The 72,089-nt window shown below is 38.5% G+C and overlaps 2 protein-coding genes, 1 long non-coding RNA gene and 1 other non-coding gene across 5 annotated transcripts; 3 read left to right on the forward strand and 1 right to left on the reverse strand.

Moving 5' to 3' along the window:
- The first annotated feature begins 21,810 nt into the window (after window positions 1-21,810).
- Window positions 21,811-21,894, forward strand: TRNAL-CAA. The gene has a single exon. It is a non-coding gene; the product is annotated as a tRNA-Leu (tRNA).
- Window positions 21,824-24,570, forward strand: LOC110929058 (pentatricopeptide repeat-containing protein At5g09450, mitochondrial). Its single transcript, XM_022172158.2, has 3 exons — window positions 21,824-22,102; window positions 22,181-22,466; window positions 23,478-24,570. The coding sequence occupies exons 1-3, from the start codon at window positions 22,065-22,067 to the stop codon at window positions 24,366-24,368; spliced, it is 1,215 nt and encodes a 404-aa protein (XP_022027850.1). The 5' UTR covers window positions 21,824-22,064; the 3' UTR covers window positions 24,369-24,570.
- Window positions 24,571-28,995: 4,425 nt separating this feature from the next.
- Window positions 28,996-30,871, reverse strand: LOC110927716. 2 transcript variants are annotated; one of them, XR_004888423.1, is made up of 5 exons: window positions 30,431-30,871; window positions 30,239-30,319; window positions 30,070-30,139; window positions 29,804-29,988; window positions 28,996-29,332 (listed from the first exon to the last, which is right to left on the reverse strand). It is a non-coding gene; the product is annotated as an uncharacterized LOC110927716 (long non-coding RNA). The 2 variants fall into 2 exon arrangements; XR_004888422.1 differs by having other exon boundaries at window positions 29,804-30,139.
- A 9,164-nt stretch (window positions 30,872-40,035) lies between these two features.
- On the forward strand, window positions 40,036-44,020 carry LOC110929059 (serine/threonine-protein kinase PEPKR2). Its single transcript, XM_022172159.2, has 5 exons — window positions 40,036-40,185; window positions 40,275-40,373; window positions 40,497-41,408; window positions 42,175-42,471; window positions 43,523-44,020. The coding sequence occupies exons 3-5, from the start codon at window positions 40,685-40,687 to the stop codon at window positions 43,858-43,860; spliced, it is 1,359 nt and encodes a 452-aa protein (XP_022027851.1). The 5' UTR covers window positions 40,036-40,185; window positions 40,275-40,373; window positions 40,497-40,684; the 3' UTR covers window positions 43,861-44,020.
- Window positions 44,021-72,089: the final 28,069 nt, after the last annotated feature.

Here is a 72,089-nt window from a genome sequence, read left to right on the forward strand (position 1 = left end):
CAAAGTATGAGTATGAAGGCTCATACCTTGGTTCATCAAAATATGAGTATCAGGGAGGAGGTTCATACCTTGGGTCTACATAGGATGTGTATGAAGTCGATGGCTCGTACCTGGGCTCCTCATAATAGTTGTATGAAGTGGATGGTTGAAATAAGTTACAATATTGTACCGAGTGCGGGTTACCACAATTAGTGCAATAGTCTCTCCTATAATCGTCCTCCTCATAGGTGTAGTTATAGCCTCCTGAGTATTGATCCATAAGAATCACTCAACAGACCACCACTGAGTCTCGGGACCAGAAAACAAAAATAAAGATGGAAACAGAAGCTGGACACGGCCCCGTGTTCAGTGGACACGGCCCCGTGTACAGGGTCTGTATCTGGGCGTTTTAATTAAAGTTACTGGTCTCGTTGAGCACGAGGGCGTGTTCAGTGGACACGGCCCCGTGTTCAGACTCTGTATCCGGGTATTTAACTAAAAATATGCAGCACGGGGGCGTGTTCAGTGGACACGGCCTCGTGTTCAAGCTACTTTAAATGCAAACTAATCTAAAATGCAAAAAAAAAAAAAATGTGCGCGCGTTTTAAAAAGGTTTTGAAAAACTGATTAGGCCGTCGATTTTAAGCTTTCTTAAAATCCTTGTGTCCCCGGCAACGGCGCCAAAAACTTGATGTGCGTGAAGTGTGTTATAATTTGGATGTATATTTTAAGCCCTTTTTACACTTTTTAGCCAAGTTTTAAATTTATAAAACATGATATTTACTAACACTAAACACACATATGGGCAAGTGCACCCATCGTGGATGTAGTATAGTGTTGGTAAGATACCGAGGTCGTCCAAGGACACAAGAGCTTTTAGTACCGATTTATCCTCAACGTCTAATCAAATCAAAATGTTAGAAAAGATTTTTAAACTAAGAAAATAAAACTAAATGCTGAAAAATAAAATAAAAATAAAAACAGATAGACAAGATGAATCACTTGGATCCGACTCGTGTATTAGTATAACCTTTGATTATTTTCGCACTTTTGCACTTGTTTAAGAGATTATCTTAGTTATTGTAGTAGGCCCCTCTTTTGAAGGCGACGTTACCCTCAACCCAGTAGTTTGAGTCAGCAACGATACAATCCTAAAGGGTCGGATTATTGAAAGATAATGAAATAAGTTATTAATGCAAATTATGGTAGGCCCCTCTTTTGGAGGTGACGTTACCCTCGACTAAGTAGTCTGAGTCAGCAGGGATACAGTCCTAAATAGCCGGGTTATAGTATTAATAGTAGTTTACTTATGAGGGGGTCAAAGAGTTTGGATCCCCGCCATCCAATACCTTTGGGTATTGAAGGAGATCCTACTAAATTTGACCCAGGTCCCTTGCAGTACCTCTAAACGCTGAATAAGGGCAAGACCCTTACCAAACTGTTCCCTTAACCCCCGACCAGCTAGCCAACACACCTCCATATAGACCGTGGAGATATGAATGGTGAAAATCTTTTATTTTATATAAACAGTAAAATAATGCCAAGACACCACGGACAAACGATAAGGAGAAGTCACCTTCAACATCAGAAACTAGTTATTAAAGTCATTAATACAAAACCAAATAAAAAGTGCAAAAGATTAAAAATAAAAAGTATTATACTAAACACTTGTCTTCACCAAGTGATGTAAGAGACTTAGGCAAACATGGCCTTGATTGTCCAGAACTCTTACGATCAATCTTGGATCCCGAGACGACTCACACACTTTATGATGGACAACGGATGATGGTGGTGGATGATGGTGTTGTGATGGTGGTGGGTGGTGGATGAAGTGTGAGAGAGGTGGTGTGTCAAGGGATGAGTTGCAATGAAGCCAAGCACTCCTATTTATAGGCTAAACAGAGGCCTGGGCACGACCCCGTGTCCGTTGGGCACGGCCCCGTGCCTGTCTGACACTATCTCTCCTCATTAATTGTAATTCGCAATTACAATTAATGCGCCTGCAGTACTTTGGGCACGCCCCCGTGTTCACTGGGCACGGCCCCGTGGTGAGCAATAGAAGCTTCTACAGGTTTGTCTTTTCTGCTGCTTCTTGGGCACGGCCCCGTGCTCGCTGAGCACGGGGCGTGTTCAGTCTTCTGCCTTCTCTGTTTTGCTTGGGAGGATGCTGTTGAGGGGTCGGGCAATCCACTTTTATTCCTTTTCTTGTATTTATGTTAGATTTAGCTGTCTTTTTGCTTCTTTTGTTAATTTGAGCTCATTTAATCCTGAAAATACAAAAGGAAGACAAAAACACACTTTTTCCAACATTAGTACTTAAAAAGGGTTAGTTTTATGCCTTATTTGATGTAATTTATATGTTGCATTTTACACACATCACTCTCGCACAAGTCAAACATTTGCCGACGTAAGTTGCTATGTGGGCTTTCATGCTAGGCCACCAATACGTAGTTCTGAGATCGTGGTACATTTTATCCGAACCTGGATGTACCGAGTAGCGAGACTTATGTGCTTCATCCATTACAAGCTCGCGTAAGTTGCCATAAAGTGGGACCCAGATGTGTCCTGTTACGTAATAAGCGCCATCTTCCTTTTGTTCTAATCATTGCCTTGAGCCGCGTAGGGCTTCAGCCCTGACGTTTTCTGGTTTTAATGCTTCTACCTGAGCATCTCGTATCTGTGCCGGAAGACTAGACTGAATGGTAAGTTGTAATGCTCGTACGCGTCTAGGTGTAGTATCTTTTCGACTTAGGACATCAGCCACAACATTAGCCTTACCTGGGTGATACTTGATGGCACATTCATAATCGTTCAAAAGTTCGACCCATCGTCGTTGACGCATGTTCAATTCCTTCTGCTTGAAGATATGCTCGAGACTCCTGTGATCGGTGTAGATGGTGCACTTGGTACCGTACAGGTAATGTCGCCATATCTTAAGCGCGAAAACAACAGCTCCCATGTCTAAATCGTGTGTAGTGTAATTCCGTTCGTGGATCTTAAGTTGGCGGGAAGCGTAGGCAATAACTTTTTCCCGTTGCATCAATACACAGCCAAGACCCTGAATCGATGCGTCGCAGTAGACCACAAAATCGTCTGTGCCCTCTGGCAATGAAAGAATAGGTGCGCTGCAGAGTCTATCCTTTAAGTGCTGAAAAGTTGTTTCCTGTGTACTACCCCAACGGTAGGTGACACCCTTCTGTGTCAGTAGTGTAAGCGCCTGCGTAATCTTCGAGAAGTCTTTGATAAACCTTCTGTAGTACCCTGCCAAACCCAAGAATTGGCGAATTTCCGTTGGCGTACGCGGTGCAGGCAAGTTCTTAATCGAGTCCACCGTGGATGGATCCACATGAATCCCGTCCTTGTTTACCACGTGGCCTAGAAAGTGGACTTCACGAAGCCAGAAGTCGCATTTCAAAAACTTGGCATATAACTGTTCTGTTCGAAGGAGTTTCAAAATGAGTCGTAAATGCTGCTCGTGTTCCTCCTGACTCTTAGAGTAGATCAGGATATCGTCGATGAAAACAATCACAAACTTGTCCAAGTATAGCTTGCACACTCTGTTCATAAGATCCATGAAGACCGCAGGTGCGTTTGTTAACCCAAAAGGCATAACTAGAAACTCGTAGTGGCCGTAGCGAGTTCTGAATGCTGTTTTGGAGACGTCCTCATCCCGGACTCTTGTAGGATCGTTTGCCGACCTGATGAGTCGTTCAGAAGAGCGCTTAGACTAATCCAGAGGCGGAATTCATTGAATTAGTCTTCGTAAAGCTTGATTTCACTATTTAATGTCTCGTTTATTGATAATCTGTCAAATTACAAGTACTTGGAGACAAACGGGCAGAGCTTCGCCTTTTCACACACACCTACGGACTAACTGACTAACTGGAACCGCTCATCTGGCCTATTTATAGACATCATGGGCCGCTCATATGGATTTGTCCATATGAGCGATCCTATTAAGTGACAAATGAGCGATCCTACCTAACTGACACATAAGCGATCCACTCATCTACTCTATAAGCGGTCCTATACAATTTTAGATTTCTCATTTACCGTTCACTATACAATCAGCTCTGCCCTAAGACTCGAACGAAGATGTAGTCGACAGACAACTGCACCAACAGACTCCCCCTTGAATGTTGACGGAATCTTCAGTGAGTCTTCAATCATTTCCAGCTCTTCACTCTTGTTCGGTCTTCTTCAGGAACTCAGCCTGGAATCAAATCTTTTATCAGGAACTTCCTCCTGGAATCATATGCCTGGAACTTTCTCTGGCTCTAACTTTCATCAAATTCCCCCTATCATCATGCTGGGATCTCTGTCTGGAAATCGTTATCACCATTGAAATCAACTCCTGGCTTTCTCTGTAGCAACAGGATCAGAAGCCTGCAAAACTCAAACACTCTATCACAAACCAAAATAATTGTGATTCAACTTAATGAATCAACTAATCATTTGATAGCTTTTTCAAATTAAACACTGATTCACAATTTTGAAATATTTCAATTTCTGATTCAACCTAATGAATCATTTTAAACATTTCAAATGATTTAACCAACCCGTCTGTTCATCAAGTTTAGCCTTTGAGATTTTGAAAATCAGCTCTTCACCATCAGTTGTCGAAAATCTTTTTGGATTTTTCAAAATATAAAATGTAAATGCAAAAGACAGAAATTTAAGTGCAAAACAAACATATTTTTGTGAGTTTGTGCAAGAGGATCATATCAGTATTTGAAACACATCACAAGCACCGTTAAGCTTCTAATCGTTTTAAGTTCTAATCGATTCACGTAGATTGACGATATAATTGTCCTCTTAAATTTTCATACAATTTTCAATCTATTCAGGATACTTTTAGATGTTTTATGAACTTAGCTCAATTCATGTGTCCCACCTCTTGAATATACTCCCGTATCCAGAATCCCAATATTCAGTCTTACAGGTATGAACACTACAATGATGTCTGTATATAATTTAGGGGAAAGATGCGAGAACTGAGGGATCTCAGGTCAGAACTTCCGTTCAGCAGAGAGATATCAGCTTCGACTTAGCAGTGTGTCCCCTTTAGAGGATCTTTTAGCTACAACAGATGATTATCAATTTTATTGTCTAATCATTCTGAGGGCTATAATGCTATGTTTCAAGCATTATGCGGAAAGTATTAGCCAAGGACTAGGTCAGAACTACCGTTCAGCAGAAGTCCCGGAATAATACCCCAGACATCATAGAGTATAAACACCTAGTATATCAGAATACGAGACCTTTCAAACGAGATTTCAGGGGTTACCTATATATCCAAGTAGTGTTCCCCACAAATTTCACAAATTTGAAATTTTAGGTACAAAAACCTATCGTCACATCATCAGTGAGACCGTTTATCACATTTTGCATTACATTTCTTTAGCGTGCTGTGATAGTCTAACTGATTTACTATCATTTCCTCTTGTTTCGCAACAAAACTCATTTTTACAATTTTTCAATGTTTTTGACATTTTCAAATTTTCTAATTTTTTTAAAATTTTACTTCCCCTAAAATCAAAATATGTCTCAATTTTGATTTTCTGGGAAAATTTGAAACAAACTGTACAAAAAAAATGACAATATAATGAGAATCACTTCAATTCTCCATCCATATGGCATAAACAATCAGAACTCCCCCTCACAACAAACTATTTTCCCATAATGATTTCAAAACACTTAAGTTTGTTTTAATCAAAATGGTTTTTCCGGAAAAACTAGTTTGTGAACCAACCATTTGTAGGTTCGGGGTTATCTCTTCATCTTGTTTTCTTCAAACATTTTAAAGATATATCATTTCCAGTTTTATCATAAATCATCAGTAGAAAATCAAGTACAAATTAATGTCCCTGATTTACCACATGTAAATCGAAAAATCACCAAAGTAAAATTTCTCAAGAAATGTGCCGATTCATGATCCACGATACCATCTTGGGATCTCCGGCAAGTCAGGTTTTTCATTTAAACAGATTCACCCAAGCCTGACGGTCCTTGGGTGATTTCGAATTCTTGTTCAACAATGGTGGAAAATTTGCATCATCCATTGCTAAACCTGAATTCTCCTTTTTTACCTCAACCAAAGGCTCCTCTGGTTTTATCGTACCAGAATCATTGCCTACAGGTGGCTTGTCTGACTTTGACTTGTCAGATTCATCGCCGACCATTTTCTTCTTTTTCTCTCTTTTTTCTGTCCTCAGATTTGTATCTGATGAATCTGTCTTGCTTGACTTTGCAATCGAGGGAGTTGATTCATCAGAACTTTTATTCTTTCTGTCCGGTGAACCTGAGGACAAAATCTTCTCGAGATATTCTCTCGCTTTCTTCCTCTTCTTCCTCAGTCGGTCTTTCTGCCCCTGTGAAAGTTTAACTTTCTTTTCCTGAATTGACTGTACTGGAACTTTAGGTTTCAGAACCTTTTGTTCCTGGGGCTTGACTTTAACTGGAATCTTTGCCATTTTCTGGGAATTAACCCTCAATCTTTCGCTAGATTTCCTTGGGCAATCTCTGGCAATGTGACCTTTGATATTGCAATTGTAGCACCTTCTGGTCTCATAACTCCAACTCCGGCAGTTAACAGCAATGTGTCCATGATAGCCGCAGCTGTAACACACTCTGTTATCGTACCTATCACCATTTTGAGTCCAAACGCTCAGATCAAAGCATTGTTTGGCTTGGTGATATTCTTTTCTCAAACTTGCTGGATTTGGCTTTGAAGCACTGTGGTCCGACCTGCACCACTTATTACCAACAATTTTTGAATTTTCATTTTTTACTTTTTGTAATTTTTTCTTTTGATTGGATGATCGATCTGATGAACTTTTATTATCTTTTTGTTTCTGTTCCACTTTCTTCTTCAAAGGTTTCTGTTTAGAACATTCACCTTTTTCAGTTGATTGTAGAACAGTTTTCTGAAATTTTTCTTTTAAATTTAAAAACAATTTTTGTTTTTCAATTTTAACATGTTCATCATCAGATTTTACATCACAATCTTCAACTTTGACAGAGTCAAAGTTTGTGACATCGTCACTTATTGGAACAGAATTGATTGGTTTTGGACAGGGAAAATTCAAACTGTCTGATTTGGTCACAAAACCTATCAATTTCTTCTCAAGTTCATCAATTTTGTTCCTCGAATTCTCAGCTTCACTTTCAAGCTGAGATATTCTCCCAAAATGAGACTTGATTGTTTTCTCATTATCATTCTTCAAATTTTCAAGAACAGATTTTTTATTCATCAGAACTTTTATCTGTTCCTGAAATTTTAATTCACTGGCTTTCAGGTTTTTGTTTTCAAGCTTGATCCAGAAATCCTCATCTTCTGACGATTTCTGTTTGTTTTCAAAAACCTTTATATTTTCTTTCAACTTCTTGTTTTCAAATGTCAAACTGTTCAAGTTACTTAACAGTTTTTCATTTTCAACTTTCAACTTTTCAAAATTTTCCTGAACCGTAAGAATCTGTTTATCATCAGCTTGCTTCATATCTCTCAACTTCTTGATCTCTAATGCCAAACTTTCCGCATCTTTGACAAGTTTGTCATTATCGGTCTTCAAGTTGTCACATTTTGAGCATGCTGATGCAGAACTTGAATACTCATACTTTACAGATTCTTCATTCTTTGGAGTATCCTTTGTTTCCATCTTGTCGATTCCTGCACGAAAGAGTTTAACAAAATCAAAAGGATTCAAATTATCATCAATATAACATTTCCTTTTGATATCATATTTCAGAGTACTCTTTGTTGCAAGAAAGCCACAAACTCTTCTATCAACTTCAATGAGTACATCCAGCTCCAGTTTATGTAAATTCTTTTCCATCTCAGCCAAAAATTCTCTCTTTTTCTTTTCTTCCTTATACCACTCTGTTCTAACTTCATTAAAGAACTGATATGGAAAAAGTTCTGGAAAGAAATCTTTCTGTTTTAGTTCAACCATAAACTCATCCCATTTAGCAGGTAAAGCAGTTGTCAATTTTGATAGATATTCATCATTTGACATCCTAATACCCCTGTACCTCATATTGTCCGTTAAGATTTTAAACCTATTTTCTATCTCTTTCAACGTTTCCTCCTTTTGGCATATGAATAGTTCAAAACTTTCCGTCCAAATATCCAAGCTCACATTTTTATAATCGGTATCCATAGTTCTCATATACCAATTATTAAAATCCTCAAGCTTATTGTTTTCTTGTTCATCGGATAACATCGTCATTTTTCACAAAATAAACCCAACACGTGTTTGTTGACTAACAACGGATCAGAACAGCAATCGGATGCAAAAGTGGACCAGATACAATCTTTGAAGCGAACCGGACAACAACCAAATAAGCGGTTCAAAGAAGTTGTCAAATAAGCGAGCTGACTAAAGAGCGAATCAAGTACTTGACCGGATGAGCGACCCAAACACTATCCGTTCGAGCGATCCGTGTAGACTGATCACAAGAGCGATCCAAGAAATGTCGCTTCGAGCGGTTCAAGAGTAACTCTTGGAGCGGTCTAAGATCAATCCAACCAAATAAGCGGTCCAAGATTCGTCCGTATGAGCGGTTCACACAGTGAATTTTGGAGCGTCCAAAGTCAATTGATCGAATAAGCGATCCAACAATGTATGGATGAGCGGTTCAAAACTGTCCGAATTAGCGGTCCACAATCAATTCCAATTTTGACCCACTTAAACTTCGAGTTTTGATCTGAAACTTTCCAGGGTTTGTCACGGTACTATTGCGCACAATCCCTGAGATTTTGAACAAATTTCAACCGTGAAATCTTATCGAACCAGAAAAAGAAGGTGTAGAAGTGAGAATTTCGAGCGAAAATCGAGCTAAACAGCAAGAACTCTTCCTCCTGAGCTCTGATACCACATGTAGGATCGTTTGCCGACCTGACGAGTCGTTCAGAAGAGCGCTTAGACTAATCCAGAGGCGGAATTCATTGAATTAGTCTTCGTAAAGCTTGATTTCACTATTTAATGTCTCGTTTATTGATAATCTGTCAAATTACAAGTACTTGGAGACAAACGGGCAGAGCTTCGCCTTTTCACACACACCTACGGACTAACTGACTAACTGGAACCGCTCATCTGGCCTATTTATAGACATCATGGGCCGCTCATATGGATTTGTCCATATGAGCGATCCTATTAAGTGACAAATGAGCGATCCTACCTAACTGACACATAAGCGATCCACTCATCTACTCTATAAGCGGTCCTATACAATTTTAGATTTCTCGTTTACCGTTCACTATACAATCAGCTCTGCCCTAAGACTCGAACGAAGATGTAGTCGACAGACAACTGCACCAACAACTCTCAACTGATGGTAGCCTGACCTCAGATCTATCTTCGAATAATAGCCCGACCCTTGTAATTGGTCGAACAAGTCGTCGATGCGTGGAAGAGGATAGCGATTCTTTACGGTCACCTTGTTGAGTTCACGGTAGTCGATGCACATCCTAAAGGTACCGTCTTTCTTTTTCACAAATAGTACTGGAGCTCCCCAAGGCGAAGAGCTAGGACGAATAAAGCCCTTATCCAAGAGCTCTTGTAGTTGTTTAGACAGTTCTTCTAATTCCGATGGAGCTAAGCGATATGGTGCACGAGCTATTGGTGCTGCTCCTAGAGCTAGCTCGATCTGGAACTCGACCTGGCGATGAGGCGGTAGCCCATGTAATTCCTCTGGAAACACTTGAGGAAAATCACGCACTACAGGAATATCCTCTAATCTCTTCTCTTTCGATGATGTGTCAGTAACTAGTGCCAAAATGGCAGTGTGACCCTTTCTTAAACATTTCTGAGCCTTCAGAAAGGAGATGATGCCAACCACGGCACCACTCTTGTCGCCTTGAACTTCGAGAGGTTCTTTACCAGAACGGGGAATACGAACAATCTTCTCCTTACATAAGATCTCTGCTTGTTGTTGGGATAACCAATCCATCCCAATGACGATGTCGAAACTACCCAAAACTATGGGAATGAGATCGATAGAGAAAGTCTGACCAGCGAGGATAAGATTACAACCCTGAACTATCTGTGTGGCCTCTAGACTTTTACCATTAGCTAACTCTACGACATGCTTGGTGTTTAAGGGTGTTGGTGTACGCTTTAACAATTGACGAACTTTCAGAGACATATAACTGGTATCCGCACCCGAATCAAACAAAACAGTAACATAAAAGTTGTCGAGAAGGAACTTACCCATCACCACCTTAGGATCATTCCTTGCATCACCCTGACCCAGCACAAATGCTCGACCCCTAGCACCATTGTTATCATTGTTTCCCCCGTTGTTGTTCCCATTGCTCTGATTATTGTTGTTATTGTTGTTGTTGTGGTTCTGGTTTAACTGGGGGCAGTCACGTTTGAAGTGGCCTTCAGCGCCACATTGATAGCATCCCCTATTGCCTCGCTGCTGTGGCTGCTGCTGGTTTCGTGGAGCAGGTGGTTGTTGTTGTTGTTGATTATGTTTCGCAGGTCGTGAGCTCCTGCAATCTTTGGCCTCATGACCCATCTTGAGGCACCGCTGACAACGACCCTTGTTGCACTGGCCATTGTGGTGCTTGTTGCAAGTGTTGCACTTTGGAAGGTTTCCTCGATATCCACCCTGTCTCTGACTGCCAGAAAATTGTTGACCAGGGCTCTGATAGTTATCGGTCTTGCGCTGCTGAACCTGAGACTGAGCTGTAGCTGAACCTTTGCTGGAATCCCCATCCCATTTCCACTTGTTATCACTGGGAGTAGCGGAAGTAGTAGCATCGGTAGCACTGATACGTTTAGGCAGCCTGTTCTGTTGCACTGCCTGATTTGTGAGGCGATGAGCAAGACGTTGAATATCCTGGATATTATCAAGGTTGGCCGATGTCACGTGACTTTGGATTTCTGGTGCTAGCCCTTTGAGATACAACTCAATACGCTTGATAGGAGGATCCACCATAGTTGGACACAAGATGGCCAGCTCGTTTGACCTTTTCGTATAAGCCTCAATCTCTGACCCCGTCATTTTTAGATGGAAGAACTCCACTTCTAACTTGTGGATGTCGTCTCGTGTGCAGTATTCCCGCTTGATTAGTTCCTTGAAATCATTCCAAGGGGTGGCATTAGCAGCTGCCCGCCCTAACATCTGAACTTGCGCATTCCACCAAATTAGCGCAATGCCTTCTAGCGTACCAGTGGCGTACTTCACCCTGCGAGCCTCAGGGCATTCACACATCTCAAATACGGACTCGAGCTTTTCAAACCAATGGAGGAGTCCAACTGCTCCTTCAGTGCCACTGAATGTGCTAGGACGACAGTCCATGAAATTCTTGAAAGTGCAAACAGGTTGCTGAGCGGGTTGACCTCCTGCTTGTGCGGCTGCAAGTGCCGCAGCAACTTGTTCGTTAATCAGATCCGTCAACTGGGCTTGAGTCATGTTAACGCGTCCACTCATGATCTTCATATCAAGGGAACATAAGTGAGAGAGGTTCGCGAAAAGTGCGATGACAGAAGAGAGTAAGCACACAAGTGTTCTCAAGCAATAGTGGTTATGTTTATCTAAGCATACCATGAGCAAAGTTCTATGTAATCTAGCAAGTAGGCAATGTAAACATGAATAGTAGTACCTATAGTGTTGAGTCTTGCACGTGGAGCGAAGCGTTGTTGTGGATCGTTGAGCACTGTACAGGTTATAGTCCGGTTTTAATAAAAACGTTTTCCCCTTATTAAATCCAAGTTCTCTATAACCAATGGCTCTGATACCAATCTGTCACACCCCCAAAATCCACACACGGGGTATCACTGCTTGGAGGCGTGACTGACCAGGATCAAGCCACCAATCATATTGAACAATGTAAATAGTAACTTGAAGGGGTAAGGTCTCAAAAACCTCATAAAAAGGATTTGAGACCATACCACAAACTGACCTTTCAACCTTTTAACCTTGCGCGGCCGTGCATTGGTCTTACAAAAGGGAGAAAGTAATCATCAAATTATAGTCGCGCGCTCAAAGGAAAGCATAAAATCCTTGCGCCTTCTTCCATTAAAACCCTGAGATCAATACTTCCGCCCAAATATCCAAACTTGGATATCATTTTACCCAGACTTGGGATTTATTCAGCTGTGTACACACAGTAAGGTGTCACACTAGATTACAGCAGTAATCTTCTAGAAAGAATATGATCGTGCACCACCTAGACGGTTATAACCGTCTGGACACGTGTCATTATCACAAGCATCCCTGAAATCACAACAAAAGCATGCAATTGGAGAATGATCTCCACTTAATCACTTTCCACGTGGCAATCCCCCAGCCATAGATCAAACCACGATCCGTGTGCAATCACATCGGATCAAGGCAACTTAACGTGGGATTAAGGAATTTAACGGAAGGAAATATAACCGCTACAGCGTTAGCATCTTCCGTCATCTTTTCAATAACAGGTTTTTCCTCCCAAACTCCCGGTTATAAATACGAGAACTGTTCAGGTATAAACTCAGATCACATTTACCTCTCAAATACTTTCTCTTCTCCATTACCAATACTTATTCTCACACCGGAGTCGGGTCAAGGAGAGAACCCTCTTCTCCCCTTGACGAGGCTAATGGTGCTCTTTTTTGCAGACTCACCGAAGAAGGAGATCGGTAGCATGAATCAATCGAGAGAGAGCTAACCCTTTATTGCGGATTCAAACCCCCTAGATATCTCGGTTTCGACCATTTATCTAGTGTTTCTTCATTGGCGCCCACCGTTTTCTCAGTTTTTCTAGTTTCTACCTCGTTTCGATTCAGTTCATTCCATTCTTCTGTTTTTACACATGGCAGAAAATTCGCCTTCTCACCGACAACCTGGTCCTCGACCAAACGTCGGAAATAATTTACTAGTAGAAGGGATTGTAGAAGAGGCCTCAGACGATAATGAGGTTCAATCTAATCGAGCAAATGACCCTGTTACTCCAGGAATGTTACCAGCAAATCCCGCTCAATCAATTTTACCACCGGGAGAAACTCCGATATCATGGTATGTCCGGTCCCAAGGGGCATTAAATGCAGTGTACACACAGCTGTGTGCTCAAACTGCTCCCGTGACCCAATCACGAAGGCCGGGATCTAGAGCTCATGCTTCCCAGCGAGAAGAATCAACTTATGATGATACAAGCAGCTACCAGAGACAACACCATGAACCACACCCTCGTCGAAGGCAATCGGTTCATGATAGGTTGGGTTCCCAATGGGACACTCACACTGATGAATCTGATCAAACATATCGTTTGAGTGCAAACACTAGCGTGTTCAACAGACTGCAGCCAAATTATAACAAATCCAGGCCTCGAGCGGTTTACAACCCTGAGGCAGAGCATAATTATGACTTAGTTTACCGCCCTGCAGAAGCAGCGGAAAACTCGAAGTTCATACTGGAGATAGCTCTGGCTCCATTGGAGAGGGCAAAATTACCATCTAACGTCGGGAAATTCAATGGGTTAACTGACCCCGATGATCATCTGAGAGTATTCACCAGCGCAGGGTTGGTTGGCGGTTGGACTCTTCCGCTATGGTGTCATTTTTTGTACAAACATTAACCGGCCCAGCGCGAATCTGGTTTGATAACCTACCAACAGGGCAAATTGAGTCATGGAAAGATCTGCGTCAAAATTTTTTAACACACTTCAGTCAACAAAGGCGTTCCATGCGTGATACATCCGACATCATGAACATCTGGCGCCGCGATGACGAGAATCTGGAGGATTTTATCACCAGATACAATAAAGAAGTGTTGGAGATTGGTGGTGTTCACGAACAACTAATCCGTGCTCAGTTTAAGTACGCGGTTAGATGTGACGACATGGTCAAAGTATTATCTGGAACAGAGGGCCTTCCCAAGAGTTGGGAAAAGATAATGGCGGCGGCCAAGGTTTATGCGCAGACTGAGAAAAACCTTACTACAAACAGGCCACCACCACCACACAACAGGCCCACAGACTTAAGCGCAACCGGTGAGAGAAGGTTCAAAAAATCATGGCGCGAGTCATCAGGAAGTCGTTCCTCTGAAGATGCCCGCACAACAATCAACAAGCTCTCTGCACAAAGAGAAAACAAACACGAAAATAGGGGGAGGCAGTGGACTCCCCTAACAAAGACCCCTGCGGAGGTTCTGAGCACTGAGGACTACCAGTTCAAACCTCCGATTCCGATGAAAGAGTAAACGTGGTCAAGACCCGGCGCAATACTGTGAATATCATAAAGACAACGGGCACACCACGAATAACTGCATATCTTTGCGCACGGAAATAGAGAAAGCCCTCAAAAATGGAGAACTTACGCATTTACTCCAGAATATGCGCAAGGAGATTAAGCAGATTACCCGGGGAGAAGAAAGCTCAAGCAAACGGGCCAAAACTTAAAGGACTCTATAGGTTTTCCGCAGAAAAAACATGACTTGTCAAGTGCAGAGGAACTATCAGGGAGTAAGTTAAGTTCCATTTAATTATTAAAAAAAAAAAACTTTGTAACGCCTCTGAGCTTTATCCATGAATAAGATTACAAAGTTTCTATTATTTTTGTGTTTACAAAGTGCATGCAATTTCTTTTTAGTAAGCGCAAAAACATTATGGTAGTATGAAATAAGCTCCATGCGCGGTCAGTGATCACGTCAGAAACGACCATAAACTCACACATTAGCTTCATACCAACTTCATTCGCCTTACTCAAGTAAAAGCAATTGTACTCATGCAAAATATTGTAAAATCATTTAACAAAACAAATAGAAACATACTATCTTCAGCGTACAAATACGCCCTAAAGAGAGTCAAACATAGCAGTGTTTCGAATTCTTGCGCAGCAGCGCACTGACAAAACAAGGATCTACATCCCACAAAAAAAAAAAACAAATTGTTCAAAACAATTTCATCCTACTCTAAATCTTCACCCTCATCCGGAAAGATTTCTTTAAGTTGCGCCACATGATCATCCGATTGCAGCGCCACATTTATCAACTCCATAACTGGAAGTTGCAAATTATTAAACTCTGTCTTCAGGGAAGCAAGCGCAGCGGCAGTATCTACGCCAAAGGTAGCAGACTTGCTATCATCCCAGGTAACCTTCAGCGCGCTATTCACATGTTGGGAGCATTCCGCATAACCTTGCGCATACCCATCTCGCTGTGCAGCAACCACCAAATTAGCAACAGTTTTATCCAGTTCTTCAGAGTTTAACACAGATTCAGCAACCTATGAAATCAAGCGAAAATAAGCATCAAATAAAAAAGCGCATATATGGTTTCGCAACAAAAAAGGGAAAAGGAACTTACACAAGCAATCCCACGATCCTTCAACCAGGCCATATCATTCTTTAAAGGGTCAACCTCGCTTTCCGCTGTGACCCGCGCTGTTTCTGAATTTTCCAGTTTCTCTTCAACCTCAGTTAAACGGCGGGAGGTTTCAGTATTTTCGGAATGCGCGAGCTCCAGATCCTTCTTCAGTTGTTCCTGGTCAGAAACCAAAGCAGTAAGTTCCTCTAATTCTTTATCTCTAACGGCGAGAGTGGTTAAAGCTTGTACCTCCCGTTGCTCACTTCGTTCCCTATGAGAACGTGCCTCCACCAGCGCAGCTTCCATATCCGTTTTTTCTTTCTTCAATTTTTCTACCTCCGCATCCTGATTCTTCAGTTTTTCAACCTCAGCCTTGAGGTTATTGATAATATTACGAAGATTTGCTTTCTCAGCATTATCTTTCTCGCAAATTTTCCTCCAATTTTTACGTTCCTCGGAGAGGAGAGCAGCTTCAGCTTCCGCCTTTCTTTTCCAACCGGCAACAGACCATTCCTCAGTCTTGCGCTCAGTTTCAAACTTGGCTTGGTCAGCTTCTAATTTAGCCATTAACTGAGCCAGACGTCTCTCATCTTTGGCAAATCTCTTCTGAGCCACCATAAAGGATTTCTGCTCCTTATGCATACTGTACCACTCACGAACAATACGGTGGGTGGTAGAAACATGAGAAGCAGTTTCAGCAAAATAAGACTGGTAGGTCTGCTCATAAGACCGATCTTCCTGCAATTTGACCTCCCCAGGTAGAAGTATCCCCTGCAACCAATCTTGGCACACATGCCAATCCGCGAAAGTGTCACCTTTCTTCAAATTCCAAACGGGGGCGTGAGGGTCAGCAGCATCCTTCTCCGTATAAGTCCGATAGTAATAATCTCCCAAGGTCTCCTCTGGGCGGATGGGAGATTGTTTACTAACACCAGCAGACGAATCTTGCTCTTCAACTGTTACCTTCTCAAAATGCTCCGACGTAGGGTCCAAAGGTTTAGGGGAAGGAGTAGAAGTTTTCTCAGTTGCTCCTTCCCCCAGGTCTTGAACAACAACCTCAGGGGTTGGGGGATTATCAGCATCATTCACCACACCTGGGTCAACATCAGTAGGCTTCTCAGCTTCAACAGTCTTCTCCACACCATCGTCTGCAACCTCTATAGGTTTCAGCTGATCAGCTACAGAAGCATGTGGAGGGGTAGAAGGAAGTTCTTCATTCACCACAGATTGCAAGTTCGTGGGAATTGAAGCAACAGGAACTTCTGTAAAAATAAAAATCCATAAGAATCTGGTCCGCGTAAAGAAAACAAGAGAAGATGCTACTTACCAGGAACAGATTCCGTAATAAAGGCATCAAGATTCCCTCTTCGGGTAATTTTCTTCCTCTGAACTTTTTTAGGAGGTTGACCCTCCGCGTCAGTATCAGTTTGTTTCCTTTTGCTTGCTCCCCTTGGCACCAAATGCTCAGGGCTGGATTCCAAATCAATTGGATCCTCTGGGTTAGATGGAGGAATGTCAGCAGAGTCTTTTGGTTCTGGTTTCGGTCGCCTAATAGTAACTGCAGGCGCAAGACCCTCCAAAGTATCAGAAACCACCACATAATCACACCAGTTGTCAGAAGAATGGCGCATACCTTTCTTCTCCCCAACATTTTTAGCTTTAGAAGATTGAGTCTTCTCAGCATCACTCTTTTTCGGCGCAACATTACTAGTCGTCGCGCGTCTTTTCTTCTCAGGGCCTATGCCCAAATTTGACAACTCACCTGCAAAGGCGCAGAATAAAGAATAAACCCACAACGCGCAAGAACAGGAAACAGAAACAAATGCAACTTACCCGCACCAGCAGCCGGGTGAACAGATAAATCCGCATCCCGCGGAAGAACAAAATTCCCCACAATGCGATGGTACCAAAGCTCTTCTTCTGGTTTTTTCTTGATTGTACCCATTCGACCGCCTTCCCTCTTGAAAGCAACAACATACAGAGAAACAACTACATTCGAAGAAAGCAGCGGGTCAAAAAAAGGGGGGGAAGAATCCCAAACTTACTATGACCATTCTCCGTATACACAGGTTTGTCGTCACCTTCCATCTTCCAGTTTAAACTCATGCCGGCTCCAACAAGAGCCTTCTCCGGCAACACAATATTAGGCACATCTTTCAAATCTTGATACCAGTTCTCACTAACGGGGGTCTGAAGGGTTTCAATCGGAACATCATCCTTCCCCCTTAGAACCATCTTCATCGGAATCACTCCGGCCTTGATAAAAAAGAATTTTTGCTTCCAATCATGGAAAGATTTCGGAGGATGCAGTAAAATCTTCTTAGCAGAAACCCTCTGAACGAACGAATAGAACCCTTGGGTACAATGCATTTGATGAAAAACCCTAAATCGGGGGACGGTTGGTTCAACATACATCGTCCGACACACGAATTCAAAATGTCGAACCCTAACCATACCAATAGGGTGAAGTTGGGAGATATGCAGGTTGTAAAACTCAAGGATTTCAAGAAAAAATCTGGTAACAGGCAAGCGAAAGTTACCATCACAGAAAAAATCCCAAAAGAGGGTAATATACCCAGCCGGAGCATCCGCCGCCGTCTGCCCCTCTTCAGGATACAGAGCACCCCAGCTTTCTGGAAACTTGAAATTCTGAACTAAACCATCAAAAGACGCTCTGGACCACTTCAACGGTGGAAGTTCAGTCGACATCTCTTCAGCAAGACCTTCTTGATGTTCTCCGGTTGACATAAGAAGGGGAATAGTGGATTTTCAATTAAAGAAGAAAGGAAGGGGAAAAGTTTTCAACAAAACAATGATGGCACAAAGAGGTTACCCAAACGTTATATACTTATCGCAATAAATAGCATCGGTAACCGTCACAGCGATTTTTCCGGGTATCACAGTTCTCCAAACAGCAGAAAAAATACACACGCGTTTGCACGCGCGCGTGAAAAACACGGATAATAACATATACCTGACAGTGTCAGCCTGTCACACAGTCCTGACTGTACCATCCACTAAAGTCAAAGATTTCCAAAACCTTCAAAACAAAATTAAATCTTCTCATTGAAGATTCCTCATTTTTCGCGCCCAAAAACATTTCCCTCTCATAAGTCCAGTGCTCCACTTATTTGCATAAGTACAACACTAGACTGGGGGACTTGAAGGGGTAAGGTCCTAAAAACCTCATAAAAAGGATTTGAGACCATACCACAAACTGACCTTTCAACCTTTTAACCTTGCGCGGCCGCGCATTGGTCTTACAAAAGGGAGAAAGTAATCATCAAATTATAGTCGCGCGCTCAAAGGAAAGCATAAAATCCTTGCGCCTTCTTCCATTAAAACCCTGAGATCAATACTTCCGCCCAAATATCCAAACCTGGATATCATTGTACACACAGTAAGGTGTCACACTAGATTACAACAGTAATCTTCTAGAAAGAATATGATCGTGCACCACCCAGACGGTTATAACCGTCTGGACACATGTCATTATCACAAGCATCCCTGAAATCACAACAAAAGCATGCAATTGGAGAATGATCTCCACTTAATCACTTTCCACGTGGCAATCCCCCAGCCATAGATTAAACCATGATCCGTGTGCAATCACATCGGATCGAGGCAACTTAACGTGGGATTAAAGAATTTAACGGAAGGAAATATAACCGCTACGGCGTTAGCATCTTCCGTCATCTTTTCAATAACAGGTTTTCCCTCACATTTACCTCTCAAATACTTTCTCTTCTCCATTACCAATACTTATTCTCACACCGGAGTCGGGTCAAGGAGAGAACCCTCTTCTCCCCTTGACGAGGCTAACGGTGCTCTTTTTTGCAGACTCACCGGAGAAGGAGATCGGTAGCAACTGAATCAATCGAGAGAGAGCTAACCCTTTATTGTGGATTCAAACCCCCTAGATATCTAGGTTCCGACCATTTATCTAGTGTTTCTTCATAACTGTAATTCAACCAAACCAATATGAAAGGTGTTCAAAACATAAGTATTTTCAATGTTTAGCGGAAGCATAAATGTAAACCCAACATAAGTATAAAGTTTGAAATGTCATAAATGTTTAACAACGCATCCATGATCCATGTCCACAATGACCGTGCCTCCCTGTGCAAGCTCCATGTGTATCTAACGTCCTGCAAGGCATGTAATAGAGAGTCAACAACTAGTTGAGCGAGTTCACCATTGGTTGTTTAGTTATAGTGTTCGTTTCGTAAATCGTATGTTTGTTTAGTAAACCGTGTATCGTATATACTTGTATCGCGGCCCTCCAGGCATGTTTGCGAAGATTAGTGGGAGTTTCCCATGTATTGTAGACTAGTTATATTTGTATCGCGGCCCTCCAGGCATGTGTGCGAAGTTTAGTATTAGTATCGCGGCCATTCCAGGCATGTGTGCGAAGATCAATATTGTATTCATATTGCGGCCATTCCAGGCATGTGTGCGAAGATTAGTATTTGTATCACTAGTCTAGCAGTAACTATAAGTGACCTTCCCCTAACAAGGTCAGTGATTCATAATTCCCAATAACAATGTAAGTGCAAGTAACCATTTAATCCCATTCCCTACCCCGGGAATCCCATGCCTTGGTAAGAGTGTGAACTCACCTTGGTTTGCTCGGCAGATACACAGAAAGGTCAATCAAGCTATATTGTGGTCAACCACGTCCTAACATAGTTGTACCATACAAGTCAGGTTCGTATTTAAGTAGTGCACGTATGTTTTCTACACACATTTGCATACACGTATTGATCATGGCACACACGTATAAATACTTCAGTTAATCAACAGTGCACATACACATCCAATAGCCTCATCTACGTAAATAAGCAAAGTCCAAGTATGCGGCCCAAATAGTTGGGCTCGTAACAGCATGCAAGTCCAAAACAGTGTGCACGTGTATATGGTCTCAAGTCGAGACTATGCGGTCTCGAGTTGTAGCCTACGAGTTCTCGAGTCGCAACTGAGGAGGTCTCGGGTCATATGTTCATCACTCGAGACTAGGCGGTCTCGAGTCGCAACCAGACTCGCAACCATGATCTCGAGTCATGCTGTTTTTGTGCTGATGTGGTGTGGTCTCGAGTCGAGACTGTGGGTTCTCGACTCGCAACCCGTGTCGAGACCGGAGATGTAACTGATTTCCTGATTTCCTTAATTTGCAGCTCAATAATTCCGTAAAAACATCAAACAACTTTGGCAGTTTCAAACCGGATCAAACAACATTCAATTCAGAAATCAATCATATTCATATCACCGTAATCATCATCATATCAAGAACAATTAATCAATATCATACGGAACATACGATCGGATCATGTGATTAACGAGTTCAAAGACTATCATGCAACCTATTGCTTATCAATCCCGAATCAAACTAATCAAAGCCAACCCTAACAGTTTCATGACATATATCCACCTTGAAATCAAACACATGTTCCAGATTTACGAGCACAATTTCATTTATAATTTTACTAGCATAGCACCCTAGATATTACATAGATCATAACAATCACAACTTGATGTCTCATAACAATTTAACAATACACTAACCAGAATACAAGATGAAGCCGAGAAGGTCTTCGAGAGAGAGAGTTGTCGTCGGGTTCAAAGGAAAACGAGAGAGAGAGGAAGAGGCGATTAAGGTTGATGTGTGTGTTGTGATTTGCAAGTAATGAGAAAACTAAACCCCCTAAAGGTTCATGTATGCACAATAGGAGTGGGCCGAACCCATTATTGGGATGCCCTTGGTCTCGAGTCGGCCAAATATAGTGAGCCGAGAGACATAGGTGTACGGCCAAAAGGGCTTGTGCGATTAGGACAAGTGTTATGCAATTATACTTAAAGCATTCACATAAAATCACGTAGCACATTAATATAACAACCTCGTAACATACATTAAAATCAAGCACATCAATCAATCAAGTAATGTTCATACAAGTTGTGTCAAAACACAAAAAAGGTTCTGGAATACGGGTTGTCACATCAAATCTATTAAAACTCCCATCTATCTTACAACTCACATATCAAACCTTTGTGCTGGATTAACATTGTGCTTAGACTTATGATAAGCAACCACAAGTTACTTCTTAAACTACAAAAAAAAAAAAAAAAAAAAAAAAAAAAAAAAAAAACCATTATAACAACTAAGACACATAAAAGTAGTACATTGGCTATGCGTTATGGAAAATGAAAAAGTATTGAGAGGAGGCCACATCATCGCGGGATGGAGGGAAACGCTCTACCCCCTTCCCAACCTTATCAATTTTCAGTGTAAAGAGGATGGAGCTCCTGATCATCATACTCCGATATCTCTCTTCTTTGCCTCTCTTTCTCTCACTCTATTTTTCTCTCTCTCTCTATGTTATATTAAATAATATAAAAATAAGTATGGGATGATCATAACGCTTTAATAGACTTTTATCAAAATCCTTAAAAAAAAAATTAAATTCAACCAAATGCAAAACCTTTTTATTGCATTTACTTTACATCAAACATAATCAATATATTCTTCAAATAAACACAAAAGTCAGGATGGCCGAGTGGTCTAAGGCGCCAGACTCAAGTTCTGGTCTTCGAAAGAGGGCGTGGGTTCAAATCCCACTTCTGACAAAAACCTTTTTTCTCAGTAACATTTCTGCCGAGACTTTTTTTTTTTCACATTGTTTTTCATCATCACTTCACTGCCGATTTTCCATTAATTCATCACTGCCGATTTCAAAATTCCTTTCGTTTCTTTTTAGTTTTCACAATCCGATTGTTCGATCAATCAATTCCACATCATGGCGGCTGTTCGTTCAATCTTCACTACACTCATCCGGTAACAACATATCTTCCTACAAACCCTAACAATTTTTCTCCCTCTAAACCCTAACAATTTTCTCTCTCTAAACCCTAGGAATCAAATCAGCACGAGAACTAACGGTTTACTGAGGCACTTATCTTCTTCATCGGAACTCGTTTACGATGAATCGCCGGTTTTGGTTGCCGGAGAAGAATCCGACGGCAGTGGCAACGGCGGAGATGATTTGAAGACCAGGATTTTCCGGCTGAGGCTGCCGAAGCGTAGCGCTACTAATGTTATTGAGAAGTGGATCAATGAAGGGAATCGGATTAGTGTTCATGATCTCCGGAGTATTTCGAAGGAGCTTCGGAAATCGCAACGGTTTAAGCATGCTCTTGAGGTTAGAGATCTAAAGTTTTTTGATAAGTTAGTGTAGTTTAAGTGTTTAACTATCAAAGCGGTTGAATTATATGTGTGAACTGTGAAGTGATATCTGTAGATTCAATAGAGTTTAATGAGTCCTTTAATTTGAATCAATGTGGTTATGGTTCCTGTATTTGTGTTAGATTTCTGATTTGTATGATGCTCGTTACGAGCGTGAAATTATTTCTACATAGAATACATCAGCTCCTTGGTTTTAAAATGTGCGCTTTTATTCGCGGTGTGCATGATGCGGGATGAGGTCGTGTGGCCGCAGTTATTGCGATGCGATTACATGATGCACATGTTTCGAGCTGATGTGTGAAGCGGTCTGATGCGACGCCTTATGCAGTTGACCATTGATTGAATGAACAAATCTAACAGGAAATGATCTTTTTTAGTATTTCTTTTAGTGAAAGACGCCTTGCATAGTCGCACACGTGATGCGCAGGATGATCGGCTTTGGGATCAAAACGCATAGGAGCGCTACACTCTTTTTTTTAAACAAGGACCGAAATACATGCCCGTAGATTTAGTTACCAAAAGTTTTACATTCAAACATTTAGCTGTCCATGATCTGAGTGGATAGTTTCACATAGGGAGTTTGAATTATCTGATTTAGACTATGCTATCCGTATCGATATATTGACAAGTTTTTGGTATAGATGCTGCCGAACTTTATTTTGATAGTTCATTGTTTACCTCTTAATGCTAAAAAAACTGAATCATACATTGCTCTTCTACACCCGTATGCTGCATCAAAACTAACTTCAAAAGCAGAGGACCTTTATAAAAGAATGAAAGATTTAATCTTCCGTGACTGCCATAACGTATATTTTCTGAATTTGTGCTAGATTTCTGAATTGAATGATGTTATTTCTGAGTTTGAATTTATTTTGACACAGAACACATCAAACATGTTTTACATACCCATAGATTTAGTTGCCGAAAGCTATACATCGAAACATGTAATTTCTTTTTGCATTTGCAGTTATCTGAGTGGATGGTTTCACATCAGGAGTTTGAATTATCTGATTCAGACTATGCAATCCGTATCGATTTATTGACAAAAGTTTTCGGTATAGATGCTGCCGAACGTTATTTCGAGAGTTTACCTCTTAACGCTAAAACAACCGAATCGTACACTGCTCTTCTACACTCGTATGCTGCATCAAAACTAACTTCAAAAGCGGAAGACCTTTACGAAAGAATGAAAGAATCTAATCTTCCATTAACTGCCATAACATACAACGAGTTGATGACATTATACATGTCAGTCGGAGAGATGGAAAAGGTGTCTTATGTCGTTCAAGAACTTAAAAGCCGGAATGTTACTCCAGATATTTACACGTTTAACCTTTGGGTAAGTTCGTGCGCGTCATCTTTGAAGATTGACGAAGCACGAAACATTCTTGATGAGATGAGTGCTCATGAGGCCGGACCGAGTGAGAGCTGGGAAAGATACGTGAAGCTTGTGAAAATATATCTTACATCGGGTCAACTAGTCAACTCAGAAGTCAACGCTGTGGTGGAAACGGAAAAGGGTATTACCCAACGAGAATGGATAACGTATGATTTTCTTATTATTCTGCATGCTGCTTTGGGAAACAAGAATACCCTTGATCAAATATGGAAATCGTTAAGAATGACGAAACAAAAAATGATTAGTAGAAATTATGCTTGCATATTATCTGCATATTTGATGCTTGGGCATTTTGGTGAGGTTGAAGAAGTGATTAATCAATGGAATACGTCTGCAACAACCGATTTTGACGTCTCTGTATGTGATCGGCTTGTTATAGCATTTCGAGAAGTTGGGTTGGTTGAAAAGGCGGAAGCTTTTCGTGTGTTGCTGTCTGAAAAGAAGTGTAACCCGCAATGAATTTGAGCTGAATAAGTTTTTATAAGGTAAATGCTTACCGGATTTATTTAATTTTTAGTTATGTATACTTTCTTTGATGCCAAGAGGAATTGTTATAACTTATAAGCGTTAGGTAATGCATTATAACTTGTTAAAGCTGTATGTCAACATGGACGTGTTGATAATCCATTTTAATAGTTATTAATAAATATTATGATGTCAATGTTTGTCTTGTTAACCTTGCCTTGAAATCCCGTTATCATTATTCTATTTGTTAAATTGAGTAAATTACAAAAGTCGTCCTTTATGTATGTCACTTATTGCAAACTGTGTCCTTTGTCTTCAATAATTACAGAAAACGTACTCGATGTTTGCAAACCCTTGCAAGTTCTGTCCTTCAGCCCTAACTCAGTTAATTTTTGTGGTTAAATCTGACCAATTGGACCCCACATGAGAGTAAAATGACCAAAATACCCTCATGTGGGGTTCATTTGGTCAGATTTAACCACAAAAAATTAACTGAGTTAGGGCTAAAGGACATAACTTGCAAGGGTTTGCAAACATCGAGTACGTTTTCTGTAACTATTGAAGACAAATGACACAGTTTGCAATAAGTGACATATATAAAGGACGATTTTTGTAATTTACTCGTTAAAATTAGACGCCTGGTTTTAAAGTGTGCCTGAGGCGCTAGGTGATCGAAAAAATTACCGAGGGCCTTGAGCTGATGCTTCATGTACAGGTTGGTTAAAATTTTGTCAAATCTGGTGTTTGGAGGAGATTTTAATGATTTAGTTTATTAAAAGGCTGATACGTAAAAGAGATGCAGCTTTTGATTGTGCATAAAGCTTATTTGGTTGTGCGTTGAGCAACACCTCACATATGTGAAGCTCTCGCCTCGGCTTGCGGGCCTTAACACCTCAGAGCGCCTATCGATTTTTAAAACCAATGTTAGACTGAATAAAGTTACTCCCTTTGTTCAAATACGCTACATACATCCGGAGTAGTTAGGTAATGCTTCTTTTAACCGGTAAAATTTTTCATGGTCAGCTGACCGGGTTGTCCTGCTTCCTCTATTGAAGAAAGGAAATCATGGTGTTGCTGGCCTATTGATATGAAGAGAGTTTGATAAATATCATCAGAATGGTTCTTTGCGAAATAATCTATGGTTTCCCCTCACCAAAACAAAACATCATGTCCTTGGCTTGACTCTAGGGTGTTCATAATTCGATTCGGATTCGAAAAATTCAAAATTCGACTCAATTCGAATTCGATTAAAAATGTTCGAATTCGAGTTGATTCGTATTCAAGTCTAGTAATCGAATTAGAATCAAATACAATTCATGATTTTGAATTCGTTTCGATTCGAAATTCGAATTCAATTTATATATATATTTTAAATATGTGCATATACACACACAAACATATATATACACACACATATAACTTCTAAACTTGGCTAAAGTATGAACTACCTCCATAAGTGATAGTTTATTATTTATAACATTACTAAACCTTCTCACAAATAGCTCATACTACCTATTTCTAAATTTTTATCTAATTTAAATCGTTACCAGTAACCAACCTATCTTCTAAATTTTGGTGTTTTGACATATTGATAGTTAATTAATTTTGCAGATTATTATATTTTATGTTAAATATAACTATTTGTAGTAGTTTTAAAGAATGAAAGTAAAATAATTTATTGATTAGGGTGAATTTTAATTAATTCGAGTTCGGTTTGAATTTGATTCGAATTCGAGTTTCAAATACTAATCGGATCGAATACAAATTCATGTAAAAAATAAAATAAAAATTCGAAAAATATGATTCGGATAATTCGAAAATTCGTTATTTGATTCGATGAACACCCCTACTTGACTCTTTTTTCACATCCACTACTTGTTATTCGCTGAGAGTTAATTTCGCTAGTAACATCTCACCATGCAATGTCGTGATTACAATTTACAATCTTTCTGACAATGATCACTTCTTGAATGTCTTCACTAAGACTTAGTGATCACCACTTGAACTTTTTACTAAGATCATATTGATCAGCACTTTAAGTTCTCACTAAGATGGAAGTGATCACCCTTAAAAATTCTCTATTCTTGCTACAATTCAGTTTTCCATAATAGAAGTATTGAATATAGGTAATTACCTTAAATTCATCAATTCTTTCTCATGTTTAAGAATCTTGAGGTTAAAATGGATTAGAATATCACTCAAGAATATGAAATTATCTTTTTGTTTTTATATACAAGAGGTTGGTCAAACGAGATAAACTCGAGTCAATCTCAACAAAATCAATCATGAGCCAGTCTCAAGTTTTACACATAAGTAAACGAGTCAATCTCAATCTTGATCTCTTTCAAGTTAAACAAAACAATCCCGAACTTAACTAAACATAACTCAATTATACGACTCATCCACTTGTTAAGTGAACACTAAGGCTATAGGGTGTGGTCATGACCTATATGACCCATGACCCTCCAAATCATCACTATGTCACCCATCTCTAATCCATTATTTAAAACCACTACCCTAGGGGTGTGGTCATGACCCAAACACTATCCTCTTATTTATTTTAGTTAATTTTTGTCTAAAGAAAAAGGAAAGGAAATCATGAAAAATGGAAACTAGGACCATGGTTGCCATGGTTTAATCCATGGGAACCATGGTGGATCAAGCAAGGGGGTGGTGTAGTATTCTATTCATGTTCCTACATGGCAAATCATGTTCCAACCATGACCCCCATACCCTTTAGCCTAAAGGTAATTTTTAATTGGTTTTAATGCATTTAAATATTGTTATCAACTTTTATTTTTGTATCAAATCTCATTAGCTCTAAGCTTTGTTTTAAAATAAAATTTCTTACTAATATGTAATTATATTGTATTAAATTAAAATCAAACAGTAATATATAAATTACTTATAACCTTTATAATATGGATATTCTCTCAAATCTGGGTTTTAACCTCATTTTAATAGAAAAAGTTAAAGACGGGTTGTTGTGAGCAAACAAACAATCATAAAGATAAGGGTGTGCGGAGTGGGACGCGGCAAACCTTGGCAAACCTTTTTGCCGATCGGCAAACATCGCCGCCGAGGTTTTGCCGTTGCCGAACAACTCAAGAATCGGGGATGCCTTGCCGATGCGGGGAAAGTGATTGAGAAAGAGAGAGGGTATTGTGGGTGGGGTCCATTCCTATTTCAACCAATCACAACTTTTTCCTTTTTTTTAAAAAATAGTTTACCACTTCACCAAGTGTCTAAACCATTGCCAACACTTTTCACAAAAGTTTAAACACTTTTGACTGATTGACATGGCGCGCTCTGATTGGTCAAAGTGTTTAACCACTCCTTACACCCTAAAGACACTAGAACAAACATATTAGTATATTACATGGCTTTCCTTCACCCCGAGTGAGCACCGCCTAGGTGGTGGCAAACCTAGTTTCCTATTTATAAGTGTCTTTGAGTGTCGCTATGGGCCTAGGCTTGGTGTGGGCCTAGCGACACTAGGACAGTGTCACCATTCAACATGGCGACATTTGAGAATGTCGCCAAGCCCCTAAGCGTTGTTCTCCAAGCCAAGATGCCTCTTACTGAAGGCCTCCATGTTGTCGCCAGTATCTATGAATTGAACAGATTTTTGTCGGGATCGCACAAATGATAACATCATTCTAAAATTATACCCAACAAATATAGTATACATGATTACACACGTTTAATTACTTAAGTTTCGTTATAGTATTTAGCTTATAGTGAACAAACTTCTTTTTTATAATTTATAATAATACAACAAACTTACATAAATGTTGATTGCATGTCGTAAGATTAAAATTGTTATTAGAAAATTTAATAATATAAAAAGCAATGTTTTAAAAACCGGTAAATACCGGCCGGTTATACCGGTATTACCGTTTTCGGATGTAAATCCGGTCCGAAACACCCCGGTAAGTAGGAGAAACGGCATAGACTTTGTACCGCCGGTAAAATCCGGTATACCGGTTTGAACCGTTATACCGGTACCGTCTCAGGTATGTTTTTGGGTTAGGATTTTACTTTTTATCGTCTCCTCTCCATGTTTACTCTTAGCTTTAACCGAACAACTTTTAATATTTTATCTCCATCGATCAAAATTCAAAACTTGCTTTACCACTCCATCATTCGTGACTTGTTCCAGACTTCCATCACCCCATCGTTCGTTCTAGATTTCCATTTTAATCCAATTTTGGATTATTTTTTGAGTTAATGTTGTAATTTATGAAATTATACAATTAACTAGTCAACCCGGTTGAACCGTCCGACACAACCCGGTTCAACCGGTTAAACCATTTTTGTGCCTAATCCGGTATGATTAAAAAACCGGATTTTAAAACATTGATAAAAAGTAAAGTTGTCTTGACAGGTGGACGAGTCGAGCCGAACCCGGACGTGCACAAGGACGAGCTCGCCTCGTTTAAGTTAAGAGAACTCAATTAAGATTTGTTTTGGGCTACGTTTCTAAAGTTTCAATTCAACTCGTTATAAATCTTCAAACTTCTCGGTTCAAACTAACTCATTTATTTTTATTAAATGTTTAATGTTTTTTATTTATAATAACTAGAGGGTAGGCCCGTGCGATGCACGGCATGACCAACAGTTAGTGTCCTTCATTTTGTGGTGCGTTCGGGAAAAATGTTTATGCATGGATAAAAGGTAATTAGCCAAAAGTCAATGTAAGAGAAGCCATACAAAACGTCATAAGAGCTTGTACCATAAGCCGACCACACAAAATTTAAGGCGTGCATAGCACAGGAAACTTTGTTTGCGGAATGTGTTTAAGAACAAACATGTATACCAAGTCTAAAAACATACATTACAGAAAAAAAAAAACTTAAAGGAGTTCATAAAGCTTCCGGTTTTATTCAATAATTCACGAAATCTTCTGCCGCTAATGCATGCCCATGTAGTCGCCCTTCCCCTTAGTAGTTTCTTGTCTACAACAGGTTTAAGCAAGAAACATAAGCAACGGCTATGAGTTAGTCAAATCAAATATCTTAACATATGTGCACGCATGACTCTCCATACATGACTAACCCATAAAAATCATTGAGAGAACTCACTACCATATGAAAACCTTAAATCATATTACAATATGCAACAATAAATTAAATAAAACCAGACTAAATTGTAACTGCCTAAAAACTTGAAATGAATATTAAACGAACTTAAACATAGATAAATGAAGGTAAATGAACACACATAAACAAATTTTTTAAGTGAACGAACGTTTATGAACATGTATAAACTAACGAAGCATGTGTTCATGTTTGTTCATTTAATTAATGAACAAAAAAAATTGTTCATGTTCATTCGTTTATTAAGAACAACCGTATCGGTTCGCTTACAGGCCTACCCACAACTCTTTTAGTGAAAGTAAGACTTATTTAAAGCATTATAGAACATACCTTCCATGTTTTTGAAGCAAAGATCTCCTAATAGCCTGAGTTGGATGAGCAGTGAACACTAAATCAACTATTTGATTTTTCAATGAATCAAAAACCTCTTGAGGTGATTTTTTAAGCTTATTCACAAGCCTCTTAAGAGTTTCTTCATTGGATGAGCAGTGAACACTAAATCAACCCTTTACGCGCTACGCTCACAAAAAAAGATAAGAAACGAAAACCAGACCCACATACACACACACACATATATAGAGAGAGAGAGAGATGACCTGGGCGTTTACTGCTAACTCTCCAAACTGAAGATCGAACTCTTGCAGCTCTTGTCATCCAAATTCTCGCCTGACAAACAAAGTTGTGAAGTAACAGTAAATCAACAAACACATATGAAACGAAAAACCAAAGAACAAAATAGAATAAAGTGCATAAAGGGGTAACGACCATGAAGTGGGAGTGGTAAATTAGTGTTATCCGGTCAAACGTAACAGTAGCCGGAACAAAAATCAAGGGCCGTCGGAATACCTGTATCACCGGTTTTATGACCGGATGTTCAAGGAAGAGTAGGGATATCAAGGATCAGTTTAGGGTTAGAAATTGAAATAATAAATAATAGCTATGTCACAGAAAACCGACCTGATTAAAAGTGTGGTCGCCAGTCACGGAGCACCAAACGCAAATATTGATTTCAAACATCAGAACACCGATTAGCGAATTTAGATACAAAACATAACATAGAAAGAAATGAAACCTTGTATGCAACAACACACTAAAAATGAGCTAATAGACAATAATTCCACCTTTCAGGTAGGTAGGGCGGCATATAATTTGTTTAACTTTAAGAAAAACTCCACACCTATATCAGCTACTAAGGTTGACGACGATGCTTGCTGTTTTGTTCCGATAAGATTAAAAAAATCCTAAACATCGGCTGCAAAATGATATATACTCGAACTGATTAACAAAGCAGAAGCGGTGGTTGGTGGTGGGAAAATTCGACAGGATTGGTGGTGGTCGATCGGTGGTTAGTAGAGGTTGTGCAGGTGCGTTGGAGAAAAATAGAGTGTGGGGAAACAATTTATGGGTGTGCCCAGTGTCGTGTGGGTGAGTGAAATTGGGTTATTATATGGGTTGTAACTATCAAACTTGAATTTCATGATTATGGGTTTTAAATTCGAAATCGGTTACGAAGCTTTTTGGTTTGTATAGTGATAAGTAGGACCGACCTTTGAAATGCATGAGTGAAAAATAAATGTCTAGATAAATAATATTTAATGAGTTATTGATGAACTTTATATTCACCATCAAATTAAATTGTAAACTTCAATTGCATGATTATGGGTTTTAATTTCGAAATCAGTTACCAAGCTTTTTGGTTTGTATAGTGTTAAGTAGGAGAGACCTTTGAAATGCATGAGTAAACAAATGAATGCCTAGATAAATAATATTTAGTGAGTTATTGATGAACTTTATATTCACCACCAAATTAAATCGTAACTAAATTTTCATTTAATTATTATTTTTTCATAATAATAATAATATAGAAATACAATTTTGTCTCCTAATATTTTTATTAAAATGTTATAGCATTTCCCAAATTAAATCGTAACTAAATTTTCATTTAATTATTATTTTTTAGTAATAATAATATAGAAATACTATTCTGTCTCCTAATATTTTTATTAAAATGTTATACCATAAGTATAGCATAGCAATTGCAAATTGCTTAAATTTTGTTGGAATCAAACGTAATTGTTATTCTTCAAACTAATTTTATTTGTATAGTTGATTTAACTTCAATCATGGCATTCAATTAATTATAGTCCCTAGAGATCCATTTCTATTAATTATAATTGGTTAGAATTAAGATATTAATTGAATATCCATGTTGAATGACAAATTTACCCCTAAAACATGATTAATATACGCATTGTGTGTTGTATATTAAGGATTTCTACTTGTACCTCTTAATTTTTAAGAAGCCATTGAGGAAATGCTTTATAATATAGTATAGATATAGATATAGATTAATTATAATTGGTTAGAATTAAGATATTAATTGAATATCCATGTTGAATGACAAATTTACCCCTAAAACATGATTAATATACGCATTGTGTGTTGTATATTAAGGATTTCTACTTGTACCTCTTAATTTTTAAGAAGCATTTGAGGAAATGCTTTATAATATAGTATAGATAGTATATATATAGATTAATTATAATTGGTTAGAATTAAGATATTAATTGAATATCCATGTTGAATGACAAATTTACCCCTAAAACATGATTAATATACGCATTGTGTGTTGTATATTAAGGATTTCTACTTGTACCTCTTAATTTTTAAGAAGCCCTTGAGGAAATGCTTTATAATATAGTATAGATTATAGATTATAGATATATATAATTTAATCAATATTATTTTAAGTACTGCATTTAAAACATCATAAATGTTGATTTTAAAACAGAACATGTAACTAAATTTTAGATTATATATAGATATAGATTATCTAAAATATCTTATATAAAAAAACATATTGTTATACAATATACGTTTGTTTTTTTCAAGTCGTAATCAATTTTTCTTTAGCCTAAATCTTAGTTCGATCATCAACATTTTAATTGTTTTGAAGCAGGAGCTAAATTTCTATTTTTTTTTTTTGTGTAATGCTATTTCAGAAATCTAATTGTCATGTTTTAAACATTCAAAATAATATTGAAAAAACTGTTTTACAGCAAAAGTAAATTTTTAAACCATGGTTGCATGACTGTTTTCTTTAAAAAAATAATGCTTAAGAGCTATGACCTATTATATATAAGCAAAACTTTCAATTTTCACATAACAGAGGCAGAAGCTTATACAAAAATAGGCAGGGCTTATAAAAAAATGAATTCATATCATTAGGTTAATATCTTATTTGTAAACAATTATATTACACATTAAATCATAAAATATGTAAGTAATGGTATTAGAAAGGGGAAAAATGTAATAATCATTTAATAAGTTCATTAAGGGTAAAATAGTAATTCAATAGGAGTGATTTTAATAAAATGGGTAAATATGTAATATGTATGGTTTAAAAGGAGGAAATATGTAATTGATTTTATGGGTTGTGTATATATGTAATAAATGATCTTAGGAGGGGGATATATGTAAATGGCCTCATTTAAAACAACCATAAATTTTGGTTTTAAAATAGAACATATAACTAAACTTTAGAATATATATAGATTTTTATTAAATATTTAATGTTTTTTATATACATAACAAAATGTATAGTATAATAATATTTGTTACGAAATTTTATATATTTCCATACTATAAATTTTCATCAATTGTATATATAGAGTCGGTGTACTCAATGCTTAGAGGGATTTCAAAAAAAAAAAAACTTGATTTTTCACTTTTAACCCAAACCTATTTGATTTTTTTTACTTTTAACCCAAAAGTTTTCGTCTTTCGCAATTTAACCTCACAATTTTTTTATTTTCCACTTTGGTCCCTTATATTTTCCATCTTACGCAAAATTTTCGTTTTACGTTCCGTTTTAAATTCTGCAAGTTAACACGGCACAACGTGTGTGCGGTTCAACATTTTTACATTGTCTTTTGTTATGGTTGTTTGAAAATTAATGGGAGAAGTTGTTTCATTGAGAAAATGACCAAATTATCCTTCCTGCTAATGACAGTTGTCCTCATCTCCTTCTCGCGTAGGTCTTGTACGTATATGCTCTTTTGTACAGGATCCAACCTCCTTACTAATGACGCCACACATATACAAGATTACAAAGTAAGGGTGTGCATGGGTTGGGTTGGTTCGGTTTTTACCATTAATCATAACCATAACTGCTATTTTCGGTTGTGGAATTTGGTAATCATAACCATAATCATAACCAAAATTCGGTTATGGTAAATCGGTTATGGTTTGGTTTTGGTTATTTTCGGTTAAGTAACCAAGCAAGGTTTAAAATAAATAGGGTCGTGCACGCTTTGGACTTAGCTTGAATCTTTTAAAAAGATTCTTTTTTATAAGATAACCAAGACTAAACTTTTAGGTTAACTCCTGATGTAGGGTTCTTTTTAATATGGTAATTCTCAACAAAAAAAATATCTATAATCATAACACCTTAATTCTTCATCAAAACAAAGGGCATCCATACTAAGAGCATTTTGTTACTAACATACTTTTATATTAGTAAAAACCCTCTATATGGTTATGTAAAACATAAATCTACTATATAAATTAACATTACAAGTTCGGTTTTGGTTATATCTGTTAACCAAAGCTTCATAACCATAACCATAACCGATTCGGCGGTTATACAAACCTTCGTAACCATAACCATTTCTTATGTTGGTTATCAATTAACTAGTGCTAATACCCGCGAATTTCGCGGTGTTGAAAAATGATATGTTTGTTATTTTTAGAAAAAAAAATTACGTTATTGATTATAAAAAAATTGTACGCGTGAACTTATTATGGAAATATGAAGTTGAAGATTAAAATAAAACGAAGCATCGTACTATAGAACTTCACGGATTTGACTAAATAATATGTAGAGGTATTGACAAAGAATATTATACGTATATGATGATCATAACGAAATTATCCGAACGAAATTATTATGGAATTCCCAGGTTTACCATCACCACGCCCAAGTTGTTTATAACCAAAATAGTGCTAAAACCCCGCGAACTTCACGGGGTAGAATAAATAATACGTCGTGAAATATAACAATATTCTTAATATAATCTACAAATCTGTAAAATTTCTTTGAGTAATGAAAAAAAATACAATTATAAGTATCTAAATACTTGTTATAGATATCAAACTTCAGATTCTTGAATTGGTGTCTTTTCCTTATCTAACTTGAACCTATAAATAGCAAATTGTAAGTAAATACATTGATGAAACCACAAAGTATTCATGATAAATTGCTTCTTCTGTGTATCAAAAGTATAAGAAGCATCAACAACTACTTAATGAGAATCTTAAGAATCACGATGCAAGTCATGAAAATTCATTTCTGGATGTCAAACATATTAAACAACACATAGCATGTCCAACAAAAACAAATAGCATATAGAGTGATGCTAAATTAGATGTGAATGCAAACATTACTTTAAGAACAAATAATCTAAATTATAACTCCCATAATGAACAAAATTTCACATGCTTGCATACACTATAATAAACAAAGGGGTTAAGAACAAATGATTAGAAATCTATACAGTCTTAAATTATTACTTAGTTCAATACACTATAGACAAAATTAAGATAAAGATATAAAAGTTAAAACGTTTATTTAGAATGCAATGGAAATAATATAATTAATTGTGAATTCAATGTAAATATAAACGTTTATTGAGAACCGTTGATAGATCGAACACATGAAAAGAACATACCCTCTTGGTTATCAAGCGTCTTTGTAATCACAGAGGTAGTATGGCAATGAAAACACTAAACATTAAATAAATTCAAATAAGCCATTCAAGAAAGTATAAACCTTGGTCACGAACAAAAGTAATGACTAATAATGGATGGAAAACAATGAACAAAACAAAAAGACAATGAACAATTGAGAAAGCTACAACTCCTAATCCTATAACATCACAAACACAAACTCCTACCACAACCAAACACAACTTATATAATGAGAAGAAAGACGAAGATGGATGCATATATGTTACCTAGCTATAACAGGGAGAACACATTTATAGGGAAGAGCCGAAGGAATTGAACATCAAACGGCTTGTCCCATGTAAATACCATTTTAACCCTTTGCCCAAACCACCTAACCTGTTTTTGGAAATTTGAGGTGGACAGTGTAAGTACCAAACTAAAACTACAAAATGATTGGGCGGCCACATGCACTAAACATAATAAGTCTTACATTTGATGAATTACGTTGAATGGTAAGTGTCACAAAAGTAAAAACTTGTATTATCAATAAAAAAAGATAAAATTTGTCATTCCAAAGCACCTTAGTAGCTTTAACAAAACATCTTTCTTAAAACACACATATACCCGTTGATACAATCTATGGTAATGCTTAGCCTCTTTTTGTGATAAGCCAAGTAAAGTTGTATCAACAATATGCAAAAACATAACAAAAGGTCAACAAAATGACTTTAAAATCATAAGTGTTAATTATTTACTTGATGTATACTCACCATAGCATGAAAATATTCACCTTTTGTTTTTTTTAGCAAATTAGATAACTTTACCCTTGTTATCAAACTTTAACAGTCCAAAATTAGATGCTCGACTGGAAAATACAACACCCCGTTTCAGATTCAATAAATTAATAAGAAAACAAATCAGATGAAGAATATAAAGTTTTAGATTAGTAGACCTTTCACCAACCTGACAACCCGTTTAAGAGATAAAAATGCAGCCATGAAGTTACTTAAAGTGATCGATGGTAACTTGACAACCCGTTTAACAAATAAAAAATAAAAAACATAAAAAATAAAATGCAACCGTGAGAATAAATGCAATATTACATGGTTATAAATAAGTAAACTTGCCTCGCATCTTTGTAAATCTATGACAGTTGTTACGTGTTTATCAAAGCCAAGTACTGCAACAATGATACCTGACTAAAATGAATACTATTAATTAGTGTTGTAATAAAAGCCAGGCAGGCTATTACCTCTTTTAAGTTGGTTGTATAATTCTTTATTCTTGTAGCATCAGTTGTTTTTTTAACACAATTGATCATGGAAAGATAACCCAGAAGGCTTTCCTTCCATTGTCTGGATTAGTTAAGTGAGCCGCAAGTGGTTACATGATATAAGACCTTAAATATCACAGTTTTAAAATAATATTAGTTCTGTTCAAGTTCTATGATTTTATTATGACTTCATTGACAACTGATCTAAGTTGGTTTCTCATTGCTTCATATGCCAGAGGGTGGTCAATCTAAAAATAAGATTGGGAGGTTAAACAGGGAAGGCAACTGATCCCACAATGCCATGCAACCTTACATAGGACGCAAAATCACCCTTTTTTGTTTAGTTATTTACAATCCAAACAAATGCCCTTTAACCTCTTATTACACAAAGTAAGAAATCAAAAACGCTCAATCAATATTTTAAATTTAGCCTAATGCATAACACTTACACGAGCCTTATAGGGTGTTGTTGAAGAGTAGTTCCAACATGACCCTGTTGCACCGATGCCATAATCGATACCGGTTGCGGCTGCCCCTTTACCAGCGGTTCCTATCACCCATTTGCTGTTGGGGTCAAGACACTTATAACTTCAGTTCAAAGCTCTTATTTTTGGTTGAGTAATTTTTCGAGTAAGTCTTTAATGAGACCCCGGAAGGTTGATGCAAATAAACAAAAATTTGTATAAATAACAAAAAGTAATTAGAAAATAATGAAGAATCGAACTCAAGCTTGAAAATTTTCCTACAAACGCCTAACTGGTATACACCATAGTTGAAATAGTATTTGAGTCTAGCTTGACCAGATATTGCAGAAAAAGATTAACCAAAAGTAAATATATAATGAAAGAATACCTACCTAGGCTATGCCTCTTAACCCAAGGCTTATGCACTCCTCACCAAATTGAGGACCGCAAGCATTTTGAGCCTGTATTTCGACCGACCGGCTGTTGTTGTTGCAAATAAAGATTTACAATTTATTAGGGAGTTCTAATTGTATAAGAATTCCATGTGTAAAAATTAATCTAATTCAACCTTTAATATTTCCTATTTATTTTCAAAATTATTTAAAATTCGTTGATCATAGTATATATATATTAATATATTATACGAAAGTCATTTAGCTATCTAAATAAAAATTAAGGAAAGTTATTTAAATTATCTAAATAAAATTTAATGGAATCAACATGAACATTTAAAATTCAAATTAAAATAACTTCCAAAATTAATGGAACATGTTTTAATTACGGTAAATATATTGTAGGAAAATAATTTCTTATTTAATTGAAATCTCAAAATTTAACTTCAATAAAAGTTTAACAAAAATGATTTTATGTATAAATAATGACTGTATTTATAAATTTAAAAAGAAAAATTAGCAAAAGTTATGGAAATGAAAGAAATTCATTTTAAAAACTTACCTAAATTTTGTTAAGTTAACAAAAATATAACTATAAATTTACCATAACAATATTTAGTTTAGTACATGGAAGAATGGCGACTTGAAAAAACGAACAAAAATACTCTTAAGTTTCCCTAGAAAAAACCTTACTATAAGTTTAGTCAAAACCGTTAAAAGTTTGACTAAAATGTCAAAATTATAATAAATGAAACTATTTACCATATTTAAAAAACTTAAATTATGGAAAGATAATATTTACCATATTTAAAAAACTTAAATTCTGGATAGATAATATTTTAGAATGAAAATTATTAGTAAATTATTAATTACAATAACAAAAAATTAAACTAAATAAATGGCAATTAAATTCATTGTTATAACTTAACAATGATAACTATTCATATAACTTGATGCGCATTCTTTATAATGCATATAGTAACATACACACACATATATATAAAATCAATAACATATAACATTCAACCACTAAGAAAAGCCATGAAAATATAATATATGTTTTATAAACGATTGCAAACTAAAGACTAAACATCCAAAATTCATGCAAAACCAACCAAATAAAACCGTAAAAAGGTGACATGCAGGCAGTTTGTAAATTCAAGAAACAACCTTTTATATAACCAACCTTTGGGACAAATAAGACCTAACCGGATGAATGTTTGTCATCAACCTTTGAGATAACCAACGATGATTTACATTTGACAAAATCAAAGGTACATGTATCATTTGCCTGCATGAAAAAGTCCATCTGGTTAGAGCATACCTTTTGAAAACTCAGATTATATAACGTTTAGATGTGAATAGAGATAAAAAATCAAAGTGTGTGTTGTTGCAGCTAACTCCTAAATTTATTTGACCTATAGAGAATCACTAAGTTATACCAATATTCACTATACCAAAAGTCTGATAAAGTAATAATAGGAAAATTTAGAACTCACAAAGATCCATCACGTGGTTCATACATATTGCTCAATTATCGACCACAATATCTGTATCAACCAGCAAACTTATTAGGAAAAAAAAGTCACAAATATTTAAAGAAGTAGAAAGAAAGAAATTATACCCCAAGCCCAAAGAGCAAGAGGTTCACTTTTTTTTATTTCCAAACGCTTAATGTGGAACCCTAGCTGCCGTAGAACCAACTATCTCCACTCAGCGACGTTGTCGGGTTCACAGTGGAACCATAGCCGCTGGGGAAACCAATTCCAGTCTCACCCAATCAACAATGGCCACACATAATACTACCTTTAGATAACCCCCATGTGATTTTATCATCTTTATCAAAATTTAACAATTTATATGATAACCCTAAGATTAGGAATGCAACTGAATCAAAAGAGATTATTGAAAAACCCTAAAATCTTATCATAACCCTTTAACTTATAATAAACACAATCGTAGGAAAACTATAAAATCAATATGATATATGGACTGAAGTGAAACAATTGAAAACATTGATGTTAAAGTAAACAGATCGGGATGCTACCTGTATGGAAGAAATCCGCGGAGCTTTTTGTAATCTGCGACAGAGGAAGAGACGAAGATTGACATTGGAATGATAAAATCAATATGTTTAATCCTAGATGCAGAACCCTAGATATGAACGAATACAAATACAAAAACAATCAAAATCAAACTTGAATGGTTTTCGAATAATAGAGAAAATAAACATGATTAACAGAAAGAAATCGTAATCTAACCTTATTGTTGAAGATTTCCAGGCGACGATTAGAGATTTGGAATCTTACCTGGAAGATTTGGGAAAGAATCGAACGAAAGAAAGGAAAAAAAACCCTAAAATCACAAAGAGTATGAGAGAAGAAGAGTAAATGGGAAAGTTCATCGGTTTATTGGTTTAAATATGGACCGAAAATTGAGGACCCGAATGAGTTAATGGATCCCGTGTCGGGTTAATTCAAGGGAAATGAGGAGATTGCAATTTTTGGCGGGAAAATGAGCTTTAGAGGCCCTGGGGACATGTGTCCCCTAATTAAGGCTTTTATTAGATTGTATAGATAGCAGTTTGGTTATGTCGATTATAGTTCAATTATCGATTATGACTGACGGTTAATTTGCTCACTCTGTGTTACAAAGTTAAAAATGTCAAGGTTGGGTAATTTTACAACAATAAATAAATAGTGGCGCGTCAGATGGAGTCGAGTGCAGTGCAGATAGCGTGAAGACATAAATTAGGCAGTGAGACCACTCCACTCCTACTGTCTCTTCCAAAAGATTCAACAATCACGTGCTTCACCCACAACCCATTACCCCTTTTCTCTTCCCCCTGCGATGAAGGTAAACAAATGATCTACTCTTTGTTTCTTGATTTGGGTTTTCTTTATCTCATCATGTTCTTTCATCCCCCTTGATTTTCTTCCTAGCAGATCATGACTGTGGATGAAGCCAAACAGATGCCCGATTCGAATCATTCGATGTCGAAATGGGTTGTAAGAAGAAAAACCAGAGCCTGTTTGTTCTCAGAGGTTGTTCCTATTTTTAACTTTTTAGTTATGTTGGTTTTTGTTCATACCCATTTGCTAAAATTGGTTTAAAATGGTTAAAAATACTGTTTTTTTTTATGGGTTTTGTGTTTCTTGATATTGCAGAATGTAGCAATGTGTAGGTGCCTGTTAATGTGCATTGATGTATGTTAGGTTTTGATTGTTGGTATTGCTTCAGAAGTGGTTAGATCATGGTTGAAAATGCAAATGTTAAGTTTATAGTTGTTGATTTAGAAAGTAGCTAACTAATCCAGCTTAATTTTGGGGAGTTTATGTGAAAAAAAAGTGTTTTTATGGATCAATTTGGGAAAAAGCGAAAGGGGTCGGAAAACGTAGCGTCTAAACTGGTTCGGTCACACGTTTCGTTAGGGGATTATTCAAGAAGAACAAAGAAATGCAAGGAAATAGTAGTAGAAATAGAACGTAACGATAACGGTTACAAAGATTACATAACCGGAATCGCAACTGCACCGCCTTTTGTAAACGTGTGTTCGGACCCACGTGGGAGGGGTCTGAAGCGGAAAATCGGGTGTCTTGATGCCGCTACTAAAATGGGTAGAAAGAAGAAAATCGAGCAAGATTTTGAGTCGGGTCAAACTATTGGTCAAGGGAAGTTTGGGTCCGTGGTCAAATGTCGAAATAGGGTTAGTGGGGAAGAATTTGCTTGCAAGATTTTACCGAAAGGGGAAGAGATTGTGCACAAAGAAGTTGAAATTATGCAGCATCTTTCTGGTCATCCGGGTGTCGTGACATTAAAGGCGGTGTATGAAGATGCTCGGTTTTTTCATTTGGTTATGGAGCTTTGTTCTGGCGGGCGGTTGCTTGATCAGATGAGGGAAGACGGTTTGTTTTCGGAGCAAAAAGCTGCTAATTTGATGAAGGAATTGATGTTGGTTCTTAAATATTGTCATGATATGGGTGTCATTCATCGAGATGTAAAGCCTGATAATATTCTTCTTTCGGCTTCTGGCTCGATTAAGCTTGCGGATTTTGGGCTGGCTGCTAGAATCGCTAATGGTACCAATTTCTGATACGAAATACGCGGGTTTTGGTTTGTATAAGCGGGTTGGTTCAATTTCGGGTCGAACCCGCGAACGCGTTTAGCTAAACGGGTCATGTTCGTGTCAATATGGCGTGTTCACGGGTTAGCCCATTTAACCCATTTATTTTATATTTCTTAAAAGTGTGTTTCATGTATGCCAAATTTTAAAGGCTAAAAGAAAAAAGCGACATACGATTTTATAATTAAAATGCAAGGGTCTTTCATATTCGTTTGTATTTTTGGTTGTAAAAAACGGTAATTCTTGAAGTATTTATGTGCAATATAATTAAAGGTAAAAAGCTCGGGTTAAACAGGTCATCTTAGTGTCGGCCTGTGAATATCCGTGTCGTGTTCGGGTTCATATGTCTCGACATGATTTTTGGGTTGTGTAAATTTCTGGATTCATGTCAGGTTGGATCCACCAACCCACGAACACGACCCGTAACTTATGTACAGGTAATCATTTTGACCGGTTCACTTATGAACGGATCAATTCAAAAATTTTAGCTAAAAGCGGACATTGATCTGGGTAGCATGGGTCAAACGGGCTGAACATAAGTGCATACATCATCCTAAATTGTATTTATATTTTATACAAAGATTCAGATTATTATTTTAATATGGTAAATAGTTGTATGAATGCTCAAAAAAGTTTGTGGGTCAACCCGACCCGACCCTGAATTTCTATGTACATATTACAAAATCAAGAATATGTACAAATTTGTTGACTTTTTTACACAGGTCAAAGTCTATTTGGTGTGGTAGGAAGTCCTGCATATGTTGCTCCTGAAGTTCTGATTGGTGCTTATTCAGAAAAAGTCGATATATGGAGTGCTGGTGTGGTCCTCCATGCACTTTTGGTCGGTCTCCTCCCGTTTGGTGGCGGTTCTGTAAATACGGTGTTTGAGGCTGTCAAAAACGTGTCCATTAATTTTCAAGATAAGTTATGGGACTCGATATCACAACCTGCCCGTGATCTTATTGCACATATGCTAACAAGAAATGTATCCGAGAGGTACACTGCTGAAGACGTGCTACGTAAGTTTGTTTCTTTTCATGTAGTTTTGTGTTTCGATAAGTTATTCTGATTTAGATTATATGGGGTCAAATAATTTGTTTTATCCATTATTTAAGGGAAAATTAAAAAAAAAAATAGTCTACCCCTGACCCCTCTTTATGACTTAATTTAAGTACATCTTATTTACATTTCTGATTGTTAATATTTCAATTTATTTATAAAAGACAATCCTCTAAGTTATGAATGATAATTTTAAAAAGAGTAAATTACAAAAATCGTTCTTTATGTATGTCACTTATTGCAAATTGTGTCCTTTATCTTCAATAATTACAGAAAATGTACTTGATGTTTGCAAACCCTTGCAAGTTATGTCCTTTAGCCCTAACTCAGTTAATTTTTGTGGTTGAATCTGACCAAATGGACCCAATGACCAAATGGACCCAACATGACGGTATTTTTGTGGTTAAATCTGACCAAATGGACCCCACATGAGAGTAAAATGACCAAAATACCCTCATGTGGGGTCCATTTGGTCAGATTTAACCACAACAAGTTAACTGAGTTAGGGCTAAATGACACAACTGGCAAAGGTTTGCAAACATTAAGTACGTTTTCTGTAATTATTGAAGATAAAGGACACAATTTGCAATAAGAGACATACATAAAGGACGATTTTTGTAATTTACTCTTTTTAAAATTTTTAAATTCTAAAGATCTTAACAATGTATATAAATGTCTTTATTGGTTATTATCATTAGTTATTTGTATGATAAAAACTTGCCAAACACTGAAAACAACTCGATATATGATGATCACAACTTCATACACCAAATCTTCAAGAGGTTGGGCATTGGTAAGCGCATGAAATCCAGATTCTTTCTAACAAAGGTCTCATATTCGAAAATCTAATATCCACTGGTTAGCAGGATATTGGTGGGGCCCATGACTTTTCCGGTGATGGGTTCTCACATTTATCAAACATGTAAAAACTTCAATAACTAGAAACACATTCAAAAGCCGTCTCATGCAAGACGATCTTATCCTATGCTCTTTGTTTGTTTTGTTTATCAGGACATCCTTGGATCATATTCTACACAAACCCAACATTAGAGTCCCTAACTTTCAGTTCTAGACCACAACTTCATATGACCTTGACTTCTCAACAACTGGCAGACATGATAGAAGTGGAGTCCGAGAGGTCTATTAACTCTTTCGATGAAAACTCTACTCCAATGTCCCCACAAGACATAACCGAAGACGAAGATTGTCACATGGTTGATGTTCTTGCGCTGGCAATTTCACGTGTAAGGATCTCGGGACCAAAACGAAGCAGGATATTTAGTCCTGCTAACGCTGTTCAACAAGAACGTTCATCCATTACGATGAAGAGTTTATGTACAGCATTTTGATGGTATGACTTCTGTTTTTGCTAGAGCTACTCTTTGTAGTCTTGTAAACTTTATGTTATGTATTTTCTAATTTGTAATGGTTATAGTTCATTAACCTTTTGTTGTCATTGTAGATATATAAATCAAATTTGAAGGAGAATATAAAACGCAATGTTATCTACCTTGGTTTAATTATTAGTTTGCTATGTATACTTGTATATAGAGTTAGGGTAAAATGAAAACTTATACGAGTTGTGAGAACTGAGAAAATTCGGCAATACGAAATGTTTTTTCAAAGATTTTTAGGAAAAATCCTATTAAAAATCAACTTTTCCGAAAAAAAAAACTAATTTTTTCATTTACGGCAGCCGTAAATTTTGTAAAAAGTGATGTCATGCTTATGTCATCAGCTTTTTATAGCTGCTATAAGACCATGTGTAGTGGTAACAATTTATAATGCCCCTACCATGGGGCATTATCCGACACGTGGCATCCCAAGTCAGCATGGGGCATTATTGCAAAAGTGGTGTAGTGGGCATAATGCCCTATAATGCCCCTACCAATCATTAAACAAAAAAAAATAAAAAAAAGCAAACTATTTTCTCATTGGCTAGTCAAACCCAGTCAAACCTTCCACAATTCATTTTAGGCGTTTTCATTAAAACGCCAAACTATTTTTTTTGCCCTATAATGCCCTATAATGCCCTATGTAATGGGGAAGGGGGCGTTTTTTTTTGCCCTATAATGCCCCACTACACATGGTCTAAAGGGCAGTCCTTCTAAACATTTTAATCTAGGAGGGTGTAAAAATGGGGGCAAAACTCGTACGGAAAGGCGAGTTCTCTAAGTTCTCACAACTCAGGGGGTTTTCCCTTGATCTTGATCCTAGTTGTATATGTCTATACATACATAGATCTATATACATATGTTCAAATCAATGTCTTTAAATGCTAGGTACATGTACTAAAGATAACATTAAATAAACCTACTTTTTCTTACAAAGTTGGATAAAAAACCATGTGAATTTTATTTGAAAGTCATGAATGTTTATATAGAGTACAAGGAACATTGAAAACATTAAAGGGTATATGTTCATCGATACAATGATAGTGTCGTACCTAATATATTTATATTCGATAAAGTGACAAAAGTTAAATGCCCCAAAATATAAAGTTAAGATCTCTTATGCAAGGCTATATGTGAAATTACATCTATTGAGACACTTGGTGGCTCGTAGCTCGCTTGAAAAAAAAAAATCAGAAAATGCTTATTCGAAATCGGTCTTCATAGTAGTTTCACTTCACGTTATATATTTTCAGGTCTAGAAAGACAAACCCAAACGTTCCATTTTGGTACTTTTGAGTATTTATGACATGACATGGTGGGTTCTGTTGGGCTATAAATAATTATCCATGGGCTAGAATGGGCTGAAGTACTGAAATTAAAAAAGAGGGTCAGAATGGGCACCACATAACCAAGTCATAAACTCAACAATTCTAAGGATAGGTGGGGCTAGAATGAAGATAGGAAAGATGGTTTTTCGGTGAAGGTTGTTAAAAAGGCCTTGATTGCCGAAAGGGGGAATAGTCGGCTTCCTAATTTCGATTGGTGTAATAGGTGCCTATTAAATGCAACATTGTGGCTTGGAGAGATAACTTGGATAGACTTGCTATGAGAGTGAACTTAAGAAGAAGGATTGTGGACATTATTTCTGTTATGTGCCCTTTTTATAACGAGTTTGAGGAAACGGTTGAGCATCTTTTTTCTACATGCTCAGTGGCGATTCGGGTTTGGACGGAGATAAGTGTTTGGTGTAAAATCCCCCCGATTTATAATTTCGAATTTAAAGACATTCTAGATATTCACATATATTCTCAAGTAGGAAAGAAGGCTAAAAATTTATTTAAGGGTTGGTGATTATTTCATGTTGGAGCATTTAGGAAGGAAGGAACGAGATGGTATTCAATCAAATCAGGCGTAGCCCGCAGGAGACTGTGAGGGAGATTAAGTCGAGAGGGTATGCGTGGTTTAAAAATAGAATTATATTAATTGGGGTGATTGGTGTAAATAGCCTATGTATATGTTGTAATTTTCTGCGTTTGCCCGTTTGGGTCGGGGGCGTGTGTATTGTTTGGCATTTAGCCCGTTTGGGTCGGAGGTTTGTTCTTAATGAAGTTCTCTTTTCAAAAAAAAAAAAAAAAAAAAAAAAATCTAATGTTCGTTAAGGAAATGGAACATAGATGGAATTGGAATATAGATTTTATTTTTATGTTGTTCGTTTCAATTAAAGAAGGAATTAGAATTGAATCTAAATCCCTTCAAATCCTTTAAGCAACGATTTTAATTGATTTAGATTTAATTTCAATTTCTTCTTTTGTTGAAATGAACGACATAATTACGAAATTTACATTCCATTCTATTTTGTGAAATGAATCATGTTATAGTGTTTGTTAAACTTCTTCACGAACACATATTGGTCACATCAAATCTTCTCTCATCTACATCTTAATAAGGTTTCTCTTTTAATTTCTTGGTTATGAAGCCTTAAACTGTCATGTTGTTTATCAAACTTACACCAGTTGATAATTACAAGAAAATGATTGAATGTTTAGCTTGTCCCCGTTGCAATATAAGGATGAAATAGGTTGGATATCTTCTTTATTACCCAGTTTTTAGCCTCATTATATGTAGTGATTGGTGTAGGTGTGACGCCAATAAAAATCTTGTATCATCTTTATATAGTTTAGACCGAACGGTGTGGGGCAACGCCCCCAGCCACCTCAGCTGGGTGGCGCCCCCAACACCATCTATGCTCCGCCAAAGATGAGAGAGCTATAGTTGCCCAACCATGTTGATGGTGAGCAAATTTGTTTATTTTTTCTTTAATTATATAGTTAATGTGGGCTTCATTCCACATCGTGAAAATTAACGATAAAGCCCCTGCTTATGTGTCGTTTAAGTAGCGTGACATGGTATAACTTGGATGACTGATTGACTATGATGCAAATGTCATTTTAGCAGCTAGCGGCGAAATGGCAGTGGTAAAACTCCACCTATACCCATTTTTTTTTGTCAAAAAGATGTATTGACCCGAACCCATTCTAACCATTATCGACTATTATCCCGCTCGATTTGCCAGGTACATAACCAAGTTTTTACTCGCAAAAGCTATGAACCAAACTTCAAACACCCCTAATTTGATTAACTTAATCTAATAATTCAATTCAATTCAATTTAATCCAATCATGTATATTAGTTCCCACAAGATACACAAAGACAGAACATGAGATAAAAGCAAAACACACAAACAGGCCCCCCCATCACATATATCCCCAAATCCCTCCGTCACGTGAAAGTGAACACTGGGGTCCTGCCCATCCCCTAAATAATTCAAATTCACTTCACCATCCACACTCACTGCCACGATACCCCCCTAACCCCCCCCCCCCCCCCCCCCCCCCCGGCACGCCTCCAAAATCAATCAATCACCCACATGATTCAGTCACCATCCATTATGGTTTCTTTCACACCCATGATGATAGGGGCCAATAACTCTGTATTTCAGTACACTTCACTTTAGTTTATTACACACACAACTTTGTAACAAAAAAAACATCCATGGAGTGCTTGAGGTTTCACAAGTTGATCATACTTTCTTGCATTACACAAACTACTCGTCTTGCTTTGGTGGGTGGAAATCACACCGCAGCCCGGTTTTGTACCCGTTAAACTTATCAGCTTCTTCGTATATATTCGTTCGGTTTTAGTTTCCGCCGTAACTTTATTGTTCAAGACATCGCTTTTCTCATCCGGGTCTCGTCGACTTTAGAGAAAAAAAAAGTTTGTTACAGAAGTACAAAGATAAGGTTTGCCCCCATCTTACCCTCCACAGGATATTAGTGGGTACGTTTGTTCTTTTAGGATAATGACTTTGGCTCGTGGGTATCGTCCCAATAGTAATCAAAAGATGCGACCGATAAATGTTCGTCGCACAATTGGATTGAATCGAGATTCTGTTTTGATAATTAAACTGCCTGATTCGCGCATTTTGGGAGTAATCTCGAAGTCATTGTTTTTGGCTTTATTCATCCTGGCATTGCCTTCGATCAGCTCCTATGTTAAGGATGCTTCGGACGAAAATATAACGAATCCAGACGAGTTTCTGCCAATGGTGTATAAAGATCTAGCGGCCGAAGGTCTTTTTAAAGATGGTCAAAAGGGACTTGTTTTAAACTCTGGAAATGTGGATTTGTTTGATAGTTTTTGGTTCTTGAATGCCAAGGGAATTGATGTTGTTACTGACTCGGATTTGGATCGACAAATGGTGATTCCTAATGAGGTGTTTGATTTCGTGTTTGCTTTGAGTTTTGAACATGCTGAATTTATCAACAGGGTGGTGAAGATTGATGGCATTGTGGTTATGCCATTAGGAAACTGTTATGATGGGTCTTATGAGATCTTGAAGCAATCGAATTACAAGATCGTGTATCTTCGCCAGTTTGATTCGGTTACTGTTATTGCAATGAGGAAGATTGATGGTGAAGGGGAAGAGAGTGTTTTAAGTGGATAAATTGTTCTTCGAATGTAGAAATTAAGTGTAAAATAAGATAGAGATGAAGGTTTTGATGATCATGATATAAGTTCTTTGGAGCCTATGTTGGTGTTGTCAATTTTAGTTCTTGCATATGTTACAATGTATCTTTCTAGTGTTTTTGTGATTTAATAATGTGCATATTGTATGAGTGAATATGTGTTATTGGTTAATGAATCAAATGATTATATTTTGGTTTTTTATGTTATCGTTGATATATTTATTGAGGTGAGAAGGTAAGAAATATAAAACATTTTTTTAACAGCAAATTTGTATCATCGTGTTACCAGTGGAATCATCAATCATATCCATCTCCACTAGGCAATAACCGAACCAAGCAAATTCAGCAGGTGCCCAACTTGCTAAGTTCCTTACTCTGTTGAACCAGCCTGTTCCAATCACACAAAAACCGTAGCCCGTTTGCACCCCATTCGACCCGGCTTGTAAAAACTGCTGGAAAAGTCTGATGTAATGACGTGTATGACAACGATGGCGTTATGCAACTCCTTACTGGATTTTTGTTGACACTTGTTCTTCCTCTTTTTTTGCAGGTCCAGCCAAACCGCTATGTATCGCGGCTGGCTAGTTACGTGTCAAACGAGTCTGACACCCCGAATCAGACCGCTTAGGTATGTAGTTTCAGGTCCGAGTTTAAGAACATTGCACTTTCCTTTGTCTCTTACAATACCAGATTGGAGATTGTGATGATGGGTTGAGGTCCGGTAGGAGATAAAGAGTATAGACGGCAGAGCGTTGTCGGTGATTATTGTTAGGGTTCCTGTATGTTATAGTTTACTATAGTTGGGGGGGGGGGGTTAGTGTTAATTGTTAGTTGATGGTTGTTGTGAGGAGTTAGGTTGGTTGTATATCAGTTGTTGTTGGTTAACGAGAAGGTATCGATTTGGTGTGTAAACTTCTTCTTCTGTTACTTTCTATCATTGGTATCAGAGCTTCCTATCCTTGAAAAGCTCTTGATTCATCAAAATTCCAATCAATTTTTCGAATCCCCAAATCCCTGAAGTCGTTCAGAGGGCTTAGCGGTACTAACCTTAGATTCGGTGAGCTCCGGTTCAGGTTCGTCATCTTGTCATCATGGTGACAGTTCCTCTTGCGGGGTATCGGGTCTTGGACTGCAGCCACAGGTAGATCTAGTTAGAGGGCCCGAGGGGGTTCACCCCGTGGGCACTCCGACGCTCAAGTCAGTATCATGTATGGCAATGATAGTTATAAGTGCAAGTAAAGAATGTAGTTTAGAGAGAGGGAGCAGGAGTAATATGAGAACATGGAAGGAAGGAGTAACCTTTTTGTGGGGAAATGTAATCTGTGTCTTCTTATAGAATGGGGTTCTCTTTATATAGTGAGATATTTGGGCCATAGCCCTAATGGGCCGGTCCAAGAGTGGGCTTATCAGGACATGGCCCACTCAAACCAACTAAGCATACCGAGAAAGACACAAGTGGGCTCGAGCCCAGCCACCAATCTAGGGCGATGAGCCCAGACGAGGAGCCCAAGTGGGGATCCTCGTCGTCAAGTCATCCTTAGTCCAAGTCTATTCACTCATGAATGGGCGCAGGACTTGTTCCAGTCCCTGACAATCTAGGCGGGTCGTTATCCGCCCTTCAACCGTTCCCCCTATCCGTCGGGTAAGCATAGTCTAAGGCACGTCATGCCAAACCAATCTACTTTGTTGTCCTTGGGGTGACCTTGCATTTAGTACTTAAAATAGCCAGGTGACCCCTTAAGTAGGGTAGCACAATACCTTACTTCAATCTATGCCTCCTTGAAGGCATTTTTTCCAATGCACTTGTTCGATAGTGCTTTTTTATAACGTTTATGCTATTTAGACCATCTTTGCATATACTTCTTAGATGCATTTCAATCAAAGTACTCGTTCAAGAGTAATTTCTCAAAGGGCATCGACCGGGATGCCTTATTTACCGTGTTGTACTCTTTGTATTGTGTTCCTCTAATGAGGGTTTTTGTATTGCTTGAACTGTTAAGACTTTCTCATGAATTTTCTTGGTACCCTGTTTAAGCCATTAAGACTTTCTATGGGTCGCTTTGTAACTTTTTAAGTTGTTAAAGCTTTGTACAGACCCCTTTTGTGACTCGTTTGAAACTTTGTATAAGTTAGCTTCGTAGCTTGCTTGAGTTGTTAAAACTTTTCTATGAGTTTGCCTTGTAACGTGTTTGGGTTGTTAAAGCTTTCTATAGTTTGCTTTGTCGCTCGTTAAAGTTGTTAAAGCTTTATATAAGTTAGCTCTGTCACTGGTTTAAGTTGTTAAAGCTTTGTATAAGTTTGCTTCGTAACCTGCTTGGGTTGTTAAAGCTTTCTATAGTTTGCTTTATAACTTGTTTAAGTTATTAAAGCTTTGTATAAGTTTGCTTCGTAACTTGCTTGAGTTGTTAAAGCTTTGTACAAGCTTGTTTCGTAACCTGCTTGGGTTGTTAAAGCTTTCTATATTTTGCTTCGTAATTTGTAACTTGTTTTAAGTTGTTAAAGCTTCTGTTGTGTCACACCCCAACCGATGGCGGAATCATCGGGGCATGGCACTGAGCGAAACAAATTGTCCAGAAGTTTCCATAACAACCATTATTACTATTCAATTTATATAATACGTCCCATACCGTACCTTAAATAGTAAACAAATTATTACAGATAACATCAAGTCAAATATTCTTTTCCAACAACTCAGATTTCAAATATAATTATTGTTCAAATGCTTCTAGAGACTCAATCTGCATGATCTACAGACAACTATGCTCTAGACGCTTATTCTAAGCTCACCTTCCTAGCAGATAAGCATCCTAATTGCCTGTCACATACGTTAAAATAAAGTCAATACATAAAATGTAAAGGTGAGCATACGAGTTTGTTAATAGCATAATAGAGTTTGAATAGTTTACGCATAACCAGCACGTACACAGAGGAAAACAAAGCATGTTAATTATCGACATGGATCTATCGATACCAATGACTGCGGGTTGACTGCCCGAGGCAGTTCGCAATACATGATTACCACCGTGTAGGATCGTTTGCTGACCCGAAAGAGTCGTTCAGAGGTTAACTCTTGCGTTTCAGATGCGGAATAATAAGAAATGCAAGTAGATATAGCTTGTTCTTCCTTCTAATTGCTTGTTGTATTGATTAGAAACGTTTTACAGCTCAAACGTCACACCGGCAGAGCTTCGGCATGGAACACAATCAATCACTACTTAGGATCGCTCTAATCACACCTATATATAGTGTTCTGGGTCCGCTCATGTGGACATGTCCATATGAGCGGTCCAGACCCTACCACATAAGCGGCCCACATGACAAATAAGCGGTCCATGACTACAATGACCCTATGAGCGACCCAAACTCCTAAAACCTATACAGACTCCCGTTTTCTCGTATTTCGTGCCCTATGCTATACAATACAATGTAAGATCTGATCCTAGACACTTAGACGGAATCAACAGATGTAGTGCACCAACAGACTCCCCCTCAGATGTTGATGGAGTCGTTAACACACCTTGACTTCAATGCTGAGTCTTCACATCTTCAGACTAGATCAGTCTCTGGGCTTTCTCTTCTATCAATCTACAGACTCCCCTTCTCGATTTACTAGCATTCTTTTGATCTTTAGTAACATCTTCAGGATCGTTGTCTGATCTTCACAGGCTTTCAGAATCGAATAACCTGGCTTTAAAAACACTCCAATTCTCTTGATCAGATCTCTTGATTCCTTAAGTTCATCAGCATCAACAGTTGACATGATCTTTAGAATCATCGACTGATCTTCACAATCTTTCAGAGTTGATTTCTAGGATCGAAATTTGGCTACCTGCACAATCTCAACCCAGAAATAAATTTCTTTCACCCACATTTCAAATCATTTTGAATCAACATATGACTCCCCTCAAAACACTCTATGATGAACCACTTGAAGAAGATGAGAATTAATGAAAACAATTAGATTTACACAAACACTCCCCCTCAAATTCTGCTCATCATGTTCAGCATTTGGAATTTTGAAAATCAGTTTTCCAACGTCAGTTGTCAAAAATCTTTTTGACTTTTTCAAAACTTTATGCTAAAACACTCTAAAAATCTTTTTGGATTTTTTTTTAGAAATATTTTCTGACACCACTTGAACACAAAATTATATAGAAATATAATATTTACAAACAATATTTTTTGTGAGTTCGTGCAAGAGGATCATATCAGTTTATGAGACAAATCACCAACACCGTTAAGCTTGATTTCATTTTAAGCTTTAAACAATTTACCTAGATTGTCAGTATGTTTGTCCTCTTAAATTTTCAACACAATATTCAATCGATTCGAGATACGATATTAATGTTTTAGAGACATAAACTTAATTGTGTATCACTCCACTTGAATATACTCCCGTATCCAGATCCCAAATATTCAGTCTTACAGGTGAGTATACCACAGCTGATATCTGTAAAGGGGTTAAATGCGAAACCGTGAGAGCTCAGGTCAGAACTTCCGTTCAGCAGAGAGATGACGGCTCGACTTTTGGTGGGTCCCCTTTAGAGGATCTTTTTGCATTTCAACAGCAGCGACTATCAATTTTATTGTTTCATCAGCATGCTGAGGGCGAAGCTTATGTTTCAAAGCTTTAGCAGAAAGTATTATCCGGGGACTAGGTCAGTACTTCCATACAGCAGAAGTCCCGGGATAATACCCCAGATATCATTGAGTATAAAGACCTAGTATCTCAGAATATGGGACCTTTCAAACAAGATTTCGGGGGTTACCCATATATTCAAGAATAGTTACCCACGAATTAAGCAAGTTTGAATTAGGTTTATATCTCGATTTCAATTTACTAAATGTGCGAAAATCTACTAACATATCCGCAGTAAGATTGTTTAACACTTTTTAGATTTTACATTTCTTTAGCGTGCCGTGATAGTCTACTGATGTACTATCATTTCCTCTTTTTCACAACGAACTCTTTTTTGGATTTTATCATGTTTTTGTCTTTTTCAAATTTTCAAATGTTTTTGGATTTTCTGAAATTTCCCTACTCCCCCTAAAATGCAAACACATTTTAAAGAAAATTTGAAAACTTCTAGACTCTTAACCTACTAGAAACATAAAATGCAAAACAAACTGTACAGAAACTTGACAACTGACAGTGAATCACATCAAATCGCCATTCACTAGGCATAAACAATCTGAACTCCCCCTATCACAAATCATTTTCTCATTTAGATTTCAAAACACTTAAGTTTGTTTTAATCAAAATGATTTTTCCGGAAAATGAATTTGTGTTGATAACAACCACTTGTAGGTCTATCTATTAAAACCGGGGATGTGGTTCATCATCTTGTCTATCTTTTGCCAAATATAGTAAATCAAGTACAAGTTAATGTCCCTGATTTACCATTTGCATTTAATAACCTTCTGTACCACTTGTAAATGTAATTACTTCAAAGTATCCAAACATCTCAAAATTTAACCACAAATACCACTTGTGGGATCAAGATTACCACTTGTAGATATCCAAAAACTACCAATTGTAGGAATATTACGTCTACATCACCATTTTACCAATCAAAGTGCCGATTCCTGCTTCGCAATTAACCACCTGGAAGCTCCGGCGTAGTCCTTTAACCTGTAAACCATTCAAACATTATTCAAAATCCTTCAAATAAACTTTTCAAACACTAGAAAGATGCCGATTCCTGATCCACGATTACCAACTTGGGATCTCCGGTAGAGCTTCGGCATGGAACACAATCAATCACTACTTAGGATCGCTCTAATCACACCTATATATAGTGTTCTGGGTCCGCTCATGTGGACATGTCCATATGAGCGGTCCAGACCCTACCACATAAGCGGCCCACATGACAAATAAGCGGTCCATGACTACAATGACCCTATGAGCGACCCAAACTCCTAAAACCTATACAGACTCCTGTTTTCTCGTATTTCGTGCCCTATGCTATACAATACAATGTAAGATCTGATCCTAGACACTTAGACGGAATCAACAGATGTAGTGCACCAACACACCGTAATCTATGCAAGTAATTGTCCTTAACAACCCCCATGTGAACGGGTGCTGAGTCCAAACTATAGTACTATCGTCGTTAAGGCAGGTAGACATCATTCCACGTGTAAACATAACAACAAGCATTCATTTAGTCACGTAATACATGTGGTAATGGTTAGCGTTTAAAGTAATTGAGTAGTGTGTTCGATGTGATTTAGAATAAGTAACGTATGTAACACCCAAAAGTGCTAAAGCAAAAAGGGATCGAGTATACTCACAGTGATTGATGGATTGAAGGGAGCACTTGAGAGTAGGTTTAGCCTGAATAGTTCGATAGTATAACGATAAGCAAAGTGTAAAATGGAAACGAGTGTTAGAGGGTCAGATAGCCTGGTCGATCGGACGGTAGGTCCGATCGGACGGCTTGATCGTTCGGTTAACCAGTCCGTTCGGACAGTCTGTCCGGTCGGTCAGTAGGCCGATTGGATGGACTGTTCGAGTGGATTGTTTCTTCCTTTGGGAAGGATGTGTTTGTGTATGATGGTTTGACTTTTGAAGTTTTCGTTGTAGTATTTGAAAACATTGAACTTTCCTTACCTTTCAGGTCGATCGATCGAATGGTTCGTTCGATCGGCCGGCTTAACCGATCGGTTAGGTACTTCAACAACAAGTTCTTATCAAGGTGTCACCTGGTCGGATGGCTCGACCGATCGGGTGGCACCCCAACGCGTTGAATCATGTTGAAAATCGATTAAGTGTTGAAGCATAGTATCTCATGATCCGAAGAGTAATTCAAATCAGACCGTGGTCCGATTGAACAACTCTTCGTTCAATACTAGGCTTCATGAAATTGTTATGGTGTGGGGCCATGTGCTAGCCGATCGGTTGGCCTGGTCGTTTGGCTGCTTGTCCGATCGGCTGGGCTGTCCGTTCGGACAGTCAGTCCGATCGGTCAGCATTCTGACCTGATCAACCTGTTCGTCTAACACTAGGCTGTTTTGATTGTTTGACGTTATATCGAGGTGCTTTGACAACAAGTTGAACCATAGAACCCTCGCTCTTACTTGTTTCTCCTGCTCGGACAGGAATCACCCAAATCCGGCCGGTGAACCGTTCGAAACAGAGTTTAACGTTCAACCCGAAGTCGGTGAACCTCGTGGGTAGAATTCGGATATTGAGTCATGCGACCTCTAAAATGGTTAGCAAATCGGCACAAGTTCCGTTTCTATTAGTTTTGAAGGCATTGAGTGTAAAAGAGTTGAAAGAAAGTTGGAAAGCATTCTTTCAATCCTTTTCACCATGTAAATGTTTAGATCTATGGAAGATCTTTGCTTGTTTATGTGGAAATCGGTTAGATCCAAGTGATTCTTGGTGGATTGAGGCCAAAACATGAAGTTATTCAAGAACACCATGATGACATCATCCTAGAACACTTGAATCTTGATGATTTCACGGTTAGAAATCAAGATTTGAAAGATAGAAAGGTGTAGGAGCGTGCATAGATCAAGAAAGTACATGATTTAGGATGAAATCTTACCGGGATCGAGAGAAATCTGAGAAAAAGGACGAGAGCACGAGCTGGTCGGTCAGAGCTTTCCAAAAGTAGAAAGTATGACAATGACAGGGGTATTTATAGGCTTCCAAAAGAGGAAAGGGCTGGCTGATCGGCCAGGCATCCCGATCGGACAGCCTGTCCGATCGGCTGGGCCGTTCGATCGGCTGAGAGCCTGATCGTTCAGCTGCCTGTTTTGAGCGTTCGGTGCGACGATTTTTTGATATTTTGATTTCGATTCAGGACGATGTGTGCATGATAGAGTTTCCTATTCAAATTACTTTTAATCCCAACCACTATATCTAACATACAATCACCTATGTCTCGTGCTGTCCTTTCGCCACCAATTATCATAATTCGATTTCGATTGAGTTTCGATTGATTTGATTGACTCGATTGATCACCTCACATAATATAAAGTAAACATGCACAAGTAACACATAAGGCACACACACACACTTATAATAACAACCAAAGTTCGCGAAATTCGAGTTTCTAGTTCGATGATGACCAGATTAGCTTGATTATCGATTAGTTGACTTTATCACATTGTTACTTCCTACTATTCACAGTCGTTTAGCGTTACGCATCGATTTGAACATTCGATTACTTTGATTAACAACACTTACTCCACATAATACAACTAACGAAAATCATAAATTAGACTAGCTACGGTCAAAAGGGGTAAATCTTGACTTTGGCTTTGACTTCCGGTAACACAGGGTGTTACATGTTGGGCCTGTTGTCCAATGGCGTTTGGGCCACTTGGAATTTCATATGCCTGCTTTGGCGTTTTTTGGACGTAGTCGACTTAGTCCTAGCCCCACGGCCGGGCTTTGCCTTGTTTTGATAAAGGCGACATGTCTGTATGCCTATGTACATGTTCATTTTATTGTAAGATCGTTCGGCACGTCTGCCTAGATGCTTCTGTTTGACCCGTTAGCAAGGTCCTCAAACCGTTCAGGTTTTTGTTCTTCAAGAAGGGGTGGCATCTTCTCCTTTTGGCGGGGTTTTATGAGGCCTTTAAAAACACTTGTTATGTAGAAGGAACCTTCCTATGTGAGTCCTTCTTAAGGGCTCTTTCCTCCCCTAAGGGATGTTGTAATTCTCTAAAAATGGGTGCCCATGGAATGTGCAACCCTCTACTCTTGGAGAGACTTCTTTAAACGTATGCGACCCCGAGATGGGGCTCCTCTTCTCTGGAGAGATACTTTCTGAAACACAGACCTGTTGCAGAGATCTTTTCTTTTCAAGGAAAGGATTCTTCAGATTCGAAGTCCCTTGTCAAGGGGGCTCCCCCTTTTTTGAATAAGTTGTTCAGATGCGAAATTTCAAGGAGGATTTTTCTCATATATCAAATCCCTGGGATGTACTTTCCCGTCCTTAGAAGGAACTTTACCAATACTTGATCCCGTAGCCGGGTGCACTTCTGTTCGTTGAATAGACTTTTGCGATACTTAATCCCATGGGAGGAGATACCCTCCTTTTCTTGGGAGAAACTTGTTCCTGTTCGTTGAAGAGACTTACGAGACCCCTAATCACATAGGGGGGGGGGATCCTCATTTTTTCGGAGGTGGCTCCTCCAAGACTTAATCCCTAGAGATACTAATCCCCATCGTGAAATTCCCACTTTAATTACCTCCCACATTTAAGTTTCAAATAATGACACATTGGACCCACAACTCATTTACTCCCTCTTTAATTACCTCCCACATTCCTCTTGTATTTTCATTCAATTCAACTTTTGATTAATGACCGAACGGCCCCTGTACTTCATCATTTCATTTTCTTGGAAGGAGTTTCTTCAAGGCTGAATCCCGAGTGAGGGATATGTTCCTTCCTATTCTTGGAAGGAGTTTCCTTAAGACTGGATCCCGAGGGAGGGATATGTTCCTTCCTATTCTTGGAAGGAGTTTCTTGAAGACTTAGTCCCGAGGAAGGGGCATGCTCCTGTTTACGAAAGGGACTTCTAAAATACTTAATCCCAGATAATGGGATATTCTTCATATTCTTGGAAGGAACTTTTCCTGGACGTAATTCCATGGAAAGTATACGTTCCTGTTCTTGCAAGCGACTGCTGAGGTACCTTATCCACAAGAGAAGGGATTTTCTTGTTAATGGAAGGGACTTCCGAAATGCTTTAGCCTTTAGGAGAGAATATCGTTTTGTTCCGGCAGATAAGGGTTTCTTGAGCACGACAGACCGTAGGAGGATTTCACTTTCCCCTTAAAGCGAAAATGCTCTAATTAAGGTTTCCCTCTTTTTCTTTTTTCCTTGTCGAATCTTTGTAGATGCTAGCTGATGGGAGGAGCTCAATTCCTCCTAAGGTATAGAGTATAAGTGTTGGGAACTTATTGTGCGGATTATTTTTCTCCATGGAAGAGACTGAATTAACGGCTCGCAGGAGGGGGTTCTTCCTTCCTTCAAGGAGTGAGTGTCCTGGTTTATGGATTAATAATGTAGTCCAGGGAGTGTTTCGCCTTCTAGCGAGGAGCCAAATATGTAGCCCATGCTTCCCATTTCTTCAAGTAAAGGATTAGTGACATAGCCCACTGATTCTTTTTCCCTTCAGGGTAGAAGCCAGATACACATCCTTGGCTTTTCCCTGTCTTCAAGCGGAGGACGAATGATACAGCTTACTGATTCTTTTTCCTTCATGGAAGGGGCCAAATACATATCCCATGCTTTTCTTTTCTTCCAGTGGAGGAGTTAGTAAGGCAGTTCATGCCCATTCCCCCTCCCTCCCCCTTTTTTTTGAGATCTTCGAATATGAGAACTTATGGAGGTGCTTAATCCTTTTCGGAGGAGGTAATACAAAAATAAAGATCCTTTCGAGAAGTCTTCAATGTAGGACCCAATGGTGTTATACCATGCTAGCTCCCCAGTTCAGTGTTGTCAAGCGTGGTTGGTAATACTGAACTTATGAAATAGGCTATCCTTGAGCCCGTCTGTCTAGACCCTCGGTTGTGAATGAAGAATGTCACACCCCCAAGATACCACCTAGGGAGTGTCCCTGCTAAGCGTGTGATGTACCAACAACGAGCCACTAATTACATTGAACCCATACAAGTTTATAAATAAAATCCTCAATTATTAATGAAAAATACCATCAACAAGTTTAAATGAAAACCAACACGTTCAGCGGAAGCAAATAGTAAACCAAAGTTAAACTGTTTCAAAACCAAGGTATAGTATCAAGAATCCAATCACATGAAATCCCTCCAGTCGACCCATGACAACTCCAGCTACTCCAGACAACAAGTTACAATCCAAGACATCTAACGACCTACAAGCATGCAGACAAGTGTGTCAGACGACGTTGGTGAGTTCAAAGTTTTGTTAACGCGTTTAGTTACCAGGTATGTGTATAACACAGTTCAACAGTTCAATAATTTGATTTGATTTGATATTGTTATTAACTCGATTACCGAAATGGCTACAAGATGTGTTTGCCCAACCCCAATGTCTCTATCAGAACATTGGTCATGCTTTAAGGAAATTAGTTCATGCCCGTCCTCCCAGGTACGGTGTGAGGGTGCCAAACCTAATAGCGCTATCAACTAATAACCTCTTTGCCTCCTCGGCAACTGTCGGTAGATGTAAGGGGTCTTATGTGATAGAAACTGAGTAAAGTAACAAAACATCTCAATAAACAAGCGTTCCTCCCCAGAGTGTTACCCGATATCCCTCCCCGGGATGCATGCTTGGAAAAAGAGCAGTGAACTCACCTTAGGGTGCTCGGTGTGTTATGCTATGTTACCCGTCTAAGTTGGTTAACCAAATCCTACCGTGGTTACCAAAGACAATTAGTTGGTATGCACTTAAATCACGTAATTCATATTTACAACACAAGTGTTGTTCAGGCAGCACACACACCACGTTAAACAAATAGCAATAAGAAATCATGTGTCGCACTAATCATAACATCCTATTGTTGACAACCAATTTCGTGTTCTCTTGCACTACACACCCTAGCAAGTTGTGTGTCGTAACATCACCTCAAAACACGTAACATTCATTCGAATCCTTTAAATATTTTCTATATCTGTTCATGTATCAAACTATCACCCAACCGATTAGTTTCTTAATCACATACCATACACATAACACTAGACATTTGGGCCACATGGAAATTATATCACCTACTATTACTGTTTGCATTTGGTTATGTGGTTCGTAGTCCTTCTCACCCGAACGCTTACTAGGCCGTCACACCTGGCCTCGTGCCACCCATTTACTACCCGACCTAATAAAACCTATGATCGAGTGATGTGGTTTAAATCAAGGAGTGCAGCCCAAAAGTTAGTAACCCGATAGCATGGTGTGGCCCATTGACTGAGGCCCAACCAGGACCGCGTCAAAGCGTGCGGCTCAGCACGTGTTAGGCTTTGTACGGCCCAAGCTAGCTGACCTGCGGATCAGTTGTGCAGCCCAACTTGAATCCGATTAGGCTGTGCGACTTATATATGTTTGTGGCCCAATTAAATTGCAATACTTATATGATACACATGATATCCAGAAAGTATTTAATGGGCTACTACTTTTAATGGATCTCACATGTAATCTGCAACTTTATCAATTCACTATTTATCAAATTAATGTAAACAAGTATATTTTCAATAAGTGGCCGACAATTGGATTAATTGATCTGGACAATTATCTTGAATAGTGTGCAAGCAAAGTGTATTAAATTAATGTCTGACAAATTTTTAGTTAATATGGATTTAATTGGACCGATATACTACTGTACACCAAAATCTATAATGAATCATGTATTTATTACATGCACACATCAATAATAACTTTAGATCTAACCCTTTATTCAAAGCTGCACATGTATACTCACTATATTATCAACAATTCATGCATGATTAATCATGTGCATTAAATCGAACATAACAGTTTGTTTTTACAAATCATTCATCAGGATTTCACTATCACATAGTTCATATATCATCGCCAATCCTCCTATATTCTAAACACAATACTAAAACACATTGATCATAGAACGCAAATCCAATTAGCGATGAGTGCACTAACCGAAGAATTGAATTAAGTAATCACAGAAGAGACAAGTCCCGCAGACAAGAAAACTTCGAGAGTGGAAGGGGTATATGTCGTCGATCCGAAACAGAGAAGCCAGGGTTGTTATTTCTTTCCAGAACCATGCCTACGTACTCTCAACTATACATATAATGCGAAACCCTTAGGGGTTTTGGGCCCAGGTACTTCGGGCTTAACCACTCATGTGCACCGATGTGGATTAGGGGTAAGATATATGTTTCAAGTGTGTGCGTGTAAACATTATCTCAAAAGTGGCCGACCCAATGTCTATATTTTTTTATTTGGGCTTGCTTAACCAAACATGATTATCACAAAAATAAATGTGTATGCTCTCGAATTGGGTTTTGAGTGATGTGGGCCGAAGAAAGGAAACATGAGAGAGGTGTGGCCTCCGGCGCAAGAGGAATTACGGCCCAGATGTAACAAGTAACTCGCGGCCCAATAGGTTAGTTCTCTAGATTAGCTAAACGACACGTAAAAGTGTATAACGGGTTCTTAAAAGCATACACACATAAACATTTAATAATGCACAAGGTAGGTAAATAAACACAGAAACACACGCTAAGGGTTTGTGGAATTTCAAGTAGGGCTAACCTTGGTTATTCGGGTTGTCACATCATCCCCAATTTGAAAGAAATTTCGTCCCGAAATTTAATAAGTAAGCTAGTCCAAAACGGCCAAAATATTAACTCATGATCCAAAACGACGAGATGTTAACTCAGGATGACTGTGGATTTTCCACGGGTACCACATCATCCCCAACTTGAAAGAGAATTTCATCCCGAAATTCGCCAACGATATCAGAAGTTGATACAACCGTTTGAACAACTGAGGATACTAGAGCTTACTCCGATCATTGCGTTCCCACGTGAACTCCGGTCCACGTCTTGAGTTCCAACGAACTCTCACGATTGGAAATTGGACTATGTTAACGAACTTTACTTCCTCGTCTATGTCTTGATTGGCTCCTCGACAACTGCAACTTGTCTAATAAAGGTATCACAAATGTTTCATCAAACGCAGCCTTAGATTCGAGACATAAATGACATTGTGCACGTTACCCCATTGTGTGCATGAATTCATCTTGCCAAGCTTCCCAAGGCGCACCGCACCCTCCCAGGGCGAGACTTCCAATCATGACACGTTCGCCTGTAGCAAACTTCCAGCGTTTCCTAAACTTAATAGCTTTCCTGACAGTCACGCATTGCCACCAACGATTTCCGATCTAAATAATCTTCCCAAAAGCTTCGAGTACAAGTCCTGGACCTGTGGTTAGGTTGTTACCCACCTTTCTTCAACAAAGAGATCGGCATTGTTGTCCATGCAAAGCCTCAAACAGAGTTGTCTGAACACCAGGATGGTAACTGCTACCGTAGTTCCAACAGTAAAAGTCCTTCTAACTCTTACTAAAGTCAATCACACACATGCTTGTAGTACGTCTTCGAGTGTCAGGATGGTTAGCGAGCCAAGGGTGTTGTGTATTGCCCGACATAAATCAGGTATAGATCAAAATCAAAGGTATCAGGAGTTGGCACCTCGTGCCTAAAAGCCGTCTCTCCCAGAGCAATATTCACAAGCTGAGGAGACTCGTCAGTTCCCTTGATTGCATGAAGGTGTGCTGGCTACATGAGGCGATCAACGATCATCCATGTGATACTGTTTCCGTTTCGAGTTAAAAGTCGACTAGTGACAAACTCCATGGCAGTCCATTCTCATTTCTATAAGGGTGTTTCTGGTTGCTAACACAATTAGAAGGTTCCTGGTATTCCACCTTGACTTTCTATCAAGACAACGTCATCCACCTGCATTGCTAGGTGGGCCTTCAGGCCCGATCACCAATACAAGATTTATAGGTCCTAATATCTCTCATCAAAACCCAAACGACTAGAATATCGAGGCTGGTGTGCTTTGCTCAACACCAGTTCCCTAAAGTTGCCGTATAATGAGATCCACACTCGTTCCTTGAGGTAGCGAATATCGTCCATCCTGCCAAAGGTTGTTTCTCCATACCCCGCATGGGTTCAACTTGAAAATCCTCTTCCCACAGTTCTCCAGTTTGAACAGAGCGAGTCTGATCAGGTAAGTTAGAGTCGATAGCGAGCTGTAAGGCTCGTGCACGTTCAAGTTTCATCGCCGTAATCACCCAAAAGTTCCACCCAGCGATGCCATTAACCGATTTAGCTCTCTCGAAACCAGGGTACACGGGAGGCTCTTGTGATCGGTCTAAGTAGTGCATCTGGTACCGTCTAAGTAATGCCTCCAGCTCAAATCCGAGATCGTGGATTCCACCCCAGGTTGTGAGTCGTGCTATTCTTCCTGTTACTCCACCACGTAAGCCATTTCCCTCTTGTGTTACTCCGGTGTGTAGCTGAGACTCTGATTCGAATCATCATGGTATACCACTAAATCACCCGTACTCTCGGGTAAAGACGTCGTTCCATGCATTGTAGTGTTGGGTTTCAAAAGCTGCAAAGACGTTCCCCTGTTTGTCTCCCACGAATACGCAGCACCCTGCTGTGCTAAAGAGGTTAAAGCTGCGAAATTCTCGAAAATCATGTGATGAATATACGATAGTATCTAGCCAGGCCAAGAAGTTACTGTATCCTCGAAGGGATCTTTGGTGTCGATCAGTTTCTAACAAGATGGATCTTAGCTAGGTCCACATGTATTCCCAATTCGTTGACTACGTGACCAAAATGTATCTCTCGCATCCAGATGTTGCATCTAACAAGACTTCACACGTAATGGCTCCTCCTTCAGGAGCTCTATAATGAGATACAGATGCCATCCATGATGTTCCTTTTTCCTGGAAATGATTCAACACGTCATCAATAAGCGTAGTCGATTCATGTGATCCATAAAGCTGCTGGTGTAATGATTTGCCCAACGGTCATGGAATACAACGTCGTATTGGCCACACTGCATTTGATATGCCGTTTGTAGGAACATCCTTCCCTTAGACTTCCATCTGACACTAGTTCGTTCGTTAGTCAATCCTCGAATAGGAGCTTGACCCTCGCAGCTGGTCACCAGGTTGCCAATACATGGTCAAGGCAAACGGTTCTTGACTGTCACCTTGTGGAGTTCTCAATAATCAGTACACTTACGAAAAGACTTATCTTCACGGACATAATTGGGGCTCCCCAAACCGAAAAACTATGTCCAACAAAACTCCTGTCCAACAGTTCCTATAGTTGATTGGATAGTTCATTCAACCCTCCTGGTGCAAGACGGTATGACGTACGAGTAATCAGAGCTGCCTCTAGTGTGAGATCAAACTGAGATTCTGCCTAACAGTTGTGAAAATAATCCTGAAAGTTCCTCGGGTAGCACACTGAGAGGAATCACGAATAATTTGTGGATCCTCGATCCTCACTTCCTTAGCCTTAACGTCAGTAACGGTTGTTAACGTAGTGGGGTAATCCCTCCGTAGACACTTTCCGGCGTTCATTGCTGATATGATGCTAACCTTCGCACCACGTATAACTGCGCGATATCTAGATAACCAATCCATACTAACTACTGCATCGAACTATCGAGGATGGCAGAAAGAAGGTCAACGTCGAACACTTGTCCCACACGGTCGAGTTTACATCCCAACGGACATATAATGTTTCATTTGACTTATCCTTAGTTGACTCCATAACAGGTTCGGTTTCAAGAATCATCAGGGTTAAGCAGAACAGTGGCAAAGTGATTAGTTACCAAGAACATATAGGCCACCATGTTGTTATAATCCTGGCATCGCCCACACCAATCCTAAATGTCCCTCCATGAGCATCATTTCCTGTGTTGTTGTACTCGTTGCAAGGATTTCCAGTACGGCCGTCGTTCCCTTGGTTGTTGTCGTTTGATTTAACAACGGCCACTCCATCTCGTAGGCACCTTCATTTCCATACTGTTGATTACCATTACAAATACCTTGATGTTGCCGTGACTTTTGCCTCTAATGCTGTTGTTTGAAACAGAGCTCTACGATCTTTCACCAACAGGGTCCACCTCTTCAAATTCCATGGTACGTGCTAAGGCACTACTCACTGTGCGGGGAGTTTCACATTCCATTCTACAGTCAGTTGTCATTGCTTATGTCCTGATTGGTTCGCAAAGGTTGACTCCCATCAGTCGCTGACTAAGGTTGGAGATTCGATTGCAGTCACATTGCTGGTGTTCGTTGTCGGTAATCAGGGTTGTCCAATTACTGAGGTCGGTAAGATACTACGCTCACCCTTTTGTCCATCTATCTAAAAAGTCGATTGATTAATACGCGGTATGCTGCGAGAGTGTTGCAAAAGTGATCACACTTCGGAGTCTAAGACGTCAATACATAGAGTTTCATCAAACGAAGAGAAGCGAGAAAGGTATAAACCAACTTAAGGACGTTCGTGCAAGCACCTAACATTCTACATGTTTCGCTAGGTGTTCAGAAGTGTGTCCAAGTAGTACTCGATAGCATCGAGATTCGTAAGGGTTCAGAAAGGAGTGAAAAGATCATGTTCGAGTAAGAGACAATCACTGCTATGACTCCTATAGACTGTTATGTTTCACATTGATAAAAATAACGGAATGGAACCCCTTTTTCACTTGTTAAGCCTCACTAGGACTCGCATGCACCCCACATTATTATTATGTGTGCACCCACAATAATATTGTGATTTGCATGCTCATCTCAGCTCCTCCTAACTCATGTCAAATGGTTCCTCGAACTCGAGTAGCAAACAAAAAGCATCACGAAACGTGAGTCACGAATGTTTAGGGAAATACCACCCTATCAATCATAGGTAACTGTTCACTAGTTATGCAGTACAATGAGTATATGAGAGACGAACCTTGCAATCTGGAGCCGAGTGTCATGGTCGATTTCGGATCTGTTCGGTTATAGTCTGGTTTTATAAAGGCGTATTAAAACCAAGTTCACTATAACCAGTGGCTCTGATACCAAACTGTCACACCCCCAAAATACCACCTAGGGAGTGTCCCTACAAGTCGTGTGACGTACCAACAACGAGCCACTAATTACATTGAACCCATACAAGTTTATAAATAAAATCCTCAATTATTAATGAAAAATACCATCAACAAGTTTAAATGAAAACCAACACGTTCAGTGGAAGCAAATAGTAAACCAAAGTTAAACTGTTTCAAAACCAAGGTATAGTATCAAGAATCCAATCACATGAAATCCCTCCGGTCGACCCATGACAACTCCAGCTACTCCAGACAGCAAGTTCCAATCGAAGACATCTAACGACCTACAAGCATGCAGACAAGTGTGTCAGACGACGCTGGTGAGTTCAAAGTTTTGTTAACGCGTTTAGTTACCAGGTATGTGTATAAAACAGTTCAACAGTTCAATAATTTGATTTGATTTGATGTTGTTATTAACTCGATTACCGAAATGGCTACAAGATGTGTTTGCCCAACCCTAATGTCTCTATCAGAACATTGGTCATGCTTTAAGGAAATTAGTTCATGCCCGTCCTCCTAGGTACAGTGTGAGGGTGCCAAACCTAATAGCGCTATCAACTAATAACCTCGTTGCCTCCTCGGCAACTGTCGGTAGATGTAAGGGGTCTTATGTGATAGAAACTGAGTATAATAACAAAACATCCCAATAAACAAGCGTTCCTCCCCGGAATGTTACCCGATATCCCTCCCCGGGATGCATGCTTGGAAAAAGAGCAGTGAACTCACCTTAGGGTGCTCGGTGTGTTATGCTATGTTACCCGTCCAAGTTGGTTAACCAAATCCTACCGTGGTTACCAAAGACAATTAGTTGGTATGCACTTAAATCACGTAATTCATATTTACAACACAAGTGTTGTTCAGGCAGCACACACACACCACGTTAAACAAATAGCAATAAGAAATCATGTGTCGCACTAATCATAACATCCTATTGTTGACAACCAATTTCGTGTTCTCTTGCACTACACACCCTAGCAAGTTGTGTGTCGTAACATCACCACAAAACACGTAACATTCATTCGAATCCTTTAAATATTTTCTACATATGTTCATGTATCAAACTATCACCCAACCGATTAGTTTCTTAATCACATACCATACACATAACACTAGACATTTGGGCCACATGGAAATTATATCACCTACTATTACTGTTTGCATTTGGTTATGTGGTTCGTAGTGCTTCTCACCCGAACGCTTACTAGGCCGTCACACCTGGCCTCGTGCCACCTATTTACTACCCGACCCAATAAAACCTATGATCGAGTGATGTGGTTTAAATCAAGGAGTGCAGCCCAAAAGTTAGTAACCCGATAGCATGGTGTGGCCCATTGACTGAGGCCCAACCAGGACCACGTCAAAGCGTGCGGCCCAGCACGTGTTAGGCTTTGTACGGCCCAAGCTAACTGACCTGCGGATCAGTTGTGCAGCCCAACTTGAATCCGATTAGGCTGTGCGACTTATATATGTTTGCGGCCCAATTAAATTGCAATACTTATATGATACACATGATATCAAGAAAGTATTTAATGGGCTGCTACTTTTAATGGATCTCACATGTAATCTGCAACTTTATCAATTCACTATTTATCAAATCAATGTAAACAAGTATATTTTCAATAAGTGGCCGACAATTGGATTAATTGATCTGGACAATTATCTTGAACAGTGTGCAAGCAAAGTGTATTCAATTAATGTCTGACAAATTTTTAGTTAATATGGATTTAATTGGACCGATATACTACTGTACACCAAAATCTATAATGAATCATGTATTTATTACATGCACACATCAATAATAACTTTAGATCTAACCCTTTATTCAAAGTTGCACATGTATACTCACTATATTATCAACAATTGATGCATGATTAATCATGTGCATTAAATCGAACATAACAGTTTGTTTATACAAATCATTCATCAGGATTTCACTATCACATAGTTCATATATCATCGCCAATCCTCCTATCTTCTAAACACAATACTAAAACACATTGATCATAGAACGTAAATCCAATTAGCGATGAGTGCACTAACCGAAGAATTGAGTTAAGCAATCACAGAAGAGACAAGTCCCGCAGACAAGAAAACTTCGAGAGTGGAAGGGGTATATGTCGTCGATCCGAAACAGAGAAGCTAGGGTTGTTATTTCTTTTCCAGAACCATGCCTACGTACTCTCAACTATACATATAATGCGAAACCCTTTGGGGTTTTGGGCCCAGGTACTTCGTGCTTAACCACTCATGTGCGCCGATGTGGGTTAGGGGTAAGATATATGTTTCAAGTGTGTGCGTGTAAACATTATCTCAAAAGTGGCCGACCCAATGTCTATATTTTTTTATTTGGGCTTGCTTAACCAAACATGATTATCACAACAATAAATGTGTGTGCTCTCAAATTGGGTTTTGAGTGATGTGGGCCGAAGAAAGGAAACATGAGAGAGGTGTGGCCTCCAGCCCAAGAGGGTTTACGGCCCATATGTAACAAGTAACTCGCGGCCCAATAGGTTGGTTCTCTAGATTAGCTAAACGACACGTAAAAGTGTATAACGGGTTCTTAAAAGCATACACACATAAACATTTAATAATGCACAAGGTAGGTAAATAAACACAGAAACACACGCTAAGGGTTTGTGGAATTTCAAGTAGGGCTAACCTTTGTTATTCGGGTTGTCACATCATCCCCAATTTGAAAGAAATTTCGTCCCGAAATTTAATAAGTAAGCTAGTCCAAAACGGCCAAAATATTAACTCATGATCCAAAACGACGAGATGTTAACTCAGGATGACTGTGGATTTTCCGCGGGTACCACAAAGACATAGTTACTTTTGATGAGTATCAGAAGTCTTCTAAATCATAATCACTTCTAATGAGTGATGTCTTTATCCGAGACACGATAGCACGCAAGGATATAACCTGATAGATGTATCGGACAGATTACCATATGATTCTTTGTTGAATGAAAGTAGCCCGAGGTTAGCAAAAACTCTGTCCAACAATATCCATCTAGGCATATTAGTCCCCCCATTCAATGTTGCGCAAAGGTATTTCTACCTTTCACCAATGTTGTGTTACTTTCTTCCTAAACGAAGCTATATCCATGTTTAAGGATATTTAAGGTGACCACTATTCTTTATTATCTTTTCAAAGATCATGCCCTGTTTCTCGGGTGCACATCATTCAGTCCAATGCTAGCCTTTGTCGACCTGTCCCGTAGGTCGTGGCTAACAGCTACTTGTGTTGTTCATGTTCATGCTTCGATACTTGCCACGAAAACACTTTCAAAGAGGTAAGTCATACCAAAGATCAATTTACCCATGTGTTAAACATGTTGTGTTGTGTGTACAAGTACTTGTGCCTCATGCTTCGATACTTGCCACGAAAACACTTTCAAAGAGGTAAGTCATAGCAGAGGACCGTGTAGAAAGGACCTGAGGAAAGGCCAGGTGGAAGGGCCTGAGGAAGGACCCTGCAAAAGGACCTAAGGAAAGGCCAGGTGGAAGGGCCTGAGGAAGGACCCGGGGAAGGACCCTGTGGAAGGACCTGGGGAAAGGCCAGGTGGAAGGGCTTGAGAAAGGACCCGTAGAAGGACCCTGTGGAAGGACCTGGGGAAAGACCAGATGGAAGGGCCTTGTACTAGTAAAATATTATTATTTTACAATGGTAAGAATGAGGCATCACTTTACCCAAAAAAGAGTGAGGCATCATTACTCTTTTTTCTTTTTCAAAAAGGAAAGTCACATCAACTATTAAAGTAACTGAGTTTCTTTCACCATTTTTCAAAGTGTACTTTTTTGTTGTAAGATGCTTCTTCTCTCTCTTACTTTTTATTATTTTTATTTTTATCAGCCTTTGATAGTGTAACAACTGCCACTAAAATCAATAATTAGGACGATAATTAGTTAATAAGAAAACCCTAATTGAGACACCCAATTAATTCTGCACTAGCCCTAAAATTTTCAGAATGATCGGAATTAGGATCAGGGCCCCTAAAACTCAAGGGGGGTAAACCCTAGTTTAATATTTATCTAAAAATTTCATTGCACAGTTCTAATTGGCCAATTCCATTGATTCACCAAGGCTAGTCCCGAGCTAGGCAGCCTATGAATTAGACTGCTTAGCTTACGGACCGTAAAGGGTCAGGCTTACGGTCCGTAAGGGAGCCCCAAAAATTACTATAAATAGCCGACATTGGCACTTAACTGTTGAACTTAAAACGACGTAAAAAGCTTCTGTATACGTCGAGATATCCTGAAATCAGTTCACCACACACACACACACGATCACGAGGTGCTGCCACAATCAGGGTAATAACTCGATCGCTATTACGATTCAACGTCCGATCGATTATAACTATCCAACGATTGTCCGAGTGCTGCTCAAATTGAGCTTGTACTTTGTTATTCATTGTGATTTCAACTGGAATGTTTGAGTGCTGTTCGAATTTGGACTATGCTCTGTCATTCGTTGTGAATCCATTGAATTGTTAAGTATCGCACTTGATAATAGTTGTGAAAGTTTAATCTCGTGAATTGACGTAACTGCTGAATTAGTTACTAATCCCGTTTGTGTGTGTGCATTGTTATTTAAATTAGGTTAGCAGGCTAATCAGTAAAGCTTATACTCTGCTCTTAAATCTGCAATGTGAGTCATTCTCTTTTTATCAACTGTTTTACAAAACTCCAAGTTATTTTCAAAGGTTATAATTACAGGGATTAAGTCTATGTAATCACCAAGTTACAGCCGGTATGTGGGGTTTTGTATACATTACTTATTTCCCGTCACACTTGGACAAACGGGTGGCCAAGGGGTGATCTGACCACAGTCACAGACACCATTGGACAAATGGGCTAGCCAATGGATGGTCAAGTGACAAATACTGTGGGTAGTTGGTTTGATATCAGAAACATTGTAATTCCCCTTAATACTGTAGATTATAACAAATGTGTCGTTTTCAGTAAAATGAATGATTCACTCAGTATTTCCCCGCTGACAAAACCTTTTTCAAACATGTTTCAGGTGATCTGGTATGAGCAAAGAAAAGTGCCGTGGAGCACTCCCAACTTAGAAAAGTGGCTCAATGTAAATAAATAAATGAACATGTTTTGAAAATAAAGATTTCCCTGAGAAATCACATTATTGTAAATTTCGGGAATTTATCCCTAAGTTATGAAACGGGCAGTTTGAATTATTAAAAGATCCTGTTTTAAAAAAGAAAAGACTTCCGCTGTCGCCTAAATTAAATACCACGGGATTCCTGTCCCGCGGCTCCTGAAAAGGGTCAAACCGGGTCGGGGGCCGTGACAGATAGTGATGAGTAATTGTCAAAAAATTAAATAAGTATAGGGTTTGACCCTTGTTCTAAATATGTACCGCATGAGCTGTAATTATATCTTAGAGAGTCACATGGTTGTGACAGAAAAGTTTTATTAATTCTCTCCACAAAAATATTATTTTATCATGTCACTTTTCATTCAAAGTATTGCTTTTTGAAAAGTAAAGATCAAATTGGTATGTTAATACCCAATAAGAAATACATGTTGTATATTATGCATTCTTTCTTGTGTATCAATTTTTTGGCAAAGCAAATGTATGCATTATCACGGTGATAAGTATTTGCACACTTCACTAATAATATTTTAAAAGACCATTCCTATTTTGCAAGAATTATGCCTGACGGATGCATCAGCTAAGCATAACAAATTAATAAATGGTAGGCACATATGAGATGTCCTCAAATCTCATCCACCAGTCGATTATTATATTTTAAATAATAATATTGAGGAATAAAAGACTTCAATGCTATAAGAGTATCTTACACATATGGGTTTGTCAGATTGAGTATATGCACATATATAAAAAGAATATTCAGTATTCGATGTGAATATTTTACTAAATTCATCTCTTATATGTTAAAATCAAATATTGTTCATAGGAACTTGCACTATGGAGTATAAAGGGCTTGCTTATTTTTCACTAATCTATTTTATTTTGCACCAGATGAATAGATTAATGGTTGGCAAAAGAGATAAAACCAACAACATAAGCTACACATTA

Source organism: Helianthus annuus, chromosome 3 (genome assembly GCF_002127325.2).
Source record: "Helianthus annuus cultivar XRQ/B chromosome 3, HanXRQr2.0-SUNRISE, whole genome shotgun sequence".
Lineage (NCBI taxonomy): Eukaryota > Viridiplantae > Streptophyta > Magnoliopsida > Asterales > Asteraceae > Helianthus > Helianthus annuus.

What these genes read in the sequence shown, in the direction of transcription:
- LOC110929058 (XM_022172158.2), top strand. Translation starts at nt 22,065, where the DNA reads ATGGCGGCTGTTCGTTCAATCTTCACTACACTCATCCG. An exon ending in ATCTTCACTACACTCATCCG is followed by an intron (nt 22,103 to 22,180) that starts GTAACAACATAT and finishes TCTAAACCCTAG; the next exon opens with GAATCAAATCAGCACGAGAA. An exon ending in GGTTTAAGCATGCTCTTGAG is followed by an intron (nt 22,467 to 23,477) that starts GTTAGAGATCTA and finishes TTGCATTTGCAG; the next exon opens with TTATCTGAGTGGATGGTTTC.
- LOC110929059 (XM_022172159.2), top strand. Translation starts at nt 40,685, where the DNA reads ATGGATCAATTTGGGAAAAAGCGAAAGGGGTCGGAAAACGTAGCGTCT. An exon ending in GGCTGCTAGAATCGCTAATG is followed by an intron (nt 41,409 to 42,174) that starts GTACCAATTTCT and finishes TTTTTTACACAG; the next exon opens with GTCAAAGTCTATTTGGTGTG. An exon ending in CACTGCTGAAGACGTGCTAC is followed by an intron (nt 42,472 to 43,522) that starts GTAAGTTTGTTT and finishes TTTGTTTATCAG; the next exon opens with GACATCCTTGGATCATATTC.